This window comes from Pongo pygmaeus, chromosome 7 (genome assembly GCF_028885625.2).
Source record: "Pongo pygmaeus isolate AG05252 chromosome 7, NHGRI_mPonPyg2-v2.0_pri, whole genome shotgun sequence".
NCBI lineage: Eukaryota > Metazoa > Chordata > Mammalia > Primates > Hominidae > Pongo > Pongo pygmaeus.
Window position 1 is genome coordinate 93897132 of NC_072380.2, and position 63318 is coordinate 93960449.

The 63318-nt window shown below is 38.1% G+C and overlaps 2 protein-coding genes and 3 pseudogenes across 2 annotated transcripts; 2 read left to right on the forward strand and 3 right to left on the reverse strand.

Annotated features, from left to right (window-relative positions):
• Nucleotides 1–3420: 3420 nt before the first annotated feature.
• LOC129042825 (inositol monophosphatase 1-like) lies at nucleotides 3421–29121 on the reverse strand (annotated as a pseudogene).
• Nucleotides 15177–16278, reverse strand: LOC129042822 (magnesium transporter NIPA2-like; annotated as a pseudogene).
• LOC129042823 (small ribosomal subunit protein eS26-like) lies at nucleotides 25335–25613 on the forward strand. The gene has a single exon (XM_054499140.2). It carries the CDS (start codon nucleotides 25335–25337, stop codon nucleotides 25611–25613), a length of 279 nt encoding a protein of 92 aa, XP_054355115.2.
• Nucleotides 29122–32311: 3190 nt separating the features above from the next.
• On the reverse strand, nucleotides 32312–34931 carry LOC129042101 (sodium/bile acid cotransporter 5-like; annotated as a pseudogene).
• A 1212-nt stretch (nucleotides 34932–36143) lies between these two features.
• On the forward strand, nucleotides 36144–37141 carry LOC129042418 (calmodulin-alpha-like). The gene has a single exon (XM_054498395.2). The coding sequence runs from the start codon at nucleotides 36199–36201 to the stop codon at nucleotides 36646–36648; it is 450 nt and encodes a 149-aa protein (XP_054354370.1). The 5' UTR covers nucleotides 36144–36198; the 3' UTR covers nucleotides 36649–37141.
• The last annotated feature ends 26177 nt before the right edge of the window (nucleotides 37142–63318 follow it).

Consider the following 63318-nt stretch of genomic DNA (forward strand, 5'->3'; position numbering starts at 1 on the left):
TACCCAGCTCCATCTGAGAAGCTTGTTACTTCTTTTCCAGTGCTTACCTAAAGTGCTTTATAACACATTGAATTATTCTCAATTTTTCCTAATCTGTCTTTGGGTTCAAAATATCAAATGCCCTAGCAAATTTAATTTGTCCTTTTGGGTCAGATATCCTTTCCTGAATTAAACAAGGAAAAGAGCCACACCATCTACAGATGTGGTGACAGTCGGCACAGTCCTGTTTGTTGGGGGCAACTCCCAGAGAAAGGAGAATCACTGTAACTTACAGTAAACTTCACAATCATAAAAAAGTAATCTATTATTAGTGTAGACTATTCTGGGCAGAATGACTGTCATCTGAAAAGGCTCAGAGGAGGCCAGTGAAGAGCTAGTGTTCCAGTTTGGTTGGAGAATTCAAACATGACTTATGACAAATTGGATATGAAGACTAGGGAAAGAGAAAACTCAAATATATTAGTAGCTAATTTGAAAGGGCAGAGGAGAATGCTGCAGTAGAGTAGTAGAAAAGTGTGAGCAAAAAATAGTTAGAAATATATTGAGCAGATCAAGTATGGGCAGGAGATGAAGGGGGAGAATTCAGATGGGAAATATGGGCTGTAGGTCAAGACTGGGGAGTAAGTAGAAAGGATGTGATGGTTGAAATCATGGGGCTTGCATGGGTCTCCTCAGAGTGACTTGATAGTCAGAAGGTAAACTACCAAGGAGAGCACTCTGCAGAACTGTATTATCACCAGAGAAGAAAAGTCAGCAAAGGAAACAAAGAAAGGAACAAAGAACATTTCAACATGGGATTTTTTTAAAACAGAACAAGCAAGAGGGAAGAACTGAAGAGAGGTTAAGTTCAAAGCAGAAACAATTTGGCTTCTGTAAATTATTAGGATATCATTGGTGATATCAAAATGTGCAGAACCATTGGAAGTTAGAGCTTCAGCCAGATTGCAATCATCCACATTATTGTGTGTAACTGGAGTCTATTTTTTTCACTGCTACAGAATATTCTTCATGTGATTAGACCACACTTTAAAAAAAAAATCCATTCTGTTGGTAGAGTTTTGCATTGTTTACTGTTTAGGGCTATTATAACAGGATGCTACTACAAACATAGTTGTTCATGCTTTTTTTGTGCATTTATTGTGGATAGGTGCAGAGGAATGGAGTTGCTGTGTCCTAGGGCAAGCAGAAAATTGGCTTTAGTAGACACCACCAGAATTTCCCAAAGTAGTTATAACAATGCACACCCCTGACAATAGCATATGAGAAGGCAAGGTGTTTCACATGCTTACCAGTCCTTGGTATTGTTGGGGGTTGATTTGGCTTTTATTGTTGTTAGATTCATGGTTTGCTTTAATGATTCTGGTATACGTAGTGGAGTAAAATTATCTATTTAATTTTCATTTCTTTGATGACTAACAATAGTGAACACTTTTACATTTACTTAGTGTTTGAATATATTATTTTGTGGAATATGTATTTAAATTTTTTGCCTACTTTTTTGTTACATAGGAGTTATTTATATCCTCAGTATAATTTGTCAGATAGATGTATTGCAGACTCTATGGGCTGCCCTGCTGACTCTCTTAATTGTGTATTTTGATGATAGACATATTAATGTAGCCCAATGTACAGTCTTCCTTTAGAGTCAGTGCTTTCTTGTGCGTCCTGTTTATTAAGTCTTTGTCTACCAAGGTCAGGAAGATATGCTATCTTCTCTTTTAGCTTTCATTTTTAGGATTAGGATCCATCTGGAATTGATTTTTCCATATGGTATGATGGGATAAATATTCTTTTTTTCCTCTTCATTATGGATATCCAAATGATTTCACACTCTTAATTGAAAACACCACCTTTCCTTACTGCATTGCAATGACATCATTATCATAAACTACGTAGTTCTATACATTTGGGTTTATTTCTGGACACTGTTCCATTGGTCTATTTGTCTAGCTTTGTGCTAATATCACTGTTTTAATTATAGAGCTCTTTAAAAAGTCTTGATAGTCCCAAACATTATTGGAACTTGGATTGGGATTCTGTTAAATCTATAGATCAATTTGTCAAGGATTGCCATCTGAGCAATACTGAGTGTTCCAAACCGTAAGCATGGTATATTACTCCATTTATAATGATATTTTCAAATTTTTCTCAGTAATGTTTTACAATTTTTCCTCATGGAGTTGTTTTTCGTTTGTTTGTTTTGTTTTGTTTGAGACAGAATCTTACTCTGTCACCCAGGCTGGAGTGCAGTGGCACGACCTTGGCTTACTGCAACCATTGCCTCCTGAGTTCAAGTGATTCTCCTGCCTCGGCCTCCTGAGCAGCCAGGACTACAGGTGTGCACCACCGTGTCTGGCTAATTTTTGTATTTTTAGTAGAGACAGGGTTTCGCCATGTTTGCCAGGCTGGTCTTGAACTCCTGACCTCTGGTGATCCACCCGCCCCGGCCTCCCAAAGTGCTGGGATTCCAGGCGTGAGCCACTGCGCCCAGCCACTCATGGAGTTTTTGCACATCTTTCCTTCGAATAATTTTTAGTTATCTGATGGCTTTTTTAAAATGCCAGCATAAATAGTGTTAAATGCTATCTTATGGGTTGCTAGCTTAAACAAATGCAGTTGATTTCCATACACTGAGTGTGTCTCCGGTGACATCACCAAAGACACAAATTCTAATGGTTTGTCTGTAGATTCTTTTGGATTTTCTAAGTGGACAATCACATAGACTACGACTCACTTTTATTTCTAGCAATCCACCCTTCTACTTTGTTTCCTTGCCTTGCATTAAAGCTCTAGATTTCCCTAAGCAAAATGCTTTTCCTGCATCTCCCAAATTTTTTTGTTTAAAAAGCAGAGGAGGGGTGTTCAACTACGACTATTTTTGTATGTAGCTCTGTGTGTATGCACATACAGAAAGATAATATATCTGACTATAGCATATACATGTTAAGTCTAAGAAGTCTTGTTACTCAAAGAAATATTTTCAAATAGTATTCAATAATTCATTTCTTAATCATCCTTTTTCATTATCTAGAGAAATTTTAGCCACAGAATATCCAATTGCATTTAGAATAAAAATATGTAAAACTGACCTATTTTAAAACATCTTTAGCTTTTTTAAATTCAAAAAACTATAGGCAAAAAATAAGAATCTATATTCAATTACAATGGCAAAGTTTGTATTGTAACTTAACATAAAACCCCTAAAAGTAGTTTAAACTATAAACATTAATAATGTAAATATCAGTTATACTTTTCATTAAAGTTTTATGGAAATATTTAAAATTATATTTATAATACTCTTCTTATATTAAAATAAATTTTATTGCAAAAACAACCCTAGAATAATACAGTATCAGATGTTTTAACTGCACGTGATCAATAGTATTAATAAATTAATTACAGTACTCAAATCCTAGTATCATATATATTTATTTAGATGTACACAAAATAATCCCTACCTTGAAAACTTTATAGCAGCACTTTTCATTGTATCAAACACAAGGCATTTAGAAATCTACAATAAAACTTAGTAGCCTTTTCATGTGCCAAGGGCTAAACAATAAATTAATCCTTTAAAAATACCTATGAACCAGTATAATTTTCTTTTTGTGTTTGATGGGCCAAGGATGATTAAGATATTTATTGGTGGCTGGGTGTGGTGGCTCACGCATGTAATCCCAGCACCTTGGGAGGCCGAGGCAGGTGGATCACGAGGTCAGGAGTCTGAGATCAGCCTGGCCAACATAGTGAAACCCCACCTCTACTAAAAATACAAAAATTAGCTGAGCATGGTGGTGCACACCTGTAGTCCCAGTTACTCGAGAGGCTGAGGCAGGAGAAACACTTGAACCCAGGAGGCAGAGGTTGTGGTGAGCCGAGATTGCGCCACTGCACTCCAGCCTGGGCAACAGAGTGAGACTCTGTCTCAAAAAAAAAAAGAAAAAAGATATTTATTGGTATTTCCTGTCCAGGTTGGTGTGAGACAGAGGAAACTGCAAGTCATACTTGTCTGAAAAATGTCATCTATTCTCTTACTTAAAGGCTGAATGGAATCCAGTTACAATGAAATTATGTAACGATTTGGGAAGAAACCAAATAGTTGAATATTAATAATAACGCATAATTTGCCAACACAAATCAGCATCAACATCTTTGAAATGTGATTATTGAAATTAGTAAAATGTTACACTGTATCTAAATATATCAGATATCTGATGAGAGTGCTTTTTGGGAACAGTTTCTTCTCTCTTAGGGAGTTTAAAGCAAATTAAAATACATACCTTAACTAAGTGCTTCGGAAAATATATTTATTGCAGAAATGCCCACAATAAGCAGCTCTATCTGGCAGTATGTTAACGTGAAACATACAAAAGATAACTAGACTGTTTTTACTTCAAAATTCACATCATCATGAAAAATACAGCAAAAGTACAGAATGATGAGCTCATTACATGTCTACTCTATATAATAACTAGGAATTGATGACTTCAAAATATTCATTCTTACAATGTTTAATTTTGGTTGCCAACTGACAAGCACGGTGCTAGGAGTTATATGAACACCGAATAAAACAAAAAAGTTTCTCTGCAAAGAAAAAATCTTGGTCTAGGAAATATTCAATATATCCTTACAAATTTAAATATGGCTTTTGAGAGCAAACAATTTTTTTTTCCAAATAGGTAACTTTCTAAGCGAGTATCTAGGCATACATATATACAGCAAGTCAAAATTTCAGACCATTGATACTCAGAAATGCAAAATTGCTAACTATTTCAGTTGCTGTTATACTTATTTCATCAACTGTACTTTTTGTGTATTTTTCCTAAAGCTCTTACATGCAATTTTTTTAAATAATGAAATAAACATTACGTCTATTCTTGCAAACCTAGCCATAGTAAAATATGAAACAAGTTCAAAATTCTTAATCTGGACAAAGACAATTTAAACTAAGCATATAATACATCTGAAACACATATCCACAGTGAGTCAGCAAATCTGGAGAAAAGCAACTGTGATTGACTATGAGGCTGCTGCAATTAATCTTCATCATCTCGTTGAAAAGGTACTACCTGAATTTCTTTGGCTATCCTTTCTGCTAATGCTGTACAATTTGCAGCAATTATTCTTCGTGACATTAAATCGAATGGCCCACCTAAAACAAATCAAGTATGGTAAATAGTTATATCTGGTACAAAAATAATTTACATCAAACAAGTACAGCAATGTGCACTATGGTCAATCATGACATTTTACTACTTTCAGTTTTCTTTTAAAAATCTACTGTACTGTCACATAACTACAATGTTTAAGCTTTGGCAATCCATAACTGAGTTTCTAAGTATATATTTTTTTAAATACCAGTTTTTTGGTATTTACTGGCAAGGTTGGGGGAGAGAGAGAGTCTCAAGTCATGCTAGTCTGAAAAATGTCATCTATTCTCTATTTCTTTGTGTGTGTGTGTGTATACACTCTTATTACCTCTTTACTGTTTAAGAATCTATGGACAGAAAATGTGACTCCAATTAATTTTCATACCACTGTCCTTCCCATTTCCTTATTTCTTTGTTGCCTTTCTCTCAGATCACTGGTGAATTCTTTGAACCCAGGTTCACTCTTCACTTCAAAAATTTCACCATCAGCTCAAAGCAAATATTTAACTTCTCTAGTCCCAACACAGAAGGTGATGGTGGAGGACTGAAGGTCCACCATCAACTATCACAATGGTCAGAATTCAAAGAACTCTGAATACAAGCCTCAGACTCAGTGACTCTCTAGGCTTTCTCTACAGCCTTTCAGGAGTTCCTATTACTCACATTTGAAAAGGCTTAGCCATTTATCACTATTAGTCCCACATTGCCATTAGTTCTCATCCTTGCCTCTATCTCCTAATGTTTATTTTGATTTTGCACAAAATTATACAGCCTGTTTGTCTTAAAATCCAAGCTATCATATGTATCAAACTTTTTTTAAACTCCATATACAGAGGAAAGTCCAAGAGATGTAAAGAGAAAAATGATTCACTTTCTCATAATTTTACCAGTAACATCCATTAGCACACCACCAGCTTCAGTAACAATAATGGCAGCTCCTGCAATATCCCAGCAGTGAATTCTCATTTCATAAAATGCCTCTGTTCCTCCACTTGCCACAATGCACATATTAGTAGCTGCTGTTCCAACACTCTGGATCCTAAAAAATAGTATTCAAAAATGGCAGATTGAAAAACATAACCTTTCAAATAAGGTTTTCCTCCTAACTTCAGTTTGAATGTTGATTGAGATAAGTTGAACCAATCTAGAGAATAACTGTAAAAAAAAGATGGTATTTAATTTTAAAATAAAAATATATAAAATCCAGTTATCGTGATGTACCATATAAATCCCAAAACTAATCCTCACAAAGCAATAATTTAATAAGATAAACATGAAAGCAATAATTTTGCAGAAAAAAAGCCCTAAAACTAATGCTATAATTCTACTATAACAGCATGCAAATATATTCATATTTTTTGAACCCAAGGCAACTACAGCTTCTTTTACACAGATACACACACACACACACACACATACACACATACACAATGCACAATAATCTCTAGGGAGCATAAAGTATCATGATATTGATCATTCCCAACTGGATGTGCATCATATCTAGACCTAAAAAGATTGCAACCCACCTGGGTTCTGCATAAACCTAGGCCTCTCTTGAAAGATTACTACAGGTTTTTCCTCTCATAGCACCTCTTCCTTGAAAATACAGCAAGGTAAGATGAATATGTAAGATATAAGTAAGAATAAGTAAGATACTACTTGATAGCAATTATAGTAATAACTTATTCAGTAAAGAATCATCAGCCGGGCGTGGTGGCTCACACCTGCAATCCCAGCACTTTGGGAGGCCAAGGTGGGCAGATCACAAGGTCAGGAGACCGAGACCATTCTGGCTAACACGGTGAAATCCCGTCTCTACTAAAAATATATATATAAAAAAAAATTAGCCGGGCGTGGTGGCGGGCGCCTGTAGTCCCAGCTACTCAGTGAGCCAAGATCAAGCCACTACACTCCAGCCTGGGCAACAGAGCAAGACTCCGTCTCAAAAAAAAAAAAAAAAATCATCAATAAATGTTAAAATTAATGGGTAAAAGTTTGATATTTTCAGTATCAAAGTATCTCTCCACAAGATATATAGTAAGTACAGTGAGGAAAAAATAGCATTTTTACAATGATCTATCTACCATCACCAAGTAATCAAAGTTAATATCACCCATAATAGGACAAAAAGATACCATATGCCTCCTGATATGATGCACTGAGAAGTACAGAACATTACTTCTGTGACATTCCTGCCAAAAATGCATAATCCAAATGTAATCATAAAGAAACTAGACAAATTCAAATCAAGAGATAGACTACAAAATAATTGGCCTATACTTTTGAAAAATGTCAAGGTCATAAAAGATAAAGAAAGACCAAGCGAGTTCTAAATTAAAGGAAACTGATGAGAAATGAGAACTGAATGCAATATATGAGTCTGGATTGGACATTGGGTTAAAATTTTTTTCAAAATTTGAATAAAGTCTTTATATTAGATTATGTATCAATGTTAATTTCCTGACTTTTATAATTGTGCTGTGGCTATGTTAGACAATGTTCCTTTTTATTAAAGAAATACACACTGAAATGTGTTTTTAGAAGAAAAAGGTCATTATGTCTGCAAGTTAATTGCAAATGGTTTCTATTCAAACTCCTTTTGTGACTGTTTAAAGCTCTGGAAATAAAGCAGTGGGTTCTATTTACCAAGATCTTTCCCAGTTTATTTTTTAAAAAAAGTAATGATAAATTGATTACAAATGTGGTATTTATTTTGTATCTATAAAAAATATTGCACCCAAGTACATCCTTCATCTCAAAGAGATTTTTTAAAAAAAGGATTAGAATGATATAATGTCTTTGATTTGGAATTTTTTCCTGCCTATGTTTTTGCTGCACATCAAATTTAAGAAAGAACTAGCAGGTGCAATAAATTTCCAAGATGTTTGTTTCCCAAATGAATGAAATCAAATGAGCTTTTGTGGCATTTTTTCAGTTATAAAGAAAGATGTGTTTCTCCCCTTTTCATATGAGATATGTGATGGCTGATATCTCATATTATGGAAAGCAAAGACCAAGATCTTCTATAAGTAAGCCCTTAGTATTCTATTCAGAGAGAATCCTAGGCTAGCAGAACAACAGTGATAGCAACTAGTGGTGCTGCCATCACTTCTAATGCACATCATGGGATCTCAGGCAAGGAGTCTTGTAGTCAGCTAGAGCATATATTTTGTGAGCAAATATTACCAAAGAGATTACTTATATTACCAGGTAATTAAGGCTATGGTGTAGATTCTACACTGTGCCTTCTGAATCCTATCTTAGTCTGATCCTCCTATACAGCTAATAGGGTATATCATAAAAAAGACTATGTTTGGGGTTCACAAAGAGTTGAGTTTGTTCCATGCTCAGCTGCTTAAAAACCCTAATCTGGGCCAGGCATGGTGGCTCATGCCTGTAATCCCAGCACTTTGGGAGGCCAAGGAGAGTGGATCACCTGAGGTCAGGTGTTTGAGATCAGCCTGGCCAACATGGTGAAACCCTGTCTCTACTAAAAATACAAAATTAGCCTGGTGTGGTGGCACATGCCTGTAATCCCAGCTACTTGGGAGGCTGAGGCAGGAGAATTGCTTGAACCCAGTAGGCGGAGGTTGCAGTGAGCTGAGATCACACCACTGCACTCCAGCCTGAGCAACAAGAGTGAAACTCCATCACAAAAAACCAAAAACACGAATGTGGACCAAGTTTCTTCTTTGAGTTTTAGCTTTCTTGTCATCAAATAGGGATACTAATTTACCTTAGATCACTGTTACAATAATTACAAATAATATTTGTAAAGCACCAAAAGAGTGCCTGGCATATAAAAGATACATAATAAAAAGTAGCTATGTTTATGATAAAATTATTCTCGAAAGATGATGCCAGAAAATATATACCAGGTACATTTCATCTAATTAAATTTTGAAAAATTAAAGGAAATTGAGCCACAATAATTGTTGTCTCAAAAATATTTGTTCCTAGTTAGGAACCTATTAGACTGTTTCTGCTTGTTTAAAGCATTCATTCAGATTATGACTCCCTTTAGTTTCATTGTTTTGTATAAGTAACTCTGAAATCACATTGCTAAACTAAAGAAGCAGCTGAATGCAAAAGATCTTAAATCAATGTCAGAACTTCTCCTTGGTAATATTTCCCTGGTTATACTTCTGAAAAAATCCTGAAGTAAAAATTAGTTTTTACTTTATCCAACAGCAAAATTAAAGGTAAAATTGTAAACCTCTTGCAGCTCTTTTATGACTAACATAACCATTTTATAGCCCATGGTTACAGTCCTTGCTTCAAGACAGCACACTGTAGCAACAAGTTTATTGCCTTTCCCTCAAGGACATCATTCTGGGAGGTTCTGTAGCTATTTGACAGAGGCTCTCTCTCTTTTTCACTTTACTCATTACTGTATAGAACAAAGATGTATAGTACAAAATTAGTTTGTACATGGCCAAACTATATTTTTAAGGTCCGACTCCTAAGAGAAGTCCAATATTAGAGAAAGAGAAATGATGTGGGAGCCAGGATTCTAGTCATATTTCCACCCAGCTGTTCGATCTAAGGCAACCACATCACCTCTCTGAGCCTCAGTCGACTCACCTACAAAAAAAGACTGGATTATTAGATGATCTTTGATCAGGTCTAAGACTCTTATAACTCAGTGATGATATTTTCAAAAGGAAAAAAGGTAGAAACAGTAGGCAGTAAAATATGTGTTATTCAAAACTTACAGATTTTGTTGAATGACAAAATTTATGATTTTTAATGCAAACAACTATAATAAAGGTCAGAAATTCTATTTAATATAGCATACCTATATTAAAGACCTCAAAACTCTAGCTTTTCTTGAAAATGTAAACATAAAAGTAAGCATGGATATTTGCTTTTAATTTCTTCATTTATGAAACTGATTACAGAAGGACTCAAGTTTAGAAAGGAATAGTGGCATGCTGATTTTGAAACTCCCCATTACCCACCTGAAAAATAAAATTAAATAAAATCAAAAAGGAGGACAAATAAAACCCACAAGACCTATTCCTTCAGCATGTCTAGGAATCGGAAAATACAAATCTCAAACTACCTGTAAGCAGAAGAAAGAGCAAACAAACTAATTCTAACAGAGCATTCCTAGCCTGTGGATACACAGAGTGGAGAAGAGGCAGAAAAGAAATAAATGCCTTTGTGAATGGATTAATCCATTCATGGATTAGTAGTTTATCGAGTTCTCATGGGAATAAGACGTATTGAGTTATGGGAATATGGCTTTATAAGAACAGGAAGAGAGACCTGAGTGAGCACGCTCTGCTCCCTCGCCATGTGATGCCCTGTGCTACCTCAGGACTCTACAGAGAATCCCCACCAGCAAGAAGGCACTCACCTAATGCAGCCCCTCGACCTTGGACTTCTCAGCCTCCATAACTGAAAGAAATAAATTCCTTTTCTTTATACGTTGCTCAGTTTCAGGTATTCTGTTATAAGCAACAGAAAACAGGCTAAGACTATCTGTCCTTGTGAAAATTTAAGAATTAAACTCTTGGGTGAAAAAGGAACTACAAACAAATTACAGAACTTATGAAATATACTTATTATAATGAAAACAATAAATAATCAGAATGTATGGAAGATATCGAAAGCAGTGATCAGATAAAAATTCATAGCCTAAAAACTTTTATCAATAAATATCAAAGAATTAAAATTTTCTACTCAAAAGGGAAAAAAGAAAACAAAGTGGACAAAAAGGAAACACAAGGATGAAAATAATTGAGTAGAAAAGAGAAAAACAGTAAATAAATCAAAATTCTGGGTCTTTGATAAACCACTAGGTAACAAAACTAAAAACATGAACAAAGAAAAAAAGCACAAATACACAAAATAAGTGACAAGGGGGAAATAATTATTGATATGGAGAAGCCAGAAATGGTTTATAAAATTCTACCTTGCAGACCTCTATGCAAATAATTTGAAAACTTAAAGGAAATGAGTAATTTCTTAGGCTATGGAGATGTTCCAGATCAAAGGAGGCTAGAGACATGACATCTAAATGTGATGCTCACCCTAAACTGCATCCTGTACCAGCAGAAGGCAAATATTATAAAGGATATTATTAGATCTACTGACAAAACTGACAAGACTGAATATGGATGGTAGATTAGACAAAAAGTATATTTGTGAAGTCAATTGTACTGTGGTTACAGAAAAAAAATCCTATTCTTAAAGAGCCATGATGTATATTATATACTGTAAAATAATGAGGGAGAAAAAAATGTGTGTGTACACACACACACACACACATACAGAGAGACAGAGAGAAGACGAGAAAGAATAATTATATGATAAAGCAAATGGAGTAAAATATTCACAACAGGCAAATCTATTTAAAAAGGCAATTGTTCTTTGCACTATTTTATTTCTACAACTTTTTGTTATGTTTGAAATTATTTTCAAAGAAAACATTTCAAAGCTACATTATAAAATTAGAATTATGGTACCAATTCCGTTTCTATTAATATTTCATTTCTAAAGGAAAATATATTATTTTAAGATGTTAAATGATCTAGAACTTTAGGTGGAAAATGAAAAGAGCTCACCCGTGAATAGGAATGCAAGAGAGCTTTTCCATATTGGAAAGAATAGTTCTTAGAGTTTCTGATGTTCTGCAATAGCCCAGCTCGGTCACCAAGAGTGATTTGGTAATATCTAAAAAGGAAATGTTTTAAATAATCACTAGATTTTAATAACTAGAATTCTAAAAAAATGACACTTTTATTCAGAAGAAAATATAACATGTTTATCCCTCTTCCTAGTTTTATCAAATTCATTTCTAAGCTTATAAATATTAAAACTGATAAACTTATTATTTCCAAGTCAGCTTTTTATAAGCATCAAAAAGAGTCCAGCTCCTTAGACCATTCCCCAAATGTACAGAATATAACCAATTTGCCTGCAGGCATGATACGTGTCGTGAAAAACGAGCAAATATCTTAAACACAAAAAGGTAGATGTTAGAAACTAAATTCAATAGGGAACTTATATATAGATTTGAAAGAAAACAAAAGTGAAAATTACATAGTAGCTCTTCTCTCACTTCCATTTACAAAGCTGGCAAATTATCCAAGGCTTTCCATTTTCCTCTGAAACATCCTGACTGCAGCTCAGGACACACTCGACACCCCACACTTCACCTCTTCCCATCAGACAAGATGTATGTTCACCAGGTGTGTTTGTCCTGAGCATTTTTGTAACTGTTGTACTGCTTTTTAAAATTAATTTTAAGTTCCAGAGTACATGTGCAGGATGTGAAGGTTTGTTACATAGGTAAATGTGTGCCATGGTGGTTTGCTGCACCTATCAACCTATCACCTAGGTATTAAGCTCAGCATGCATTAGCTACTTTTCCTGATGTTCTCCCGCCCGCCAACTCACCCCCGACTGACAGGTCCCAGTGTGTATTGTTCCCCTCCCTGTGTCCGTGTGTTCTCATTGTTCAGTCCCATGTATAAGTTAGAACATGAAATGTTTGGTTTTCTGTTCCTGCGTTACTTTGATGAGGGTAATGGCTTCCATCTCCACCTATGTCCCTGCAAAGGACATGATCTCATTCCTTTTTATGGCTGCATAGTATTCCATAGTATATATGTACCATATTTTCTTTATCCAGTCTATCATTGATGGGCATTTGGGTTGATTCCGTGTCTTTACTATTGTGAATAGTGTTGCAATGAACATATGTGTGCATGTATCTTTGTAACTGAATGATTTATATTCCTTTGGGTCTATACCCAGTAATGGGATTGCTAGGTCAAATAGTATTTCTGGTTCTAGATCTTTGAGGAAATCGCCACACTGTTTTCTACAATGGTTGAACTAATTTACATTCCCACCAACAATGTAAAAGTGTTCCTATTTCTCCACAACCTTGCCAGCATCTGTTATTTGACTTTTTAATAATTGCCATTCTGACTGGTGTGAGATGGTATCTCATTGTGATTTTGATTTACATTTGTTTAATGATTAGTGATGTTGAGCTTGCTTTCACGTGTTTTTTGGCCTCATGAATATCTTCTCTTGAGAAGTGTCTGTTCATTGTCCTCTGCCCACTTTTTCACAGGGTTGTGTTTTTCTTGTAAATTTGTTTAAGCTCCTTGTAGACGCTGAATATTAGAACTTTGTCAGCTGGCTAGATTGCAAAAAGTTTCTCCCACTCTGTAGGTTGCCTGTTCTCTTTGATGATAGTTTCTTTTGCTGTGCAGCAGCTCTTTAGCTTAATTAGATTCCATTTGTCAATTTTTGCTTTTGTTGCAATTGCTTTTGGCAATTTCGTCATGAAATCTTTGCCCGTGCCTATGTCCTGAATAGTATTGCCTAGATTTTCTTCTAGGTTTTTTATAGTTTTTGGTTTAACCCATCTGGAGTTAATTTTTGTATAAGGTGTAAGGGTCCAGTTTCAATTTTCTGCATATGGCTAGCCAGTTCTCCCAGCAGCTTTTATTAAATAGGGAATCCTTTCCCCATTGCTTTTATTAAATAGGGAATCCTTTCCCCATTGCTTGTTTTTGACAGATTTGTTGAAGATCAATGGTTGTAGATGTGCAGTGTTATTTCTGAGTTCTCTATTCTGTTCCATTGGTCTATGTGTCTCTTTTTGTACCAGTACCATACTGTTTCAGTTATTGTGCCTTGTAGTTTGAAGTCTGGTAGCATGATGCCTCTAGCTTTGTTCTTTTTGCTTAGGATTTTCTTGGCTATATGAGTTCTTTTTTGGTTCCATGTGAATTTTAAAATAGTTTCTTCTACATTTGTGAAGAATGTTAATGGTAGTTTAATGGGAATAGCATTGAATCTATAAATTACTTTGATCAGTATGGCCATTTTAATGATATTGATTCTTCCTATCCATGAGTATGGAATGTTTTTCCATTTGTTTGTGTCCTCTCTGATTTCCTTGAGCAGTGGTTTGTAGTTCTCCTTGAGGAGGTCCTTCACTTCTCTTGACAGCTGTATTCCTAGGCATTTTATTCTTTTTGCTGCTCTACTTTTAATAGTTAAATAATTTAATACTTTGTAAAGTGAAGAATAATTATGCAAAGGAAAAGAGTTGTTTCTATGAAAGCTACCACATTTCTTTGGTTCATATATATTTCTATTATCATATGATTTACTTTACCTATTTTATATAGATTATCCTCTGATTTACCTAACCTATTTTATATATATATTTATATAATTATAATTTTTATATAAATATAATATGTATTGTATTTTAACTTTTATATAAAATATATGTATTATATTTTGTTATAATAGGTAAGGTAAATCACAGGATAATTTTGGGATAATTTTGTTCTTTATGCAGATCAAAAAGCCTATATGATTAGGGATTAATGAAGTGGGGATGACAAATAAATGTACATTTCAGACTTTCATCACCAATGAAAAAATAAAGCATTTTTATAGACTTAAAACTGTCATTTTAAGCAGTGTTAGATTTTGGAGAAGGATTCAAAATGAAAAAAATCTCTACAGTAATACAATGTTAATAGAAATTAGTCATGCACTGAGTTCATTTTAGTGAGCAACCATCGTTTAAATATCAGAAAAGTAGGGCTGGGCACGGTGGCTCACGCCTGTGAACCCAACATTTTGGGAGGCCAAGGCGGGTGGATCACAAGGTCAGGAGATTGAGACCATCCTGGCTAAAATGGTGAAACCCCATCTCTACTAAAAATACAAAAAATTAGCCAGCGCGCCTGTAGTCCCAGCTACTCAGGAGGCTGAGCAGGAGAATCACTTGAACTTGGGAGGCGGAGGTTGCCGTGAGCCCAGATCATTCCACTGCACTCCAGCCTGGGTGACAGAGTGAGACGCTGTCTCCAAAAAAAAAAAAAAAAAAAAAAAAAATCAGAAAAGTAATTTCTTAGTTCAAATTAGCGAAATCTTTAAAAGGATTGTCTTTATTTGAGAACAGTGCTTTTTCAGACATATTCTGATATTCAAATTCACTTTATAACAGAATTACAGATTAACCTTTTAATTATATCTTTCTTAAAAAGCTTTCAGAATTCCCTTTCTTCAGGAGATATTTTCACCAGTGTGTTGTTTGATTCCACAGATTAAGCTTTTGCTTTCTTCATTATTATTAAGAACTTCTTATATATTAGAGAGATTGCCATTCATTGCTTTTTTGTCTTTTTGAAGAGACACAGGCAGACTTGCCAGACTAAAGCTGACACCTTTAAAAGCGTGCAACAAGAATATCCCCACGATTATTGTAAAGCCAGTCAAAAGTACCAGTGACATCATCAATGGGCATATCTTGCCACTTCTTAAAAACAACAGCTGAACAAGTTTAAAAACTGATGTTTTAAAGAATATGTAATATATTGGAGTCATGATGGAAGTGTTAAATATATCCAGGGCCCAATTTAGGTAATTAATCTATGTGTTCACACAGACAATGCGGCTTAGCAGCAGAACACAGGCCAGGGGATGTGGCAGCGCAGGCTTTCCAGCAAGCAGCTCTCTGATAGCACTGCCTAGGCTCTTAACCCAGGAGACTGAAAATGTGCCAATTTGTTACATACACAAACGTGCAGATTGTTACATACACAAGATCATTGTCCATGGTGGGGACCCACCAGGAAGATTAATATCATGGCCATAATGACCACAAGTGTTGCAAAGTCCACAAAACCTGGATCACCTAGCTTGTGAGATATTTTATTTAGTCTCAATATCCTCTTCTTTTGGAGGATGAGTGATCATAACTGTAGATCCTCAAATACTTAGCAAACACCCAAATTTCCCATAAGGATTAAATCTTTCATTTAGAAAGTATGAAGAAAGAATGGCACTTACTAGGACGCTGAGAGCTCCTAGTGGAGTCACCAGTGTGGCCGGTGCAAACCCACATGCAGCTGAGTTGGCCACCTCGCCAGCTCCCATTGACAGCAGTCTAGCCTACCACAACCATTCTTTAGGATATGCATGGCCACCTTGACCTGCTCTCATAGAACCTTTTCTGGCAAGTCGCAGAAAGCCTTTTCTTTTTCCTGCCCCAAATGAAACTTCCTCCAGTGAAAATGCTGGAGCTCATAGCTAATCCCAGACCAATATAAAAGTCATATTTTCCACACCCTTGGCTCATTTAACAAAATGTTCCTGTGAATCACATTGATCACAGAACAGAGAAACTGCCAGTACTGGAGGCAGAATGATGCAATTTTCAAATCGTTTGAAAATAGGACATCAGTGTGAATGTCCTTAAAGGAATGAGTTGCTTCGCTATCTCAGACCTGGTCTCGCTCTGCTCTCACTCTCTGTGACCGAAGGGCAATCACAGCTAGGAGAGTGCGTAAGTTTAATTTGGTCTCTTATGGGGAAAAAAAAAAAGGCTGGAGGAGGTTAGATATGATTTACTCTCTCTCATTTTCTCGTAAATACTACCCTTTATTCTCATTTCAAGTTTTTAAACCCTAGCAGAGTAGCTCCAGCCTGAAAGGAAGGAGTGGCGACCTCACCCCAGTCTGCAGGCCAGCCTCCCAACTTCCCTTCCGCGATCTGGCCCTGGGTACCATGGCTCACACCCGCACACCTGCAAACCCGCACAGAGACCGCCCCGTCTTGCGCAGGCCATCCCGGTAGGAGGTGCGAGCATTCCAGGCGGCATCCTTGTGCAGCTTCCTCCCTGCAGAAGCGCCAAGAAGAATCTGCCCCAGGACCTCTGGCCCCGCTTCCTTCAGTTCTAAGATGCATATTTTTTCACGTTAACATCTTGAAAACTAGGACGCCTCATCCAATCTTTGGGGCCTTAGAATTCAATAAAAAGAAAATGACCTAAAAATCTGCTCTCAAATTAAGTGATTGAGAAGAAAAATTAAATAAAATCTAGGAAGATTCTGAACTCAAATAGCTTTGCAAGTATCTTTAAATTCTTGCTGCATTTAAAATAATCTCAAAGTGCAAACTGAAAAATGTTGGATGTAGTTTGTGTAAGAAAGGTAACTCAAAACTTCAATCGGCTGTGAGAAAGACGGAAAAAAAACCACGTTTTTCTGTGGAATGTCAGCCCCTTTAAATTATCAGGCCCAGAGAGGCATTTAAAGTATACCAGCAGTCAGTTTCACTCCCCCTTGAGCTAAATAATTGCTTCTTGAAGCCACTTGCTATGCAGGCTCTAGACTAACTGATGCCAAGTAGCCATAAAATGCCATATGCTCTACAGTTCAACAATGTATAGCCAATCACTAATTAATGTGATACCGGTAAACCAAAGAAAATTCCTGAAAAACATTAGAAATGACCTCTTCTTCTGATTCATCCTTTTTTCTTTAAAAACTTGAGCCTCTCCTTAGTTCTCTGGAGCACTCTCTAAGACAACCTGGAAGTGTGTCCTGGGCTGCAGACCTCAACCTTGGCCCAAATAAACTCTCTATATTAATTTTGCCTGAGCTTTCTCCTTTTGGGTCGACAGCTGTCACAGAGGAAGAAGACTTCAAATGCCAATCATTCAGTTCATGTAAAATGTATGTGTATCATTTTAAGTGATTCCATCTTTAATTGACTTTTTTCCCCAAATTACTTTCCAGTAATTTGTCACAATGGCATCAGATCAGAGGAATTCTATAAGGAATTTTACTACAATGGCTAATACATAAACCATGAACTCAAACGAGGGTAGGAAGCCAGTCTTAATCATCTTCCTATCTCCATCACCAAATCCAATGCTGAGCCTGAAGTGTTTGCTCAATTGCATTTGCTTTCCCTATTTCCACTCCACATTCAAAACTGAAGTTGAAATAACAGAACAAAGAGAAAATAAACACAGTTTATGAATAACTTAACAACTGGGGAATTCCATAGGTAAACATTAAAAGAACAGTAAAATATGAGTACACAATATCAATGGCACTAATAATTGGAGAATAAACCTACCTTCTTGTGAAACCTGTAGTTTTTGATCATTATAAAAGGCACCTTTTCCTTTCCTGGCAGTGTACATCTTATCTTCCACACAACTGTACACAACTCCAAATTCTATCTGCAGAAGAAAAACAAGTTTCTTTTACCAAACCTGAGTATTTTTCCACGTTAAATCAACGAATTCTTCTAAGACCATAACAAGAAAATATCATATACTACTAACAATTGATTGAAATGGCTATACTGTAGGATGCTTTCCAGCCTAATCAGAGAAAGAGTTCATCAGATCTGGAATCCTTCACTCTCACCTCATCTATGTCCAGAGTTAATAGTACTCACCTTACCTCTCTCCCTCCTGCTCCAGAAGAAGACAGAGCTTTTCCATTTTCTAAGGTGAACACACCTCCTGTGTTAGGATTTCTACCCTCTCTTATATTCTCTGAAAAACTGCTCCATCAACTGCTACCTCTTCTCTTGGATTTTTCTTCTCATACCTTCTCACCAAGTTTCTCCCTCCCTTACAAAACCTTCAAAATGTTATTCCCTCCTTTTCCCTTTACTGCCAATGAGTAGTCTACACTTTGCATCTCCTGTGCTCCTCTTAATGCATTACAATTTGGCTTCTGCCCTGATCACTTATTCTTCTGAAAGTCCCTCAGAGAATATCAGTGAACTTTCCTGACCAAATGTATTGTCTGAAGAATTGGAGACTGCTGGCCATCATCAACCATTATTTAATATTTAATTCTGTACCTCCATGTTTCCAGAATTACTCTTTCAGTTCTACCTCACTCACCAATCCATCTCAGAGTCACTATTTTAGAAACTCCTTCTTTGCCTCAGCCTTAAAAGTTAGATACTTCAGGCTTTTCTTCCTTCTTCTATTACTTCCATTTCCCTTGTAGCTCTCCATATTCATACAGGTTGGCCTTTCCAGTCCACAAATTCAACTTATTAATAATTTGGCTCCCATCAACCCCATAATCATAGATAAAAACATATACTTTGGAACCTAGTCTTGCAGAATCTCTATCAAGGAGGTCAAAATCACTCATTGCCTGATCACCTCCCATTGCTTCCCCATAAATCTCACCACTCAAATTTAATCTTAAAAACACTTCCCAATTCTGGCATTTCCTTGGCTATTCTCACTGCCTCTACTTAGTTCATAATCACCCAAACCCCAGTATAATCTCTGCATTGTTAGAATTATCTGTCACTTTCCACTCCAAAACATCTTCTGTTTACCAACTACCTAGAAACAAAAACTAAATTTTCTCACATAGATTGGCCACTGTGCCTTACAGTAAGGCCAAACTAACCTCTGCCCTGGCCACTTCCAGTGCTTCCCTCTCCATGAACATCTCACTGTTCCACGCACACATCATGGTCTTCGACTTCTCCAAGCTCTTCTTTGGATTAAAACGCTTTTCTTTTTTCTTTTCCTTTTTTCCCCAAATCTGGCAAAGCCCTAGTTTTCTAAGGATCAACTCACATGACCAATTTCTAAGACCCCCTTCTGTTATAAAGATTTTCCCAACCCACTTTTGGCAGATTGGTGACATCCTGTGTTCCCACAGTATTTTTTTGTCATAGTTCCACCACATATCATCTTTACCTGTTCACACATCCAACTCTGTGCTGAGCTGTGAGTTCAATGGCAGGACCAGCACACAGCCCAGGGCTGATTATAGACTGAATGCTCACTTAGCTCCTTTTGGACGTTCTCACGATTAATACAACCCTAGGGCTAAGCCTCCATTTGTATTAATTTGTGTTTTATTTTCAGAAATTTCTTTAGTGTTTTTGTGTACAAGTTGATCAAACATATCAAAAATTCCCTGAAGACAGGGATGTAAGATAGTAGCAGATATCTTCACTGTTTAACCAAACAAACAGCCAAACAGCAAGGAAATGCAATAGCTATGGATTTTACTCTACAGGGCTTTCTACACAAGTATTCAATAATGTGTCGATCCCACAATACACTTGCTATTTTCAAACCATGCATTGGCCCTTGCTAATTCTTGGTCTTTAAAGGGCTCTTTTCACTGATACCTATTAAAGCATTCCCAGCTTAAATCCCACCTTTTCCATGAAGCATTTTAGATCACACATAAACTCCTATCCCATTCACTCTCTGACACATATAACGGTGGCTAAATACTGAACTTTCAGTTACTTGTGTGCATTTTCTCCTTACAACCCCTGCTTCTCAGAAAGCATTACATTTTCTTCAATGGAAATGTGTTATGAACATTTTAACAGTCCTGTAGCTTATATTCAAAATAATGCAGTTATATGAATTGAAAATAAAGACACCTAAATTTATTATGAAGATACATTTACTCTTTCCCAGAAAACTAAAGCAAGGCATTTAATCAACTATATGTTTAAAACAACATACCTTCTTATTTACAACAAAGCCAATCGAAACAGCTACAAAAGGAAATCTTAAAAAAAGACAAAACACAAATTCACCAAGATAGAACTTATTGTTAATATAGTTACAAAAATTCATCTTTTTGTAATAGAAGTTCTCATAAAATTTTTCCTATAAACAGTCTTATCCCTCCTCCCCACAATATCTAAGATGCAGAACAGTGTGTATTGTATACAACTCCTTGTGTAAATAGGGAAGGGGACATATTATACACACATACATGCATTCACACAAGATGCTCCTACAGGCATGAAACATCTCGGAAAGGATTCATAAGAAATGGATAACAATGGTCACCTGAGAGATGGGTCCTGAGAAACTGGGGACGGAAGTGGCAAGGGTACCTTCTACTGTATGCCATTTCCTATCTTTTGAGTATCAAATGCCATAATCTAATGACTATGTGAAAATATCTTTTCAAAAAATAAAAGTAAATTTTAAGAAAATTAAAGTGAATTGTTAAAAAGAAAAGAGTTTATTTTCATCATTTTTTCCTGCAGCCTGGAGCCTTGGTAGACACAGGTACTGCATTGTTCAGGATTGCTGTTATTTGTCTCTATTCCAACACCAAACCTGTAACTTCACATCTGAATAGTAGACTGTTCACCATTATTTTTATGGTTGCATGACAGTTTAAACACATAGGTTGAAATTTCTGACCCACAAGAGAGTCAAGATCAAGGCAAAATAGGGTCAACATAAATACTACAAATAAAAACCTCTAAATATGCGTTGTTATTTTAACAAAAATAGGATCAAACTATACACACTGTATCATATAATCTTCTCCTCTTACATTACATCATGAGCATCTTTCCACATTTAACTTACAACACTATCATGTATATAAAGTCTATAAAACTTTATAGATTTTAACAATTCTGTACGTAGTACAGATGTGTACAACTACATGGCAACTTCAAAAGTAACATTGATGGGCTGGGTGTGGTGGCCCAAGCCTGTAATCCCAGCACTTTGGGAGGCCAAGGTGGGAGGATCGCTTGAGGCCAGGCATTTGAGACCAGCCTGGGCAACGTAGTGAGACCCTATCTCTACAAAAATAAATAAACTAGCTTGGTGTGGTGGCTTGCACCCGTAGTCCCGGCTGCTTGGGAGGCTGAGGTGGGAGCATACTTTGAGCCCAGGAGTTCGAGGCTGCAGCGAGCCATGATCTTGCCACTGCACTCCAGCCTGGGTGACAGAGTATGACCCTGTCTTAAAAAAAAAAAAAAAAAAAGTAACATCTATGTGGAATCCCACATAATTGGCTACTCATTTTAACTCACATGCGCAATTCCATCAGGCTTTCTTCTAGTGATATCATATACTTAAACTCTGTGCCAGGCACTATACTAAGTTCTTACCTAAATGTACCACTCATACAGTCCCATCAATAAACAATTCTATTAGACAGGTGACATTAATATGGTCTTTTTTAAAACTGAGGCTTAAAAAGATTAACTTGCCCAAAGTCACAAAGTCAATTTAAAAACACCAGAATTCAAGCCTAAGCCTGTTGAACCTCACACTCCTCCAATTTTTAACCCTGTTTTCTCTTCTGGACCGAACTCATTCCATATTGACAGCATTCCAATAGTGACCTCATTAGTTTCTTTCTCGATCTCAAAGAAGCAAGGTTGTTTGCTTCCATTTTTTTTTTTTTTTTTTTATATGACTCCAAGAGTAAGAAAAGAATGGTGATCAGGGCATGCTACTCCACATAAAAAGATCACACCCTTAATATTTCTTTACCTCCATATCCGATGAGAAGTCTGCATAATACAATTTGCTCTGTTCACTTTAGATACCCTTTCTTAGAATAAAGATGCATAAACAAAGTGCACAATTCTCTAAAATGCGTATGTTCCTGCACAGAGCACTCTAAAGGGCTATACAGGTAATATACAAAGAGCAATTATATTAAAATGTTTAAAACATACCTAGGTACAAAGTTAGTTGTTCCATCAATAGGGTCAATGATCCATGTAGGGTTGTCAGTTAAGACACCTTTTTCCCGTGCTGCCAGATTCCTCACCAATGAAACTGAAAGCAAGAAGGACACACTCCTATTAGCAATTTCCAAACCATGACATTTCCTTAGCTACACAGTCTTGTATAAAATATAAAAGTCTGCGCCCTACTTTTCTATTGTTGCTTCTTTGTCCCTAGAAAGACTGATAACAGTGAGGCGGAAGCTTTATTTTATTTCACTGAAAGTAAAGTCATGTGAAAAATTACAGCATTCAAAATTTTAAAATGTGGCTGGGCATGGTGGCTCATGCCTGTAATCCCAGCACTTTAGGAGGCCAAGGCGGGTGGATCCCCTGAGGTCAGGAGTTCAAGACCAGCCTGACCAATATGGTGAAACCCCTCTCTACTAAAAATACAAAAATTAGCTGGGCGTGGTAGCATGCACCTGTAGGCCCAGCTACTCAAGAGGCTGAGACAGAAGAATTGCTTGAACCCATGAGGTGGAGGTTGCAGTGAGCTGAGATCGCACTGTCTCAAAAAAAAAAATTATAAAATGTAATACCAGAATAAGTAATGGCATATGCATGGCATGCACATGTATACACACACACGCCAGAAAAGAGCAGTTTTTGGAGATGAGAAATCATTAAGGAAATGCCATGATTTAAAAATGGGTCCAGACACTCTCCAATACTCCCATGAAGAGGCAGAGCCTAATACCCCTTGCCTTGAGTGTGAGCTACACTTAGTAACTTGTTTCTAACTAAATCTTATGGAAATCCCATAAATGGTGCTAGAGTTCACTGGTTTTCTTCTTTCCTATTTTCTTTTCTATTTATTTTCTTTCATTTAAAACTGAACTGTCTTAATAACCACAATCATCATCTTTATTTATCTCTTTTCCTCTTCGCTATAAATATTTTTATTTGGAAGAAATATACTTAGCCACGGCTTTAAACATTTTTTCTTCTCAATGGCTAAAAACACCAGGAATGGCCAATGACATGACTAGGAAGAAGTCCAGAATCACAGTGCTAACAGTTTAGAATGATAATGTTTCTGTTACATTTCTGTACCTGTAAAAGAGCCCTAATTTCAGGATTTTCTCTCAGACTTTCTAGAGCTACAGCCACTCTACCATATAAAGAAGTTTACGATACAGAGAATGAAATTGAACTTTTAAATCATGCCAATGGCAGACGTTTGTCACATTAGCTTCCAAGCACCCAACCATTCCTTTTGCTGTGAAGGAATCCAAATATTCCTCTTTCCTACTCCCTGTCAGCTTGAGCATATGCAAAGCACCTAAGCTCAGAAACCGCATATCCCTGCCCAGAATTTGTAATCTTAAACTAATGAGGTAAAGACAAAAGGTTAGTTAGAAAGTATTCAAACCATCAGAGTCAGGAGTGAGGCTACCAGTGGCCTCCTCAGGCATAGCTCCTGTGTCCCCTCAGATACTCCTCCTCCCTCCCACGGTTCTGGCCCAAGGAGCCCACACCCACAACATAAATCCCTTTTCAGCTTAAACTAACTAAAGTCAATGTCTGTGTCTAAAATCAAAATGCTTGCCTAGTATAAGTGACTCCAACTTAGATTTCATTTTATCATTTGAAATGGAAATTAATACCTATGAGATGGATACTTTTCCTTTATGGAAGAGATAAGCATTTTTTCAACTTTTTGGTCAGTAGCAGTTACCAAATCAGCTGGAGAACTTTTCAGCATAACATTCACTTCATTTTTAACAGCATCACAAACCACCTAAAAAGGGTTTTTGGTAGGCAAATAGAAAAGCATAAGTAATTTTAAATCAAACAAAAAGATAAAACACAAAAATGGTTTAAAACATTCAATCTGACTTTAAATAACATTCCTTAAAGATATTCTTGGCTGGGCATGGTAGCTTAAGCCTGTAATCCCAGCACTTTGGGAGGCCGAGGCGGGCAGATCACCTGAGGTCAGGAGTTTAAGGCCAGCCTGACCAGCATGGAGAAACCCCATCTCTACTAAAAATACAAAATTAGCCAGGTGTGGTGGTGCATGCCTGTAATCCCAGCTACTTAGGAGGCTGAGGCAGGAGAATTGCTTGAACCCAGGAGGCAGAGGTTGTGGTGAGCCGAGGTCATGCCATTGCACTCCAGCCTGGGCAACAAGAGTGAAACTCTGTCTAAAAAAAAAAAAACCCTATTCTTAAGAATTTCTTATAAAAATGTTTATAACATAAGCCTTCAATAATTATGACCTTTTAGGTACAGAATTATGTAATCTAACATCCCATTTTAGCTGCACAACTGTCATCACAAGACGTTTAATGATATAAAATTGAAGTACTCACTATAAAGTGTTTAGTAAAAGGAAAACAAATGCAGACTGAACAAAATACATGTTTTATTTAATAAGGCAACCACACACTTCACACCCATCACATTATGGCTGCCAAAGTTTTAATTCATACCTCTCCAGCTTGTCTTGCTAGGGTTACTGCATAATCCATGCATTCCTGCCAAGGATCAGCCATCTTCTGAAAATATTTAACACATGTCAGCACAAAGTAGTTAGAATTCTCTAAAAGTCTTAATTATAGAATAATTTTTTCACACACACAAAAAATCTTCATTAGCAACAGACTTTCATTTCGAATTTACCCCCTGCCCTATTCCAGAGTTCAATTTTTTTTTCCAAGATTTACTCCTAGACCAATTAAAGAACATTTTCTACCTCGATTATTTCACTATTAATGCAGAAATATACAACAAAAAAAATTCTATTAAATTATCTCCAAATGTGTCCATACCATAACACATTAAAAAACAAAACACACTCTCCGGTGCACGCCTCCAAGATGACAAAGCAAAGAAGGAACAATGGTTGTACCAAAAAAGGGCTGCAGCCACGTGCAGCCTATTCCCAGCACAAACTGTACCCAATGCATGCCCAAGGACAAGGCCATTAAGAAATTCGACATTCGGAACATAGTGGAGGCCACAGCAGTCAGGGACGTTTCTGAAGCAAGCGTCTTCGAAGCCTATTTGCTTCCCGAACTGTATGTGAAGCTACATTACTGTGTGAGTTGCGCAATTCACAGCAAAGTAGTCAGGAACCGATCTCATGAAGCCCGCAAGGATCGAACACCCCCACCCTGATTAAGACCTGCAGGTGCTGCCCCACGACCCCCACCAAAGCCCATGTAAGGAGCTGAGTCCTTAAAGACTGAAGACGGACTGTTCTATGGAGAAAAATAAAATAAAAATTGTGCTTAATATTCCATGTTGAGTGTATCTGTGCCAGATAGGGTGGGGATTTTGTGGGTGTTAGACCAAGTGAGAAGTGACACATAGTATTTTCATGAGAAAGAAAGCTTATTCATGTAAATTAAACCTTAATTGATTGTGGTCATATCCCTGGCCTCGTAATTTGCATAGCTGGGTGAAATAAAGGGAGTTTAGGGAAAAAAAAAAAAAAATCAACAACCAAACACTGGTTTAGGAAATAGAGAAAAAGGACACAAGAAAACATTTTAATAGATAGGTAAATGTCTGGGTGAGGGATAAAGTGAAGATAAAAGAAAGAACACTGGGAATACTGAAATAAAAGAAGCTTTGAAAGGAAGGAGCAAAAGGCACATGTACTAACTAAATGCCAGGCAGGCAGGTGCTCTACACAGGAGATTGATTTTTTGATAAGATTATAAAGATCAAGAACTTAAGGCTTAGAGATGAGAACTTCTGTACCTGAGACGATAGAAAGAAATAACACAGTAAGAAGTTGAACTGATTTTAAATTCCATTGTTTTTTCTATTATGGCATTCTGAGAAAAGAAAATTCCAGGACCAAAAGAATAACAAAAAAGAAAAAAAATGAAATGTTTTACTCTGAGATTAGAGAGGAGAAAAAACAACAACATATATTTGTGTTCTGAAGTGTCCAGCTTTCCACTGACTTCTGAAGACTAGAATAACTCATCAGTGGCTTGACCACACTCTAAAGACTGTACCTAGCACAATGAAGCTTTTTAAGCTGTCAGATTCCAAAAATGTGGCCTCAGTATAAAGCAACCCTAGTTTTGTCTTCTTTACAATTGAGAATAGCTAACATAGAGTTGCATCTTGAAGATACTCAGAAATCCCTATCTTGGGGCTTACATTATAGGAAAAGAGACAGAAGAGGAAAGGAGGGCAAAGGACTAATACAGTGAGTTTCTGCCTGTTGCTTTTTCTTTCTGATAAAGGCATTAAAAAAAAATTTTTAAAGGAGGCCACTCTCTGAGTCATATAAGTAACTCCTTAGAGAACTTCAAGAATTGTTACCAAGCTTTTTTTTCATTCTGACACTCATTCTGCTCCGCTGGTCTTAACAGAACTAGACGTTTGCAAGCTGCACCTGCTTTCCTGCCAGAAATGGCTCAAGCCACTCACAGTACTAACGTCACTTCGACCAATTCTTCAGGGCCCATTTCAAAAGCTACCCTCTCTTCTAGGGATTCTCCACCCAGAAGTCACTATGTGTTTCACCCTTCAATAGATGTTTGCTGAATACCTATTTTATGCTATACACTGCACCATGGGGAGGAACACCAGGTCCCATTCGCACCTACTCTCTATGAGGGGACTCAGATATTAATCAAAAATGCACAGACCACATGCAAAATCATAACTGTAATAATAAAGGCTAAGGAGGAGAAGTGCAATGACAAGCATCTAACAGGGGAGATTTCACCTGGACTTAGGCATCAGATCAGGTTTCCCTGAAGACAAGATTAAACCAAGATGAGAACAAGTGAACAGGCATGAACTCACTCAACTGCAGGATGCCTGGTACATGAAGACTAACTAAAGGGCCTAAGTGTGACAGCTCAGACGTCAAGGGAATTAGGAGGGATAAAGCTGGGGAGGAAGTGGGGTCCCTTACTGGGTAGGTCCCTTACAGGTCCTTGTAGGACCTTACAGGTAATGAGGTCCCTTACAGGACCTCAGGGATAAGACTTTGATGGGAGACACTTGAGGAATCACTACATTGTGGCTACTGAACAGACTGGCAGAAAGTGGGTGTGGGTAGACGGTTAGATGATTTACATTCAGGATGCAGTAGAGCGGAGGAGACCTGATGATTGGCTGAAACCTGGGGAGGGAAGTTTTCTGGTGGAGAAGCTAAGGGAGTCAAGAGATATCTGTTCTGGGAGATAAAATTGGGGAGACTCAGTAACAGATTGGCTATGGAGTATGAGGGAGAGGAAGAGTTCAAGGATGACCAGATTTTCCAGTCTGGCAACTGAATGCATAACGGTCACATCTACTGAATGGGGAGTAACAGAAAAAAGAGTTAAGTTTGGGATATGGGTAAGAGGTTGGAAAATTAAGAGTTCAATTAGCAGAGATATGAGGCCTCCCTGAAAACAAAAGAAGCTGTCAATTATTCAGCTGAACAGATAGATCCTGAGCTCAGAGGAGAGGTTTGGCCTGCAGATATAAACATGTAAGTTACTTGAGTAGACAGCAACTGAGGGCCTGAGTCTGGACTTCATCGGATAGGCATGATTGATAGATAATTGTGTAGGAATATCATCCCACAAAATCTGTATGATCTAATAGTAGTAGACTGGGGAAACCCAGTGAGGCCTGTCTGTTCAGATTCTTCTTGGTTCCCCTTTGCAGCATTCCTTCTCCTGGGTATGGAGCGGGGCCTCTTCCAAAATGGGAGTCTTATGACCTACAATCAGACAAAGATAGGCCAGAGAATTTATTTATAACCAGCTACAAGACAAAAAGGTAGAGGAAGATCCTTACCTTGGGGAGAAAAAGCAGCAGATGGAAGGAGGACAGAAGGTCAAAGAGAGAAATTCCATTTTTCTGAGGGCTGCAGTGCCCCGACATTATAACAAAAGACTGTAACAAGGGCCTATGGGAGTTATGAGCCAGTAATGGTGGATGAAAACATATATATGTAATACATTTATTCTGATATACACGTATATATCATATCACAAGTACATTTCTTGATGGAAAGGGGCCGTATTTACTCACTTTCATTTTCCCAAATCCATAAACACCTGAACTGTTTCCTGCTGTGTCTGTCCTGGTCACACCCTTCCCAGCGTGGGAGCCAGGCCATCTTCCTCTTGGCCACCTGTCCCCAGCAGTGCGACTGGAGCAGCCCCATCTCTTACGATGACTACCTGTAAGTGATCTCTCTGCCATCTGTCGGCCACGTGTCCCTAGCAGCGCTACTGGCGCTGCCAGTCATCCGGGCGCTGCCCCATCACTCACGGTGACTAACTGAGCCTGGGATGCGCCAAGTTTCTCTGAGCTTTTCGGAGTAAGGAAAATGAAAAGAGGCAATGATTCCACAGAAGCTGCCACAGGTTAAGTGCAGTGGCGTCCGCGAACCGCTACTCCAACTTCGGGACTGTTCCTGGTCACCCCAGGGCAGCTCCAGATAACGTGGCAGGCAGGGATCACCTAGATGCGGCCTTCGCCCCAGGGGCTGACCGCGCACCGCAGACCGCGCGCGCCCCCGCCCCTGCAGAGGGAAGCGCCCGCCGAACCCGGAGAGGGTGGCGAGGCGGGGCGGGGAAAACAGGGGTCTCACCTCGAGTCGGAGGGCGTCTTGCTAGCTGGGTGCCTGGTGCTATCCAGCCTCAGTGCTTTGGGAGGCCGAGAGGCTGCCCAGGACCAAAAGGTCCCGGCTTCTTGAGCTCATCAATGAGGGGGCGTGGTTGCTTTGCTGGGCTCCGCCCCGAGCTGTGCCCTGCGAGGTTCTGCCAGGCCTGGCCCGGGTCTTCACCGGCGCAGAAGCCTCAGATCTGGCCTCTTCTTTCTCAGTTCTGGTTCTTCTAACTTCTTTTCTCCTGCTTGCCCTTTCTTCTCTAAATCTTTTTAAAATTCAATTCCTCTTTATTTTTCTCTTTTCTTCTTTATTCTTCCATTCACTCACCTTTTCCCATTTCGCTTTCTTTACCCTTTCTCTCATTTTTCCATAGTACCATTTTGACAAAACACAAATTGGAGATATGACTTCGGTTGAGCAGCTTTTATTTGCCAAAGCAATACCTGGTAAACTTATAGTAATTTTTTTTTTTTTAATAATCAGTAGCCAGAACTAACTGCCCTTTTTCTCAATGATGTATTTAGATACCACCGATCGAGCACTTACTATGCTTTCAGCAATTGTATTTTTATATGCATTGTTTTTGTTAAATGTTGCCTGAGGTATGTATAGTTAGCTTCATCATACAGATGAAGAAACTGAGGCTCAGAGAAGGTAAATGATTTGCCCTCACACAGGTCACAGGTCACACAGCAAGAGCAGAGCAGTGAAACACACTGACTCCAAAGTGTTAGGGCTCAGAAAACGACACCCCAAAATGAAGGCCTCAGAAGCAGCCTCACAGAAAAAAGTTATTTGACCCCTCTTGCCTTCCTGCCTCTGGCGCCACATTCTCCCTCAAGACTTGCCTTAGAAACTGGAATTCTTCTTCCCCAAGGCAGGTCCTAGAAACCCAAAAATATAATTCTAATCTCCCCAACTTTTCGTGTAAAAAACAGACCATAAATAAATTTTCCAACCCACTTTTTCTGATTGTAGGTCTCAAGACCCCTGTTCCACAGAGGGTCTTGCCCAATGCACAGAAGGAAGGAATGCACCACAGAGAGGCCAAATAAAATCTAAACAGACAGGCTTTGCCGGGTTTCCCCACTCAGTCTATTCGCATTACATTATACACTTTTGGTCCAGTCCTGTTTCTACACAGCTGGTTATACTTTGTTTGAACCTAAACATAAAAATGGACTGTTCCCTTGTATCTTGGGTCTTCATTCTGAAGGCTCCCATGTCACTTAAAACTATGATCAAATAAATTTGTATCCTTCTCTCCTATTAATCTGTCTTTTGTCAGTTGATTTTCAGCAAGTATTCAAGAACAAAGGGAAATTTTCCCTTTGGTCCTACAAAAGTCCTCACGCAGAGAATGTACGGCACAAGGAGGTTGCATTATACGTGGTACAAGGACTAGTTTATGGTCCTTAAAATGTTTCCTCTTCTTGAAGGGGCGGCATCGTGGTACATACATCATCATCATGCAAAAACTGTTGCACAGATATAAGATGTCCCAGCCACAGCAGGACCAGAAAAGTGAGCTATTTGGCTCCTTGCTTAGGAAGTGATTGTTTCTCTTCATTTAATCAAAGGACAAGATGTTGTAACAATCATGTTGCCAATGAAACAGTTCCCAGAGATGAATGATGTGAACTGTAGACCCAATTCCCACATCCCACAAAGAGCAAGAAACTTGTCTTTAATTGTTTAAAGAATGATGCCTTAGGTATCTGGTTTGGATATCTCTATTTGCCTATTAAATGACTTTTTGTTTTGTTTTAAAGACAAGCCTTCAGAAACTAGCTATTTCGTTCTTCATTGTCAATCATCTTAAAAATCTTGCCAACTGCATGATGACAAGTGTTAATTCATAACTAAATAAAATTTTCCAGGCTTTTGCAGAAATGTCATCCATCATCTTTTAACCTTTTTAAATGAATGTGGTCCCAATGATTTGGCAAAGCTGTTAAAATCAGTATAACCAATTTGAAGCAAGAGAGATTAAATATCACCTATATTATTCCTTCAAATGATAATGTTTCAAGCTACCTGTGTCAGGTGAGCAAAAGCCTAGTATTTTTCTAGAGACCTTAGCATCTGCCTCACAATTGTTCTCAGGTAACCTAGATTTTTTCAGTCCAAAGAGGCCGTTCTGCTTCCAAATGCCTACTGAAAGTGAAATGCAAAATCTGTCGGTACACAGGGAAGTCTTAGTGTTCAGATTCGATTGTGGCAAAGCTGCAAACTGGTCTCACAAATCCAAAGGATCTTTGGTCCAATATTGTGAAAGTAGTTCAGAAAGCTGCAGAGACCTCAGTACAGGATGCATTACCCCTGAGTTCCCAAAGGGGCAGTATCTAAAACTCTGGTCCCATCTGCAGCCACTGTTCCTAACCCTAAGAATATCGGCTGTGCCCAGGTGGTTGTGGGGGCAGGGGACAGCAGCACAAACTCTGCTTCCTGGAATGATGTCCAGCTCCTCACTCTTCCAACCTTCCCTAAGGGAAGTTCCCTCTTGAAGGCTTTTGGTATCCTTTCCTGTCAGCTGTCTCCCATCTATGAGAGAGGTTGTAATTACACTGAACCTCAGAATGAAAGAGAGGTGAGATCCAATGTCCCTGACACCTCCCCAGACAGCTGAGTGTACACAAGAGAGTTCTAGGGAAGGGTGGCCTTTGTGAAGCCACAAGAAGGTCTGTTATCCTTTCCCAAAGGCAAGGATGACAGTGCTTACTTGCCCTTTATTTGCATAATAAATAGAGGCCACCGCAGGAATGAGTGGGCAATTTCCCTCCCCAGAAATCATGGGCATCTTGCCAACTGCACTTAGTCTTTGGAGTTGACTTCTTTTAAATGACCTCTCTCTTCATTAAAAAAAAAAGTTTTAGTTTCTACATGCCATGATATTCTCAGTTAATAGTTAATGATTTAAGTGGACTCTGACCTAACATAATTATATATATACCATGGCAGCTGGTCAGGGGTGGAGTGTCCAGGATAGCTAATAAGATCTTACGTTTTGCTACCATAACAAAGTATCATATTCACCTTGTACTCCATAAAACATTCTCAAACCAACACAACTGAAAAGTTACCTCCTTCCTCTGAACTCCTGTGTAGCATTCTACTGTTGGAAGTACTCATTGGATGCTTAACATTTATGGTGTTGGGTATATACACACATGTATTCTTCCTCACCCCATGTCAACTTTTTTATCAGCTCATAAGTGGCTTCTGAATGGATATCATTTTAGTTACTCTTTGACTCTCCCACAGTGCCTGAGTAGGAATTTGGCAATGCTTTAATTGTTAAGCAATTTCTTTTTCTCTTATCTTCTAAGATAAGGGTACAGCTTTTCTTAGCCTTGTAAGACCAAAAGGAACAGTAACGTTTCACATCCAGAACACATGGCTCCTGTAAAAGGAGCCACAGAGGCTAAGTTTGCCTTGGACTTGGAAAAGACAGCTGAATAATGGCCAGGACTAAGAAACTATTTAACAACCAACTTTCAATAGCAACAGTTTTATAAACAAGAAGACACAGCACACAAACTTTAGCAAAAAAGTGCCCCAATGAGAAATGTGAAGCAGGAACTAAGAGACCCAACAGAATCACCTCTAGGTTATCTGTTTTTAGAAACATTAATCCCACTCTGAAAGTCAAATAAATCCCTACGAACATTAAAATAAAACTCAAAGATCTAATTATTCTCTCTAAGAAGTTTGCTCTTTCAGGTATTCTACGCTTGATGACTATTTCAACAGATACTGATAAAGTATGAAAAGGAGTGTTGACACAATTTTCGAAACAGGAATATGAAATGTACCTGACAACCCTAATATCTTACTGTATGTATAAAATTGACAGGCATTGTGATCAGGGGCAATAATGTTAATGTGCAAGTCATTAAAATGGCCAATGTGAAATTTCCGTCTAGAAGCAGAGAAAAGAGACAGCCTCCACCCCTCCTGGGCACGTGCAGGTCATTACAACTCCAAAAGCTTGTGCCTCAGGCAATGACACAATCTGAGACAAAAGAAATCCACAAAATGGCATTAAAAAAAACTGTGTAATTGCCCCAAGAGTTACTGCCAAAGGTCTCTTCCATGCTGTTTGAAACACCTGTAATTCAATCTTGCAACTAAATGTGTATTTATTCAACAGTATTAGTGGTAAAATAAGCATTAGGATATTTCTATCAATATGCATTGGTGCCTGGAGAAGACTGTCTTTTTGTTTGAGCACTTTGACTTTCACATTCTTGATTTCTTCTCTGAGAAATCTTCAGAATCCCAGAGTTGAATAGTCACATTTGTTTCTCCTTCTTCATCAGTCACCAGATTTATGGTAAAGTTTATAACATATGATGATATCTTCTTGGTCAAATAAAGGGTTCAGTTCATCTATAAAAGAGAGACACTACAAAACTGGATTTAAAAAACAAAGTCCAGCTACATGCTGCTTATAAGAGACATCCTAAAACAAACAACACAGAAAAGTTGAATATAAAGGGATAAAAACAAGACATAATAGTTAAATATTCACCAAAAAGAGATAGTGAAATGATATTATTATAATTCAAAATAGGATTTAAGGCAACATTCTTAAAGAGCATATAACAATGCAGACATTCTATGCACCTGATAATATGCTACTCAGCAAAACCATTAGAATTATAAGAAAAAAATGAATAAAACCACACAATAGTGGGAGATTTTAACACATCTGTCTGAAAAACTGATAGATCAAGCTGACCAAAAACTAGTTAAGTACACACACACACAAGCACACACACATCAATATGTGCATACATATGGACAGAGGGGGACTGCAAATGATAAAGCAAACAGGGCAAAGGTAAATAATTGGTGCATTTGGGTAAAGTCTATGGAAAAGTTATATGTACTATGTTTGGAACTTGCCTGTGTTTTAAATGGTATCAAAATAAAGATCATAAAAAATCACTTCCAAATAAGTAAATGAAAAACAATAAGTTTCCCATCCTATGTGAGGAATTGGAAAAAGAACATCAGATAAAATCTTTTTAAAAAGGAGAGAGAAGGAGATAATACAAGGGCAGAAATTGACCAGGCACAGTAGCTCACACCTGTAATCCCAACACTTTGGGAGGCCAAGGCGGGTGGATCACTTGAGGTCAGGAGTTCGAGACCAGCCCAGCCAACATGGTGAAACCCTGTCTCTACAAAAATACAAAAATTAGCCGGGCATGATGGCAAGTGCCTGTAATCCCAGCTACTTGGGAGGCTGAGGTGGGAGAATTGCTTGAACTCGGGAGGTGGAGGTTGCAGTGAGCCGAGATTGCGCCACTGCAGTCTAGCCTGGACGACAGAGCGAGACTCCATCTCAAAAAAATAAAGTAGAAATTAGTGAAACAGAAAGCAATGAAACAATAGGGGAATAAAACTGATATATGTTTCTTTGAAAAGACTGACAAAAAATAAAGATAAACCTCTAACTGTACTGTTTAAAGGGGAAAGAAAGAAAAGTACAAATGAAAATTATTAAAAATGAAATGGAATGGCTAAAGACACAATAGAGATTTGGGAATATAAGAGAATAACTTGAACAACTTTATAACATCTTTATAATGGATAGAGAACACATGTATTTACATTTAAATAGCAATTTTGAATCAATTAATACTTGCAGACTTTCTTTCCAAAAAGATAGCTAATGCCTTTCTTTCCTTTTAATTCTTAGTCTTTACTTATGATTTGACCTGAGTAATATAACAATAGTGATAAAAGCCCAAATCAGAGGCACCAAAAAATCCCACTTCAATGTCACCTTTGCCAAACTGGCATTTAGAGGGGGCCTTAAAACTTGTTTTTTCGGATGCAGGATTCATATAAAATCTTTGTATATATTTCTCTAAATATAATTTTTAATACATAATATTTTCACACAATTAAAAATGCAGATAAGTATACAGTAAAAGTCTTCTCCAATGTTTGGTACTTTTCCTTACAGACAAAATTTCCAGGGTCTTGGGTATATTTCCAGAGATGTTCCATGTTATATATAACAGACACAGCACACACACACACACACACATATACACAGATATTTTATACCATATATACTCTTCTGGACCTTTATTTTTCCACTTAAAAATAAGTATTTGACAACATATATTGGTCATCACTCCATAATAAACAGTTTACTTTTTTTTAAAAAATTACTTCACATTCAATTAAACGTTCGTATAGTCTAGGATATGTTCTAGTCACAAACAATCCTCAAATCTCAGTGGCTTAAAACCACAAAGTTATTTCTTGTTTTGTTTTTTTTGAGACCGAGTCTCGCTCTGTCGCCCAGGCTGGAGTGCGGTGGCAGGATCTCGGCTCACTGCAAGCTCCGCCTCCGGGGTTCGAGCCATTCTCCTGCCTCAGCCTCCGGAGTAGCTGGGACTACAGGCGCCCACCACCACACCTGGCTAATTTTTTGTATTTTTAGTAGAGACAGGGTTTCACCGTGTTAGCCAGGATGGTCTCGATCTCCTGACCTCATGATCCGCCCGCCTCTGCCTCCCAAAGTGCCAGGATTACAGGCGTGAGCCACCACACCCGGCCCACAAAGTTTTATTTCTAGCTCCTGCTACATGTTTATCATGAGTTGACCAGAAGTTCTATTTCATGTCTTCACTACTAGGGAACCCAGACAAATGCATCTGGCTCTATCTGGTCACTTTGGCAGTAGGAAAGAAAACTGTAGATAGAATCACTGAAATGAAATAATTTAGTCTAAAAGTGGCAGATGTCATTTTTGTTTACAACATTGGACAAAGAGGACACATGGCCACCTATAACCAAAATGGTACCAGGAAATGCTGAAAGTATTTGAACATCTCTAATAACAACCAGAGGATATATCATACTTTAAAAACTGGTTTTCTACTGATGATTGTTTGTTTTCATCCTTTATTTACTGCAAATAAACACTATAATAAAAGTGCATATGTCATTTTTCACATGTGAATATATCATAGGATATGTTCCTAGAAGTAGAGTTTTGCATGTATCTTTAGAAGTCCACCTGTGGAGAATTAGTCTGAGTGGAATGAGCCAGCCAAGTGGTTGTGTGGTTGCGTCTCCAAAACCGGTAGCGCTTGCAGCATGGCTGACCAACTGACTGAAGAGCAGATTGCAGAATTCAAAGAAGCTTTTTCACTATTTGACAAAGATGGTGATGGAACTATAACAACAAAGGAATTGGGAGCTGTGCTGAGGTCTCTTGTACAGAATCCTACAGAAGCAGAGTTACAGGATGTGATTAATGGAGTAGATGCTGATGGTAATGGCACAATTGACTTCCCTGAATTTCTGACAAAGATGGCAAGAAAAATGAAAGACACAGACAGTGAAGAAGAAATTAGAGAAGCATTCCGTGTGTTTGATAAAGATGGCAATGGCTATATTAGTGCTGTAGAACTTTGTCATGTGATGACAAACCTTGGAGAGAAGTTAACAGATGAAGAAGTTGATGAAATGATCAGGGAAGCAGATATTGATGGCAATGGTCAAGTAAACTATGAAGAGTTTGCACAAATGATGACAGCAAAGTGAAGACCTTGTACAGAGTGTGTTAAATTTCTTGTACGAAATTGTTTATTTGCCTTTTGTTTGTAACTTATCTGTAAAAGGTTTCTCCCTACTGTCAAAAAAATATGCGTATATAGTAACTAGGACTTCATTCCTCCATGTTTTCTTCCCTTATCTTACTGTCATTGTCCTGAAACCTTCTTTTAGAAAATTGATCAAGTAACATGTTGCATGTGGCTTACTCTGGATATATCTAAGCCCTTCTGCACATCTAAACTTAGATGGAGTTGGTCAAATGAGGGAACATCTGAGTTATGCCTTTTCTTAAAGTAGTCTTCTTTAGGAACTGTCAGCATGTTGTTGTTGAAGTGTGGAGTTGTAACTCTGCATGGACTATGGATAGTCAACAATATGTACTTAAAAGCTGCACAATTGCAAAATGGGTGTATTATCCAGGTACTTGTACACTATTTTTTTGTACTGCTGGTCCTGTACCAGAAACATTTTCTTTTACTGTTACTTACTTTTAAAACTTTGTTTAGCCACTTAAAGACAATCTGCTTATGGCACATTTTGCCTCAAATCCATTCCAAGTTGTATATTTGGGAGGCCGAGGGGGGCAGATCACAAGGTCAGGAGTTCGAGACCAACCTGACCAACATGGTGAAACCCCATCTCTACTAAAAATACAAAAAAACTTAGCTGGGCGTGGTGGCGCATGCCTGTAATCCCAGCTACTCGGGAGGCTGAGGCAGGAGAATCGCTTGAACCCGGGTGGTGGAGGTTGCAGTGAGCCAAGATTGCACCACTGCACTCCAGCCTGGGCAACAGAGCAAGACTCCATCTCAAAAAAAAAAAAAAAAATACAATTTATACCCCCTCCTAAAAAAAAAAAAAGAAGTCCACCTGTGGCATGAAGCACCCCAGAGATTCAGTTTATCCACACTTGACACACAATGAACATAGATTATTACAATGTTTCCATTTTGGGGGTGGCAGGTGATAGTTTTTAGAAATCTTCCAGAGACGCAATTGATTACAGCTACATTCTCTGAGCTAGAATAGGAAACAGGTATGGCTATAATATTTTGTGTGTTAATTCTTAGTCCCAATATTCTCATCAACTATTTAATTTCAGTCAAGTCAGAATTACAGTTCTGGATGTTGCACCAAAGGCCATGATTAGGAGATGGAATCCTCTAATTATTTATTTTTACTAGATTTCCCAACAGGCCCATAGGAGGTTGTGTCATATTAAAATATGATTCTATGATCACATTAATTTGAAAATATCAGGTTAATCAAAGTGAATTATTAACCACAGAACTTTTCACAGCCTCATAATATGAGTGCAAAAACTGGAAATTTGTAACGGGGGAGGAGGGTGGAGCAACATGGCCAAATAGAACCCAACAAATTGTCCCCCCAACAGGAACATAAAATTGGGCAAATATCCACACTAGAAAGTACCTTCACAAGAAGCAAAAATCAGGTGAGCAATCACAGTACCTGATTTTAACATCTTATCAAAGAAAAAGGCACTGAGGAGGATAGGAAGGACAGTCTTGAAGTGCCAATGTCACCCCTCTCCCTTTCCCTGGTAGCCCTGCATGGCAGGGAGAGAAAAATCTGTGTGCTTGGGGGAGGAAGAGTGAAATGACCGTGGGGCTTTGCAATTCAAGTCAATGCTGTACACAGTGAAAAGCAACATGGGGAAGAATTCAGCCAGCATCCAAAAAGGGAGAATTTAGACCAGCCCCAGCCAACGGGGAATAGTTCACCCCAGTGGTCGGAACCTGAGTTCCAACAAGTCCCATCACTGCAGGCTAAAGTGCTCCATGTCCTAAATAAACCTGAAAGGCAGTCTAGGCCACAACGACTGCAATTCCTGGGCAGGTTTTGGTGCTGTGCTGGGCTTGGAGCCAGTGGACTTGGGGTGCAGGTGACCCAGTGAGATACCAGCTGGGGTATCTAAAGGAGTGCTTGTGCCACCTATCCCCCAATCTCAGGCAGCACAACTCACAGACCTAGGAGAGACTTTCTGCTTGAGGAGAAGAGATGCGAAAGTAAAGAGAACTTTGGCAACTTGGATACCAGCTCAGCTACAGTAAAATTAAGCACCAAGCAGAATCTTGAATCCTGTCTTTTAGGCCCTGGCTCTCAGATGACATTTCTAGAGCCACCCTGGGCCAGAAAAGAGCCTGTTGCCCATATGGGAAAGACATGGGACTGGCAGGATTCACCATCTGCTGACTAAAAAGCCCTTCTTGGGCCTTGAATAAACATCAGCAATAGCTGGGCAGTAGTCACCATGGGCTTTTGGCAAGACCCAGTACCGTGCTAGCTTCAGTTGTGACCCAGCACAGTCCCAGTGGTGGTGGCCAATGGGAGTGCATGCATTACCACCCTCCAAATTTTAGAGCATGGAGAGAGAGACTCCATTTGTTTGGAGGAAATCAAGGGAAGAGAACAAGAGACTCTGCCTGCTAATCCAGGAAATTCTATCTGATCTTGCTGAAGGCCTCTTACTGAATCTGCAATAGTCATAGCATTACGGGGTTTGGGGCGACCCCTCATGCAGATTGGTGACAGTGACCAAAGACTTAAATCAAAACACAATTCTCTTTGAATACTTGGAAAACTTTCTTGAGAAGGATGGGTGTAAACAAACTCAGACTCTGAAGAGAAGAATAAATACCTAACTCTCCAATGCTCAGACATTGACAAACATCCACAAGCATCAAGACCATCCAGGAAAGCATGACTTTACCAAATGAAACAAAAAAGGCACCATGACCAATCCCAGAATGACACAAATATGTCCTCTGACCTTTCACACAAAGAATTCAATATAGCTGTTTTGAGGAAGCTCAGTGAAATTCAAGATAACATAGAGAAGGAATTCAAAATCATATCAGATAAATTTGACAGAGGTTCAAATAATTTTTAAAAAATCAAGCAGAAATTCTGGAGGTGAAAAATTCAAATGACAAACTGAAGAATGCATTATAATTTCTCAACAGCAAAATGGATCAAGCAGGAGGAAGAATTAGTGAGCCTGAAGACAGGCTATTTGAAAATATGCAGGCAGAAGAGATAGAAAAAAGAATAAAAAAGAAGGAAGCATGCCTCCAAGATCTAGAAAATACCCTCAAAACTGCAAAACTAAGAGTTATTAGGCTTAAAGAGGAGGTAGAGAGGTCAGGGCAGAAAGTTTACTCAGAGATAATAACATAGAACTTTTTAAACCTAGAGAGAAGTATCAATATTCAAGTACAATAAAGTTATAGAACACCAAGCAGATTTAAGCTAAGTAAGACTATCTGAAGGCATTTAATAATACAATTCCCAATGGTGAACGATAACGAAAGGATCCAAAAAGCAGTAAGAGAAAAGAAACAAATAACATACAATGGAGCTCCAATACATCTGGTAATAGACTTCTCAGTGAAAATCTTACAGTCCAGGAGAGAGTACCATGACATAGGTAAAGTGCCGAAGGAAAAAACTTTTATCCTAGAAAATTATATTTAAAAAAATCCTTCAAACATAAAAAAGAAAGGCTTTCTCGGACAAAAGAAAGCTGAGGGATTTCACCAATACCAGACCTGTCATGCAAGATATGCTAAAGGGAGTTCTTCAATGGGAAAGAAAAAGATATGAATGAGAAATAAATCATTGAACGTACCTAACTTAATGGTAATAGTAAATACACAGACAACTACAGAATATCATAACACTAATTGTTGTGTATAAACTACTCATATGATGAACAGGAGGACTAAAACATGAACCTATTGAAAATAGTAAGTACAGAAACTTCTCAAGACATATACAGTATATTATAATAGAAATAGAAAATAAAAAGTTAAAAAGTGGGGAGATAAAGTATATAATTTTTATTAGTTTTCTCTTTGCTTGTTTGTTAGTTTGGCTGTTTTTGCAATTGGAGTTATGTTGTCATCAGCTTAAAATAATGAGTTATAAGATGTTATTTGTGGCCAGGTGCGGTGGCTTACACCTGTAATCCCAGTTGGAAGGCCGAGGTGGGTGGATCACCTGAGGTCAGGAGTTCAAGATCAGCCTGGCCAACATAGTGAAACCCTGTCTCTATTAAAAATACAAAAAATTAGCCAGGTGTGATGGCAGGTGCCTGTAATCCCAGCTACTCGGAAGGCTGAGGCAGGAGAATTGCTTGAACCTGGGAGGCAGAGGCAGAGGTTGCAGTTATCTAAGATTGTACCACTGCACTCCAACCTGGGCAACAAGAGAGAAACTCCATCTCAAAAAAAAAAAAAAAAAAAAAAAAAGATGTTATTTGCAAGCCTCATGGTAATTAAATTAAAAAATAAAAAAACTACAACAGTTACACAAAAAATAAAAAGCAAGAAATTAAAGCATGCCACCAAAGAAAATCACTTTCATAAAAAGGAAGACAGGAAAGAAGGAAATAATGAAGAGAAGACCACGAAACCACCAGAAAATAAATAAGAAAACGACAGTATTAAATCCTTACCTATTAATAATAGCATGGGATATAAATGGACTAAATTCTCCAACCAAAATACAGAGACTGGCTAAATGGATTAAAAAAACAAGCCTTGGCCAGGCGCGGTGGCTCACTGTAATCCCAGCACTTTGGGAGGCCAAGTCAGGCAGATCACCAGATGTCAGAAGTTCCAGACCAGCCTGACCAACATGGAGAAACCCTGTCTCTACTAAAAATACAAAACTAGCAGGGTATGGTGGTACATGCCTGTAATCCCAGCTACTCAGGAGGCTGAGGCAGGAGGATTGCTTGAACCCAGGAGGCAGAGGTTGTGGTGAGCTGAGGTCACACCATTGTACTCCAGCCTAGGCAACAAGAGCAAAACTCCGTCTCAAGAAAAAAACAAACAAACAAACAAAAAACACACAAGAAGCACACTTCACCTATAAAGACATAAATACACTGAAAATGAAAAGATGGAAAAAAAAATTCCATGCAAATGGAAACCAAAAAAAGAACAGGAGTACCCATACTTATATCAGATAAAATAGATTTCTAAAAAAAAAAAAAACCATAGAGACAAGGAAGGTCATTATATAATGATAAAGGGATCAATTTAGCAAGAGGATATAACAATTCTAAACATATATGCACCACACACTGAGGGTATATATATACACATATATATATACACACACACACACACATATATGTAGATTTACAGGGAGAGATAGACTCCAACAATAATACCTGGAGATTTCAACACCCCACTAGCAGCATTGGACATATCTTCCTGACAGAAAATCAACAAAGAAACATCAGACTTAATCTGCACTATGGAACAAATGGAACTAATAGGTATTTACAGGACATTTCATTAAACATCTACGGAATACACATTCTTCCCCTCAGCACATGGATCATTCTCAAGGTTAGATCATATGTTAGCTAACAAAAGAAGTCTTAAAATTTTTTTAATTGAAATTATGTCAAGTATCTGCTCTGACCACAATGGAATAAAACTAGAAATCAATAACAAGAAGAATTTTGGAAACTATACAAACACACAGAAATTAAACAATATCCTCCTGAATGACCAGTGGGTCAATAAAGAGATTAAGAAAGAAATTTTAAAATTTCCTGAAACAAATGATAATGGAAGCACAACATACCAAACCTTGTGGGATACAGTAAAAGCACTAAAAAGAGGAAAGTTTAGAACTATAAGTGCCTAAACTATAAGATCAAAAAGTAGAAGATCTTCAAAAAAAAAAAAAAAAACAAAAAAAACCCACAACCTAACCCATCTTAAAAACTAGAAAAGCAAGTGCAAACCAAACCCAAAATTAATAGAAGAAAAGAAATAATAAAGATCAGAGCAGAAATAAATGAAATTAAAATGAAGAAAACAATACAAAACATTAATGAAACAAAAAGATGCCTTTTGGCAACAAAATCAACAAACCTTCAGCCATAGTAAGAGAAAAAGAGAGAAGACCCAAATAAATAAAATTCTAGATGAAAAAGGAAACATTACAACAGATACTGCAGAAATTCAAAGGATTGTTAGAGACTAGTACAAGCAACTATATGCCAATAAATTGGAAAACCTAGAAAAAAGGGATAAATTCCTAGATGCATACAAACTACCAAGATTAAACCATGAAGAAATCCAAAACCTGAATAAGACCTACGACAAGTAATGAGATTGAAGTCATAATAAAAAGTCTCCTATCAAAGAAAAGCCCCAGGACCTGATGGCTTCACTGCTGAATTTTACCAAACATTTAAAGAAGAACTAATACAAATCCTACTCAAACTATACTTCCAAGCTCATTTTACAAGGCCAATATTAACCATTATATCAAAAACAGACAAAGACACATCAGAAAAAGAAAACAATAGGTCAATATCTCTGATTAATATTGATGCAAAAATCCTCAACAAAATACTAGCAAACTGAATTCAACAACACATTAAAAGGATTATTCATCATGACCAAGTAGGATTTATTGTAAGGATGCAAGGATGTTTCAGTATACACACATCATTCAGTGTGATAAATCATATCAACACAATGAAGGACAAAAATCATATGATCATTTTAATTGATGCTTAAAGGCATTTGATAAAACTCAACAATAGGCACCTACATCAAAAAACTGAAAAAACTTCCAATAAACAACCTAACAACGCATCTTAAAGAAGTAGAAAAGCTAGTTCATGATAAAAAACCCTCAAAAACTGGGTACACAAGGAACATACCTCAACACAAGAAAAGTCATATACAACAGACCCACAGCTAGTATCAGTCTGAATGAGGAGATCTGAAACAAGAATGCCCACTTTCACCACTATTATTTAATATAGTACTGGAAGTCCTAGCTAGAGCAATCTGACAAGAGAAATAAATAAAGTGTACCCAAATTGGAAAGAAAGATGTCAAATTATCCTTATTTGCAGATGATATGAACTTATATTTGGAAAAACCTAAAGACGCCACCAAAAAACTATTCAAACTGATAAGCAAATTCAGTAAAGTTTGAGGATACAAAATCAATATACAATAATCAGTAGCATTCCTATAAGACAACAGCAAACAATATGAAAAGAAATCAAAAAAGTGATTCCATTTATAATAGCTACAAATAAAATACCTAGGAATAAATATAACCAAAGACAAGGACAATCTTTCTGTGAAAACTATAAAATGTCGATGAAAGAAATTGAAGAGGACACAAAAAATGGAAAAATATTCCATGTTCATGAATTGGAAGAAACAATATTATTAAAATGTCGATGCTACACAGAATAATCTACAAATTCAGTGCAATCCCTATCAAAATATCAATAACATTCTTCACAGAAATAGAAAAAAAAAACCTCTAAAATTAATATGGAACCACGAAAGACTCAGAATAGCCAAAGCAATCCTGAGCAAAAATAACAAAACTAGGGAATCACTTTACCTGAAAATTAACTACAGAGCTATAGTAACCAAAACAGCATGGTACTGGCATAAAAACACAAACATAGACCAATGGAACAGAAAGGAGCCCAGAAATAAATCCATATATCTACATAGAACTCATTTTCAACAAAGGTGCCAAAAATATATATTAGGGAAAGAACAGTCTCTTCAATAAATGGTGCCCGGAAAACTATATTCATATTCAGAAGAATGAAACTAGATCCCTATCTCTTTCCACATACAAAAATCAAATCAGGCTGGGCACGGTGGCTTATGCCTGTAATTCCAACACTTCAGGATGCTGAAGCTGACAGATCACATGAGGCCAGGAGTTTGAAACTAGCCTGGCCAACATGGCGAAACCCCATCTCAACTAAAAATACAAAAAATTAGCCACGTGTGGTGGTGTGCCACTGTAATCCCAGGGAATGGGGTGGCTTAGGCAGGAGAATCACTTGAACCCAGGAGGCAGAGGCTGCAGTGAGCCAAGATCGCACCACTGCCCTCCAGCTTGGGCAACAGAGCAAGACCCTGCCTAAAAAAAGAAAAACAAAAGAAAATCAAAATGGATTAAAGATGTAAATCTGAGACCTGAAGCTACGAAACGGCTGACAGAAAACATTGGGAAGACTCTCTAGGAAATTGGTTTGGGCAATGATTTCTTGAGTAATACCCTATAAGCACAGGCAAGTAAAGCAAAAGTGGACAAATGGGATTATATCAAGTTAGAAAGCTTCTGCCTAGCAAAGGAAGCAATCAACAAAGTGAAGAGACAGCCCACAGAATGGGAGAAAATATTTGCAAACTATTCATCTGACAAGGGATTAATAACCAGAATATATAAGAAGTTCAAACAGCTCAAGAGGAAAAAGAATCTAATCATCCTATTTTTTAAATGGGCAAAAGATCTGAAAAGACATTTTTCAAAAGAAGACATACAAATGGCAACCAGGTATATAAAAGGTGCTCAATATATCATTGATTATCAGACAAATGCAAATCAAAACTACAATGGGATACCATCTTACCCCAGTTATATACTTTTATCCAAAAGACAGGCAATAACAAATGCTGGCAAGGATGTGGAGAAAAGGCAACCCTTGTACAGTGTTGGTGGGAATGTAAATTATTAATACAGCCACTATAGAGAATGGTATGGAGCTTCTGCAAAACACTAAAATAGAGCTACCAAATGATCCAGCAATCTGACTGCTAGGCATATACCCAAAAGAGAGGAAATCAGCATATTGAAGCAATATCTTCACTCTTAGATTTATTGTGGTATAATAGCCAAGATTTGGAAGCAAATTATGTGTCCGTCACCAGACAAATGGATAAAGAAAATGCAGTACATATACACAATGGAGTATGATTCAGCCATAAAAAAGAATAAGATCCTGTCATTTGCAAGAACTAGAGGACATGGATGGAACTGGAGGACATTATGTTAAGTGAAATAAGCCAGGCACAGAAAGACAAACTTCACATGTTCTTACTCATTTGTGGGCACTAATAATTAAAATAATTGAACTCATGGAGATAGAGAGCAGAATGATGACTGTGAAGGGTAGAGGGGAGGCCAGGTGAATGGGGATGGTTAATAGTACAAAAATATAGTTCAATAGAATAAATAAGATCTAATATTTGATATCACAACAGGGTTACTTCAGTCAACAATAACTTATAGTACATTTTCAAATAACTAAAAGTGTATCACTGGAATGTTCTTAACACAAAGAAATGATAAGTGAGATAATAAATGTCCCACTTACCCTGATGTGATTATTATGCATTGTATGCCTACATCAAAACATTTCATGTACCCTATACACGTATATATGTACTATATACGTATGAAAATTAAAAATTAAAAAAATTTAAACATTTTAGAATGAGAAATATGATAAATCCAGAAAAAATACATTTTATTATAATAATATATGAGTTATTTTCACACTATTACACTAGCAGCAGATGTCACTTTTCCAGATGGCCTTTGTTTCTCTACCATACTCTCTTGTTTGTGCAAAGACCAATCTAGCACCCAACAGTGTCAAAGCTAAATAAATGTTTGTTGAATGGAAAAAAAAAAGAGAATACACCAGGTAGTTCCTCAAATTTATTTGACCATGGAGGTAATGTTTTACGAGCTTCTGTCTAGAGAGCCTAATTCTCAATAGAACATATTTAGGGAAATATTGGCTTATAGTATTAAAAACATAATTCAACAAGTAATTATTGAGCATGAATTATATTCTACCCCTATGGTAATCATTCCATGCTTATAGAAAAGTAGGCTAAAGTCCTCATTTCAAGTAGTTTGCAGGCTCTTGGGAAATAAACAACAGGAAATATATAGCAAGTCACAGCGGTTTACACAGAATATAAATGAGCATTTGCCTAAGACAAAATAATTATTTAATACTCAATATAGAGTCTGACACATTTATTCAATTCAAGTGTCTGTTTTGCTGACCAGTCACAATTTCATTTTTAAGGATGTAAAATATTTAGCAGACAAGAAGAATCCTTTCTTTCAGTCTAAAGTGTTCCCCAGTGAAATTTGAAAGAAACAAATGTTATCTCAGTCAATTCATATCTTTAATTTTACTGTTTCCTCCTCCCACAGAAGTGAATAAAACAACTGCCTGACTAAAGAGGAGGTATCTTATGGTTTAAATGATTAAGCTCCGCTACCAAAATAGGGGAAAAAAAACAATCTCTAGAAACAAGTTTCAAACTAAAAATAGGTGTTTTGGACTTTTTTATTTCTCAGTTTTTTTCAGCCATATCATAAATGTTTAGATTGACAAATATGATCCAAGTAAAATCATCACATAATGATCCCCTTAAAACAAATGTCATTTTGTGCAGTTAATTTTTGATTATTCTTTGGCACCTGCTAAGCTTCTTTCAAATGAAAAACTATACTCTTGCTGGCACGTTACTGGTGTAATGTCCTGAAATATGTTAATATTATTCATGATTTTGTTCTTAAGTATATTTTAACTGAATTATCTTGAGTTAGAATATAAACAAAATGACTTTGCCAAATAAATTTTGAAAAAAGAAATTGATGTAATTTCTTTAATGTTTATTCTTCTATGACAAAGTTTGAGGAACTATAAGAATCACATTTTGATCATTTCTTTTCGATACTATTTATTTTTTATCTGAGACCATTTAGTTTAATCATCTGCCTAAATCAAAATGTACAGGATAGGTCATTAGGTCTACTCGTTGTTCCGTTAATCATCATTTTAAAACAGCTTCAGCCGTGCTTGGGAATGGCTGACTTGTGTTAAGTAATATACGCCCTCTAGTGGATGAAGATGGAGAAGAAAGTATTTGAGTTTTTCACTTAGGGCTAGTTATGAGTTCAATTTCTGAGCACTAATTCTGTTTTCTGGCTTGGATTTCCCCAAAAATGTAACACTTTGAGGCAAGGCATGGTGGCTCATGCCTGTAATCTCAGTATGTTGGGAGGCTGAGGCAGGAGAGTTGCTTGAGGTTAGGAGTTCCAGACCAGCCTGGGCAACATAGTGAGACCCGATCTATACCAAAAATTAAAAAATTAGCCAGGTGTGGTGGCACATGCCAGTAGTCCCAGCTACTTGGGAGGCTGAGACAAGAGGATTGCTTGAGCCCAGAAGGTTGAGGCTGCAGTGAGCCATGATCCCATCACTCACTACACTCCAGCCTGGGCTACAGAGTGAGACCACAATCTCAAAGAAGAAGAAGAAGGAGGAGGAGAAGAAGAAGAAACACTTTGTTATGTTAAATTTACAAAGCCTCCATCAAGTAGTGTATGAATTTTCCTTGTGGTTTAATTTCATCTCCATTATTGTCTTTTTGTGCCATCATGGTTCTCTTCATCTTTAAAGTCAGTCAGCCAACAAATATTTATTGGATGCCTGCCATGTGCCAGGCATAGCTCTAAGCACTTGGGATGTAGCAGTGAGTGAACAAAACAATTTGAAATCCTGTAATTGTAAAATTTAAAACAATATCAGATAATGATCATTGTATGGTTCCTACATACCAGACCACATACTTAGTTATTTGCAATTATTATTGAACTGAATGCCCAAGAACACTGTTTGAAAACTGAGGAGATTAGGCTGGACACCACAGCTCACGCCTGTAATCCCCGCATTTGGGGAGGCTGAGACAGGCGGATCATCTGAGGTCAGGAGTTCGAGACCAGCCTGGCTAACATGGCGAAACCCTGTCTCTACTAAAAATACAAAAATTTGCCGGGCGTGGTGGCGGGTGCCTGTAATCCCGGCTACTAGGGAGGCTGAGGTGGGAGAATCACTTGAACTCAGGAGACAGGTTGCAGTGAGCTAAGATTGTGTCATTGCACTCCAGCCTGGGCCACAGGAGCAAAACTCTGTCTCAGGAAAAAAAAAAAAAAAAAAAAAGAAGAGGAAAAGAGAAGAAGAGGGAGAGGAAGGAGAAGGAGAAAGAGAAGAAGAAGAAGAAGACAACAACTCAGGGGCTAAGACACTTGCCAAAGATCACACAGAAAATCTGAGCCTTGTGGCCTTGTTTTGAATTTTATTATGGTATTTTAAAAATTTTCCCCTGCAGCTAAAATGTATGCTCCATGAGGGCAGGGACGGTGTCTACTTGTTCATCACCATAACCCTGGGACCTGAAACCTGCCACTGGGTTCTCCAGAAATATCTGGTTAAATGACTTAAGGATAATGAAATAAATGAGCAGAGAGTTGAACTCTGGACTAATTGCCACCAAAGCCCTTCTCACCAATGTCTCTACTGCCTGCATGAGTGTCCAGAAAACAGGAAGCAACCCCTTACTGGATGGCTCAATTGAATTATTTCAGAGCTATATGTCGGTTCCACTTTTTTAAAGAGTAGGCAAAGAAAATGAGTCTAAAATGAGCAAGATCTGATTCTTTAGAAGATTTAAAAATCTTTGGCCAGGCACGGTGGCTCATGCCTATAATCCCAGTACTTTGGGAGGCCGAGGTGGGCGGATCACCTGAGGTCAGGAGTTGGAGACCAGCCTGACCAACATGGAGAAACTCCATCTCTATTAAAAATACAAAATTAGCTGGGTGTGGGGGTGCAAGCCTGTAATCCCAGCTACTCGGGAGGCTGAGGCAGGAGAATCGCTTGAACCCAGGAGGCAGAAGTTGCGGTGAGCTGAGATCACGCCATTGCACTCCAGCCTGGGCAACAAGAGCAAAACTCCATCTCAAAAAAAACCAACCAAACAAAAAAAATATTTAAGCAGAATCTTCTTTGCCAATTCTCCTGAGTTTTATCACTAGAGAAAACAGGGAGAAGCCAAAGTGCCTTCACCCATGAAGAAATGTATTCCCCTTAAAGGGCCATTCATGCTCTTGGGCTGGAGAGTGGAGCTGGACAGAATTGAGCTTCCCTTTCACTTGCTGAGAAACCTGCTGTGAGTAGCCTCTCATGCCAGTATAAATGGGTTCATTTCCATGGTAATATTTTGTTATGTATTTTATAGTAGTTATTTCCTTGATCATTATATGCTCTATACCATTATTTGCCACTAACCTAGTGACTTAAGAGTACGATAGCTGTCATTCAGATTTATTAACCTTTCTTCATATATTTGAAAGTCATTATGAGTGTACTGGCTTAAGCTAATAGCAGATTAGTAAATATTGAAAGAGTCATCTTGCCATTTGAAGTGTTTTCCGGCTAGAATAAATGTTTGTTCAGGTTGTAGACCTGCCCAGGTAATCACCAGGTAAAAATGCAGGATCAACTTCCAGTGCTAGAACAAGCAGGATAAATTACTAGGTGCAGGAATGGGTTTTATGGTGGATCTCTCTTAACCTATTATTTAGGTTTATATTTTAAAGGGGAATTATCTATGCTTGCTCCTATTACACTGGACAGAGTAAAACAAACCAAAAGGAGGAAACAGAACAAAGGTTATTTCAGGACAATAGTTATAAAAATAAAACCAAACAGGGTGATCCCAAATATCACAAATTGGGAGGCCTAGCCTGTCATCCAAACTTTATTACAATCACAGGGGTGGTTCTCCTCTCCTTGTTAAGTCTTTTCTGTATGAGGAGTTTTGAAAGATAAATTCGCCAACTGATTCCTTGCAGTTCTTCCTTCGCATCACCTGATTGTTTTCTCCATAGTCAAATTGTGCTCTTAATTTATAACCAACATCTTAGGTCAAGATATCAGTTCCTGGTGGGTTTAAATGCTTTCAGTCACTTTTTTTTTTTTTTTTTTTTTTTTGTGATGGAGTCTCTGTTGCCCAGGCTGGAGTGCAGTGGCTCTATCTCGGCTCACTGCAAGCTCCACCTCCCAGTTCAAGCAATTATCCTGCCTCAGCCTCCTGAGTAGCTGGGATTACAGGCACCTGCCACCATGGTTAGCTAATTTTTTATGTTTTTAGTAGAGATGGGGTTTCACCATGTTGGCCAGGTCTCGAACTCCTGACCTCAAGTGATCTGTCCACCTCGGCCTCCCAAAGTGCTGGTATTGTAGGCATGAGCCACCGTGCCCAGCCTCAGTCTCTATTTTTATTTTATACATAACAACTTCCTTGACAAGCCTTTCTTCAAGAGGATGGATCCACACTAAGATCCTCTAAGGAGGATCTTTTACCTGTGATCTCATCCTTTTGCATTTCTGCAATCACCTCTTTTCCCATAGTGTCAACTATCACCTCAGCAGAAAAATCTGTCTTCCTAATTCTCCCTTCCCAAACTCAGGTGGCGATTCCAGCTGCCCCCTGGGCATCTCTACTTGGACTTCCTACTGTTGCTTGAAGCTCAACATGCCCCCAAAAGAACTCATCCCCAAATCTGCTCCTGTGTCACCGTCTCCCTAATCTTTGCCAAAATCCCATGGATGTTATCTCCACTAAGAGTTTTGGATCTGTCCCCGTCCTGTGAGTTTCTGCTGCCTACAGTCAGGTTTCCATCACTCATTCTTTCTTGGACTACTGTAAGTCTTTTAACTGGCTTCAGTCACTTCCAAATATACCCCTATTTGCATGCTGCTATTCAGCAACCTCTAAATCCTGTGTGCTAGCTGCCATCAGTCTCTTCACTGCTCCACAGCCTTGAACAGTCCCATGGCAAATTAGAAAGAAACTCCTCAGCCCAGCCTGGCATCCAAGACCCTGCACAACAGGTCCCTCCCAAGGGTTCCTTAGACTTACCCTGCATGCTCCTTAAATCGGAGTTCTCACCCTTCCCTAAACTAACCAGTCCTTCTCTGTCTCCCAGGATTTTCTCCTGGCATTTCCCCTTCATGGTATGCCAATCCCCCCTCCAGCTTTCCAGATTTCATCCATTCTTTACGGCCTTAAATTCAAAAACCAACTTTTCCATGAAGTATTTCCAATTCCTTCTGAGAGTTTTCCTTACAAATCTTTTTTTTTTTTTTTTTTTTCTTGTTTTGAGACAGAGTCTCACTCTGTTGCCCAGGCTGGACTGCAGTGGTGAGATCACAGCTCACTGCAGCCTCCACTTTGCAGGCTCAGGCAATTCTCCTGCTTAGCATCCTGAGTAGCTGGGACCACAGGCACATACCACCACACCTGGCTAATTTTTAAAACTACTTGTAGAAACAGGTGTCTCCCTATGTTGCCCAGGCTAGTCTCAAACTCCTGGGCTCAATCAGTCCTCCTACCTCTGCCTCTCAAAGTGCTGGGATTACAGGTATGAGCCACCACACTGGCATCTCCAAATCTTTATAGCAGATAATTGGTCTTATTCCATCAAACTTTCCTTATATTCTTCTTCTTAGTATTGTAGCTAATTACATTAAATCATGTATATTAACTTCCAGGTGCTCACTAAATACTGCTTTTATTAACTATCATTATCCAAAGGGAGAGCACTCAGCCTTCCCATCTCCAGACCCCTGAGTGCCCTGCCCATACCTTCAGAAAACAGGTGCTCCGAAGCTTGGTTGAACTGAAGGACCTTGTCTTTAGGTGGGTCCCTTTGCTTAATACTTATCTCAGAATTTAGAAGCAGTTTAACAATCACTGTCCTGACTGACAGAGCACTAAAGGATATCCCCCATTAGATTAATCAGGCTCTAGGGTTTCAGCTGGACCAAAATAGCCAAATTCTTACCCAATTATTATAAAGCTGCTCTTGGTATGGTGAAGTCCAGCTGACAGGGTTTCAGAACACATGGAACCATGTTACAAGCAAGTATCCAAAAAAGTGAAAACCCAGCAAATGCAGTGACACCCAACCTTTTCAATCCTAAATTCCTAAGGCAGAAAGTGGCATCGGGCTACAATCCTTAATGTCTCCCTCAGGTTAGCTGAGAGGTCTCAAATTTTGATCTTACTGGATCTTCTTCATGGTAATGACTGGGGAGAGTAATACAAGATAAGAAGATCTGGTTTACCTGGCCTGGCCGTAACACATGACCACTTGTCAGATAGATAAATCAAATAGTCTCTCTATGTGGTATTGAGGCAGGAAAATAGGGGCTGGAGGGAGGGAATGTAAGGTCAATTCACACTTCAGCTATAACAGGAAATATCCTCTCCATAGGGCATATGCCTAAATGACTTTGTAACTTTACTTCATCCTCTCCATTTACATAGGGCGTACTGGAAGTAACCAAAGGGATTCTCTCAGGGGTATTTAAACTCCCAAAAATTCTGTAACAGGGCCTTTGAGCCCCTGTGCTCAGGCCCACTCCCACACGGTGGAGTGTACTTTCATTTTTTACTAAAACCCTCCATTCTTTCCTTGCTTTGTGCATTTTGTCCAATTCTTTGTTCAAGATGCCAAGAACCTGGACACCCTCTACAGTTAACAGTGTAATTCTTAGGCTCAACCCCATTTATGGTGATTCTCACAGGTAGGGTGGTTGTAGTACAGACAGAAAAATGGAAAGTGAATTTCCTCTTATGGAAACATATCAAAACAATCTAGGGGAGGCCCTCCCTCCCAGGAATTCTCAGAATTACTCTCTAAAGCTGTTGTAAATTAATGCCTTCATAGGGATTAGCTACTAGGTAACAAAGACAACTAAGGTGGAAATGTTTGTAGCCAAGCAAGAAAGGGCACAAAAGAGGGTAAGGATTTGTCCTATCATCCACATTACTGTTTCACATGAGCTTTCTAGCAAGTACATGTACCATGAATTGAATGAAGAGCAACAAGGAAGTACAGTTGTTTCTTTTCTTTTTTTTTTTTTTTTTTTTGAGACGGAGTCTCGCTCTGTTGCCCAGGCTGGAGTGCAGTAGCACAATCTTGGCTCACTGCAAGCTCCGCCTCCCGGGTTCATGCCATTCTCCTGCCTCAGCCTCCTGAGTGGCTGGGATTACAGGCGCCCACCACCATGCCTGGCTAATTTTTTTTTGTATTTTTAGTAGAGACAGGGTTTTTGAGACAGCGTCTCACTCTGTCACTCAGGCTGGAGTGCAGTGGTGCCATATAAGTCACTGTAACCTCCAACTCCTGGGCTCAAGCATCTTCATTCCTCAGACTCCTTAGCTAGGAATACAGGTGCATGCTGCCACACTCATCTAATTTTTAAAATTTCATATAGATGGGGTCTTGCTATGTTGCCCAGGCTGGTCTCAAAATCCTGGCCTCAAGTGGCCTTTCTGCCTCAGCCTCCTAAAGGGCTGGCATTACAGGCAGGAACCACTGAACCCAGCCAACAGTTGCTTTTGGATGGAAAAGTAAAAAGTCATTCACTGGTCAACAAACACAATAGTTTTCTAATTCACATGCATGACTTCCTCTCGTCTACTTAAACAACACATACATACACACAATACATACACACACACACACACACACACACACACACACGGCCTTCTCCAGGTTTGCAAAGGGTGCTTACTCTGCACCAGTTGCCAAGAATACCTTGTTCTCTACAGAAGCTGTGTGTAATAACTATTTTTCTATTTGTCTGGCTATCTACCTGCCTGCTTCTTGCCATGTTTCAAAAAAGACTTAAGATGGCTTATGTGGATATGTCATATGACAAGAACTTAAATTAGAAGTGAAATGAAAATAGAAATAAAAACAAACGAAAGGTAAACCCACAGCAGACAGAGAAATAACTAAAAATCATAATGCTCCACACATCTGCTACCAATGAACCACAAATTTACCTCTAAGCTTTCCAGTGGCCAAATTTGAAGAGAAGCCTAGTCAATTACATAATTCCTCTCTATAAGGGGGATTCCCAAATTTTGTGTGCATCTGAATCACCTGAAGAGTTTATAAAACTAGAATCACTGAGGCCCCACTTACAGAATTTCAAATTCTGTAGATCTAGGACGCGATGCTGGAACTTATAATTTCATCAAGTTCTCACTAATCTCTCAGATAATAAAAAATGAATCACTCAAGACAACAACAGTTATTTTTCATATTAAAATTATATAGGATTTTCTTCTAGGAAGTGGCAAAGAGAGCCTTGTAAGATACAATGAATGAACATAGAGATGAGTTTCAGAGGTCATGGGCTATTGCTTACAATAAACAACAACCTTCAAGATAGACTTTTACAGAGCTATTTAAAAGTGATTATGTTGAGATTTGGTGAAAGTGGGACCAAGACAAAAGTTATGTTTTCCATGAAGTTTTTTTTTTTTTTTTTTACCAGTTTGTCTTGACCCAAGGTAGGAACTAAAAAGGACTTTATTCAGTCTCATTATCTTTCTACCAAGCATAAACTTAAGAACCCCTCAGTAAATATGATAGCAAGGCATACAAACTGCAGGGCCTTGGCAGCACTGAGGTTTATCTGCAAACTATAATGTGGTGTTGGAAGAATGTAATCTAATTAATCCTATCTTTAAAGTTTATTCTCCCTCAGGGCTTGAATTGTGATGGACGGAGGAGGCAGAGAGAGCGGAAATGGAAGGGACTGAGTTCATCGCCACTATGGCAATTGATCTTTGTGAATACCTAAGTCTGTTTTTAGTGGGCTCAAATCATCTAAAGCAGGCTTGTCCATCCTGCCGCCCACAGGCTGCATGTGGTACAGGATAGCTTTGAATGTGGACCAACGCAAATTTGTAAACTTTCTTAAAACATTAAGACTTTTTTGCTTTTTTTGTTTAAGTTCATCAGCTATCATTAGTGTTAGTGTCAGTACATGTTATGTGTAGCCCAAGACAATTCTTCTTCCAATGTGGCCCAGGGAAGCCAAAAGATTGGACACCCCGATAAGTTCTCAATATGGTGAAGTTCTCAGTATACCTGAATTTTGCATGGTCATGTAAAGTTACATTCATTTTGATTTTGTAGCAGAATGGACAGAAATTTTATTATATTTTTCATATCTCACATCTGTCCCTTTGAATCTGAAGTGAATCTGCAAGACTTTGGGGTTCTTCATAGCTTGGTTTAAAAAAAACAAATCAAGTACTAGATGGGCTGGTCTTTAGCTTTTCTGGGAAAGGGACAGTTGGGGTGGTTCTAGGCAATCTATTATTTGCAGGCATGCATATATTATGGCTCTCAAACCTGGGTACAAGATGGCATAAGAGAGGTGTCATTAGGTATTGACACCTCAAGTATTCAACAAATATTTATAGAGGGCTTGTTATTAACCAAGCACTGTACCAGATGTTGAGAATACAAGAATGAACAAAGGACCGCCTCCATCCTCCATGGTGTTCACAGGGCCATATTTACCTACAAGAGGCAGTTATAACAAAGCAGGTAAGCTGTCTGAAGAAATGCAGAGCACTCAGGAGAAGAAATATATCCACACTTCGGTGGTCAAAGGATTCTTGGAGGAAGCTAAAAGAAAGCTAAAACCAAATATGTGGGTAATATGTAAATAGATATTAAACATGTAAAGGTAGGTTAAGCCTGAGTTAAGATGAGGTTCAAAGGGGAGGGTAAGAGAATTACTAAAAACCAAATAAAGTGAAATGAGCCAGCTTGTGAAGGTTCATAAGCTAGAAGAAGGCATGCTGCAGAAGCTGAAAAAACTCCAATCTGACCTCTATGTATGTGAAGCTGGAGGTGAAAAGGCTGAGAGGCAAGGAGAGGGGACCAGATAGTGAATGGCCTTCTAATCCAAATTAAGGAATTTAGACTTTATCCCAAGAAAACTGAGAAACCATTAGGCTGGCGATCATGTATTTGCATTTAGAAAGATTACTTGAACCTCTACATCCCTCATACCTGGGCAGGCACGGTGGCTCATGCCTGTAACCCCAGGACATTTCAGGCTGAGGCAGGAGGATTGTTTGAGACTAGAAGTTTGAGACCAGCCTGGGGAACACAGCAAGACCCAGTCTCTACAAAAAATTTAAAAATTAGCCAGGTGTCGTGGCACATGCCTGTAGTCCCAGCTATTTGGGAGACTGAGCGGGGAAGGTCAATAGGTCAACTGAGTCTATGAATTCGAGGTTACAGTGAGCTATGATGGCACCACTGCATTCTAGCCTGAACAACAGAGCAAGACACTGTCATTCATTCATTCATTCATACACACATACATAAAGTATTAAAAAAAAAAAACAAATCCCCCACACCTCACCTTTATGTATAAGGTCAGATGAGTGATGTTGCCAACTCTGAGGTAGCTGGATGAGTACTGCCACTTTGAGGTCAGGGATATAAAGGTATTTTGCCAGTTATGAGAGACTAAATAAATGACAATATTATTACACTGTTCCTCAACGTAAGTAATGTATACTTCTCTCATACTGTTTCTCACATACCCCACCTCCATTACTTCATCATCCAAGCAAACAGTTTCTGAGGAAAAAGAACACGAAAGTGGGCATATAGTAGTATCAAAGCACCCCCTGCCTTGTAGCCCTAGAGATATGACAAGCTCCCCGAAAGGTAAGCAGGTATTTGTAAACGTTTTTATTAGTAAGTCAATTATTTAATAGGGATATTAACATATATTGGTGGAAAGGTGTTCTCAGGTGTGATAAGGAATTATTTTGTTTTCTATATGTTTATGATTAATAAACATCTTTTAACAGCTGAACCTTTAAGACAACTGAAATCCAAGCCATAGTGTATACAGGGCGCCTACGGCTCTGCTGAAGGGAATGCTAGTTAACCCATGACCTAGAGTAATTCAATTTATGAAGAATTCTCTTGGTTTTAATACTATATTACTAAACTCAAATATTGGCTAATGAGGTTATTTGAAGAAAAAATAAAGTGTTTCAGAAATGGAAATGCTTAATACGATTCCCTGTGTGTAGTTTGCCATCTAGTGTTAATTTGTGGAAATAAAAAAGGCAGGTACAATAATTTCCAAGCAGGCTCATCAGGTGGCAAAGGCATGGCTCACAGCAACATTTCCTTGTAAAGGTATCAAGTCATATCCTAAGACCCTCTGAGGTTTGTTGAGGTGGGTGAGTAGGTGAGTTGGCTACTTCTAAGAAATCAGTTACTCTTGGAAAACGAAATAATTCTCAATCCTGGCTGCCTGATATTGTTACCTGAAAACTTAAAAAAATATACAGATGGCCAGGCGACCCTCCAAACCTGGTCAGTCAGATCCACTCAGGAGGGACCCCAGCAGTGGACGGTCTGTACGCTCCCCAGGTGGTTCCCATGTGCAGCTTGAGGGGGAGGATCCCTGGGCAGGGGGGTTAAGATTGCACACCCTAGCTGTGTCACTGCAGGAGTGTCACCACTTACCTGTGTCACCCTAAGTGGGGAAATTGGGCTAATTAAATATGTGCTTTGGTACAATGAAAATAACTTCTCCTGGTGTTATTGTGAGGTTTAATTATCATCATGAATATTTAGTGCTTAACACAACACATGGTACAGTGCACTCAACAAATGCTAAATATCATAAATAACATTTATTATCAAGGAAAATATTTTAAGAGCTATTTAGAGGAAGAAACTACCTAAGAAATGAACATATTACATATGACATATTAGAAATTAGAACATATTACCTATGAAATATTTCCATTCTTCTTAAACAGGTAGCCTTGTGGGATTGAATGCTGATACCCAGCTCAATCTGAAGGGTGCCTCCTGAGACGCATGTTACTTCTTATCCAGTGCAGACCTAAAGTGATTTCCAATTATTTCCAATCTGTCTTTGGGTTCAAAATTTCCAATAACCTAGCAAATTTCACTTGTCTTCTTGAGTCAGATATCCTGTTCTGAAGTAAACAGAGAACAGAGTCACACCAACTACAGACATGGTGACAGTAAGCACAGCCGTTTGTTGGGAGCAATTCCCAGAGAAAGGAGAATCACTGTGACTTTATCTTCACAATCATAAAAAAAATTAACCTATTATTACTGTAAGCTGTTCTGGGCAGAAGGAATATTACCTGAAAAGGTTCAGAGGAGGCCAGTGAAGAGCTAGTGGTCCAGTCTGGCAGGAGTATTCAGTGGGAATGTTAGGTGGGGTCAAATGATAAAAAAACCTTGGCTACAAAAAATTGGATGTGAGGACTAGGGAAAGAGAAACATCAAATATATCAAATGCTAATCTTGAAAGGGCAGAGAAAAATGAAAACAGTTGAGTAGCAGAAAATTCTGAGCAAAAATTCATTTGTTTTATCTGAGACATTGAAATCAAGTAGACGACGGTCAGAAGGGGGCATCCAGGAAGGAGCAGGGCAGGGCAGAGGCGGTGGCAGGGAAGGGGTGAAATTCAGAAAGAAAATATGGGCTGTAGGTCAAGATTTGGGAGTCAGTAGAATGGATATGATGATCGAAGTCATGGGGCGTGCATGAGTTTCCCTAGAGTGACTTGATAGAAGAGAAACCACCAGCCCAGCCCGGTAGCGCAGGCTTGTAATCCAGCACTTGAGAGGCCAAGGGGGGAGGATCCTGGAGCCCAGGAATTTGAGATTCAGCCTGGGCAACACAGCGACACCCCATGTCTAAAAAAATAAAAATTTGTTTAAATTAGCCGAGCATGGTGGCACCTGCCTGTAGGTCCAGCTACTCAGGAGGCTGAGGTGGGAGGATTGCTGGAACCCAGGAATTCAAGGTTACAGTGAGCCATGATCAAGCCACTGCACCCCAGCCTGGGCAACAGAGTGAGACTCCATCTCAAAAAAAAAAAAAAAAAAAAAAAAAAGAAAATCCATCTGTTACTGATAGACTTTTGCATTGTTTACCATTTAGGGCTAATATAACAGAATGCTACTACGAACATAGTTGTATGTGCCTTTTGGTGATATATGTGTGCATGTATGCTGAATAGGTGCAGAGAAATGAAGCTGCTAGATCTACGACAGATGATTAGCTTTAGTAGATACCACCAGAGTTTCCTAAAGTGGTTATACCAATGTACACCCCTGGCAATAGCATATGATGTTGGGAGGTTATTTAGTTTATGTGTTCACTGGATTTATTATTTGCTTTCGCCATTCTGATGTATGTAGTGGTATAAGATTGTTTTAATTTGCATTTTTGGGATGACTAATAACATTGAACACTTTCTTTTTTATTGTTTGAATATATCATTTTGTGGAGTATGTAGTAAAATTATTTGCCTATTTTGTAATTGGATCTTTTTTTTTTTTTTTTGCTACATAGGAGTTATTTATAGCCTCAGTATAATTTCTTAGATAGATGTATTGCAAACTCTGTGGGTTGCCCTTCTCTCTTAATGGTGTATTTTGATGATAGACCTATTAATGCAGCCCAATTTGTCAGTCTTTCTTTAGGTTTAGTGCTTTTTTTGTATCCTGTTTTTTGTACCCTGTCTTTGCCTACCAAGGACAGGAAGATATGCTATCTTCTAGAAGCTTTCTTTCACCTTTTATTTTTAGGTCTAGGATCATCTGGAATCAATTTGTGTGCATGGCATGATGGGACCAATATTCTATGTTCTCCTTTAATATGGATATCCAACTGTTTCCATACCACTTATTGAAAAGACGATCATTTCCATACTACATTGCAATGATATCATTTTCATCAACTGGACAGTTCTATACGTTTGGGTTTATCTCCGGACGCTCTGTCCCACTGGTCTATTTGTCTAGCCTTGTGCTAATATCACTGTTTTAATTACAGAGTTCTACAAGTCTTCGTATCTAGTGGTCTAGTCTTCTAACATTGCTCTTCTGCTTTAAAATGTTTTTAGCTATTTTGGGCTCTCTATATTTCATATACATTTCAGTCCTCCCTCTTTACTCCCTCCCCCAAGCATCCAAGCATTATTGAGATTTTCTGGAATCTGCAGATAAATTTGGGAAGGATTGCCATCTGGGCAATATTGAGTGTTCCAAACCATAAACATAGTATATTATGCCATTTACTATGATCTTTTATATTTTTCACAGCAATATTTTGGTTTTGTAGTTTTTCCTCTGTGGAGCTTTTACATGTTTGTCAGAACAATTTCTAGGTATCTGATGGCTTTAAAAAACATTATTCACCAAATTCTATCTTAAGTATTGCTAGCTTATACAAATGCAGTTGATTTCTGTACACTGACCTTATCTCTAGTGACATCACTAAAGACACTAATTCTAATGGGTTGTCTGCAGATTCTTTTGGATTTTCTAAGTGGACAATCGCATAGACTATGAAATATTTTTCTTTCTAACAGTAAATCCCTCTATTTCCCTAATTTCCAGCTAAGGTTATAGATTTCCCTATGTGCAGTACTTTTACCAGTATCCCATACATTTTAGTACATTCATAAAACAAAGGACCATTAGATAGTTGAGGATGCTAAAAAATGAAAGAGAACAAATAAAAAATACAACCAAAGAACAAAAAGCAACTAAAAATTGAGGAACTTGAAAGGGACAATGCAGGACCTAGAATATGTTTTAAAATATACAGAAGAATATCATGAGAAAGATAACATATTTAGTCAATGAAATAAGAAGAGTGATTTTTTAAAAGTTAATAGGTTGGAAGATAAAGTTATGGAAATCTCCTAGAAGCTAAAGCAAAGAGATTTTTTTTTTTTTTTTTTTTTGAGATGGAGTTTCACTCTTATTGACCAGGCTGGAGTACAGTGGCTCGATCTTGGCTCACTGCAACCTCCACATCCCAAGTTCAAGCGATTCTCCTGCCTCAGCCTCCTGATTAGCTGGGATTACAGGTGCCCGCCACCATACCCAGCTAATTTTTGTATTTTTAGTAGAGACGAGGTTTCGCCATGTTAGCCAGGCTGGTCTTGAACTCCTGACCTCAGGTGATTCACCTGCCTCGGCATCCCAAAGTGCTGGGATTACAGGCATGAGCCACTGCGCCCAGTCGCAAAAAGATGTTAAACAGAGGAAATAAGTTGATAAATGTAGAGGGTTCAACAACTGAATAACAGAAATTCTAGAAAGAGAAGAAAGAGACTAAGGAAGGGGGGAAGTTACCACAGAAACAAAACACTAAAGACTGGAGGAATTTCCAGTACAAAAAGACACGAAAAATTAACACAAAGAATGAAAAAGACGTAAGTCAATGATCATCACAGGGAAATCAGAAAACTCTAGATAAGAGAAAAACCTAAAATCTTCAACAGAAAAGAGTACACACCGATGGAGTGACCGTCACAACAGTGTCTCATCAGCAATGCTGAAAGCTCTGAGAGTGAAGCAATGCTTTAAAAATTCTGAGGGAAACATTGCTGCAACCTAGAGTTCCAGACCTAGGCAAACTATGAATGCAGCAGGCAGGAATAGACATCTGCTGATACCAGAGATCACAAATTTTACCTCCCAAGTACGTTTCACAGGAAGCACTTGGAAGATGGACTCATCAAAATGAGCTAAGAAAGACTCAGGATATGGAAAATTCAGCATAGAAGCAGAGGCAAGCCCTGAAGGATGGTGCAGCACACCCGGCCAGCAACCAGTTCAAACAGAAGAAAAGGAAAAGGGCTCCAAAAGGGCTATCTCCAGAGAGAAAAGAAAATAGTTCTCACACAACAGAATACTTGAGTATGGTGAACCAATGGAAAATAAAGTAGTTTTACAATCCTGGGAGAAATCTGTTAATTTCAGGAAGTATAAAAAGTTGCACAGGAAAGAAACTGTAATCACAATACACTACTTGTTAGCTAACTAATTAATAAAAGTCATAAGTTAAACAATGGACATAATTTTAACAAAAAATTTTATATATCACTATTGTAGAAGGATGGAAAAGAGGACGGAAAAGCAACTCATGGGGTCTGCTTCCATAATACCAAGTTAACTGAGACGGAGTGAAGCCAATAAATAAAGATTTAGTAGAACGTTATCTATCCTTTTCAAAGATGGAGGTAAATACCAGCAACAGCTGCTAAAAGAGTTTGAGGAGATAAACTCGGGTGGGATAGAATGGAACAGGAAAATGCTGGTTTTCATTCTTAACTGTGTAGCAGTATTTGAAATTTTAAACTATGTGTGTGACTAAATAGACAGTAATAAAAAGTACGTATTTTTTCTAAATGAGGCAGGGTAAACATAGGGAACTGAGGTAAAAGGAAACAGTTTAAAATAATTATTTTTGTTTTCTTCAAACATGATATTTTAGGCTCTAGACTAGATCTTAAAATTAAAGACAAATTAATCAGAATAATACATATCCCAGGAAACATTGTAAACCAGTTCTAAGAATGGCTGGTAATTCATAACAAAGCCAAATAATGCTTCACAAGTAAGTATAGGATAGAATGAACACAATTTCGTTAAAAGGCAAGTACATATATTTTATGTACATATATTTTGTGTTCAAGTACATATATGTATGTATATTTATGTATGTACCTGTGAATGTATATGCAGAAAGGTAATATACCCTGATACAACATATACATGTTAAGTCTAAGAAGTCCTGTTACTCAAAGAAATATTTTCAAATATTATTATTCATTTGTCAATCATCCTTTTTCAGCCTCTAAAGAAATTTCAGACACAAAATATGCAATTGCATTTAGAATAAATAGATGTAAAAGCTATTATAGAAAAAATACAGGTTTTTAGAAAAGTTGGAAAGATTACAGGCAAAAAATAAGAACGTATATTAAATTACATTTGCAAGTTTCAAATATTTGTAACTCAACACAAAAACCTCTAAAAGTATATCGGGTGCAATGGCTCACATCTGTAATCCCAGCACTTTGGAAGGCTGAGGCAGGAGGATCACTTGAGCCCAATGAGACCAGCCTAAGCAACATAGCAAGATTCTGTCTCTACAAAAACTAAAAAATTAGCCAGGCATGGTGGCATGTGCCTGTGGTTCCAGTTACTAGGGAGGCTGAGGTGGGAGGACTGCTTGAGCCCAGAAGGTTGAGACTGCAATGAATGGTGATCA

Coding starts and splice junctions, on each gene's coding strand:
- LOC129042418 (XM_054498395.2), top strand. CDS start 36,199: ATGGCTGACCAACTGACTGAAGAGCAGATTGCAGAATTCAAAGAAGCT.
- LOC129042823 (XM_054499140.2), top strand. CDS start 25,335: ATGGTTGTACCAAAAAAGGGCTGCAGCCACGTGCAGCCTATTCCCAGC.